General features: G+C 38.6%; 4 protein-coding genes across 4 annotated transcripts in view; 1 reads left to right on the top strand and 3 right to left on the bottom strand.

Moving 5' to 3' along the window:
• Positions 1 to 21,053: 21,053 nt before the first annotated feature.
• On the bottom strand, positions 21,054 to 27,593 carry LOC127653022 (protein SCO1 homolog, mitochondrial-like). Its single transcript, XM_052139505.1, has 7 exons — positions 27,366 to 27,593; positions 26,984 to 27,097; positions 25,210 to 25,300; positions 24,894 to 25,091; positions 23,772 to 23,864; positions 23,558 to 23,673; positions 21,054 to 23,213 (listed from the first exon to the last, which is right to left on the bottom strand). The coding sequence occupies exons 1-7, from the start codon at positions 27,543 to 27,545 to the stop codon at positions 23,079 to 23,081; spliced, it is 927 nt and encodes a 308-aa protein (XP_051995465.1). The 5' UTR covers positions 27,546 to 27,593; the 3' UTR covers positions 21,054 to 23,078.
• A 2,655-nt stretch (positions 27,594 to 30,248) lies between these two features.
• Positions 30,249 to 50,271, top strand: tbl3 (transducin beta like 3). Its single transcript, XM_052139460.1, has 23 exons — positions 30,249 to 30,409; positions 30,548 to 30,599; positions 30,702 to 30,797; positions 32,874 to 32,921; positions 33,015 to 33,156; positions 33,475 to 33,559; positions 33,769 to 33,939; positions 34,030 to 34,105; positions 34,253 to 34,349; positions 38,330 to 38,541; positions 38,798 to 38,939; positions 39,777 to 39,835; positions 40,312 to 40,418; positions 41,377 to 41,512; positions 42,068 to 42,298; positions 42,472 to 42,542; positions 43,189 to 43,345; positions 44,404 to 44,462; positions 45,620 to 45,723; positions 46,221 to 46,292; positions 46,390 to 46,548; positions 47,101 to 47,194; positions 49,698 to 50,271. The coding sequence occupies exons 1-23, from the start codon at positions 30,378 to 30,380 to the stop codon at positions 50,029 to 50,031; spliced, it is 2,736 nt and encodes a 911-aa protein (XP_051995420.1). The 5' UTR covers positions 30,249 to 30,377; the 3' UTR covers positions 50,032 to 50,271.
• A 3,591-nt stretch (positions 50,272 to 53,862) lies between these two features.
• On the bottom strand, positions 53,863 to 59,251 carry noxo1a (NADPH oxidase organizer 1a). The gene is made up of 8 exons (XM_052140124.1): positions 59,122 to 59,251; positions 58,519 to 58,599; positions 58,348 to 58,420; positions 58,067 to 58,250; positions 57,279 to 57,469; positions 57,033 to 57,140; positions 55,432 to 55,549; positions 53,863 to 55,175 (listed from the first exon to the last, which is right to left on the bottom strand). Exons 1-8 carry the CDS (start codon positions 59,185 to 59,187, stop codon positions 54,551 to 54,553), a joined length of 1,446 nt encoding a protein of 481 aa, XP_051996084.1. The 5' UTR covers positions 59,188 to 59,251; the 3' UTR covers positions 53,863 to 54,550.
• An 8,902-nt stretch (positions 59,252 to 68,153) lies between these two features.
• The window catches only part of gid4 (GID complex subunit 4 homolog), a 10,303-nt gene continuing 6,660 nt past the window's right edge, over positions 68,154 to 71,796 (bottom strand). The window contains exon 6 of the mRNA XM_052140125.1: positions 68,154 to 70,313. Within this exon, the coding sequence (XP_051996085.1) occupies positions 70,250 to 70,313 (64 nt within the window). The 3' untranslated portion in view covers positions 68,154 to 70,249. The remainder of the gene's footprint in view (positions 70,314 to 71,796) is intronic.

Below are 71,796 nucleotides of genomic sequence, written 5' to 3'. Positions count from 1 at the left end.
AGGAAAAGAGCCTTGCTGCTTCATTGCTTAGGAACCGAAGGACAAAGGATTTTTTATACTTTACCAGAGACTGGAGATAGCCTACACTGGAGTCTGCTATCACTGCGTTGAGTACACATTTCACCCCTGCTATAAATGTTGTGGTAGAACGTCATAATTTCCGGAAACGAGTGCAAGGTGCTCACGAGTCTATAGTGAATTATATTGCTGCACTGAGACAGTTAGCTGCAACTTGTGATTTTCCTAATACAAATGACATGATTCGAGATCAGCTCATTGAGCATGTGTCGGATCCTCAAATTCGCGAGAGACTGCTCTTAAGACCTGACCTTACATTGGCAGAAGCTATTACAACTGCGACCCAAGTCGAGTCTGCATCGGAACAAGCAAAGGTCATCGGGTAACGGAGTTTTCCTGTGCAAGCTGTCCAAGTTCAACAAAATGCCGTTCAGCGCAAACAACAAAGAACCACGGTCACCGCAAATACCTTTTCAAAATCTTCTGCACCTGCTGCGCATACACGCGCATGTTTTCGTTGTGGTTCTAGTGGACACTTGGCTAATGCAAGAGAGTGCCTGGCTACAAGAGCAATATGCAAAAACTGTAAAAAAGAGGGACACTTTGCACGCGTGTGTCGTTCGGCTCCTACGCACACAGTTGGAGAAGTTGTGTTACCCGAATACACGTTACTGTTAATTCAAGGATCCAGCATGCAGAATAAAATCCAGTGTGCCGTGGGCATCCAGACGCCTAAGTCCTTTGCAAACATGGAAATGATCGTGGATACTGGCGCTTCAGTATCAGTTCTGCCTCGATCTGTGTATGAAAAAAACTTCAAAGGTACACATTTGCAGCCATCGACAGCGCAACTAGTTACATACTCGCGCTCGCCTATTAATGTGCTCGGCTGTATGCCAGCTACTGTTATTAAAGACAATGTAGAATGCTCTGCTACTTTCTTTATTGTGGAATCAGGAACTGCTCTAATGGGGATGGATTTGATATCTGCTCTACACCTTTGCATAGAAGGGAATACAATCACTTCTGCACGGGCCGCCGACTTACCTGCTTCTCTTCCTCTGACACCAGTGATGCAGCTTTCCTCTTCTGCACCTGCGACAGGTTGTGTGAAAGGGTTCATGCATAAAGTGAAAGTCTTACACTCCGCTGTACCTGTGCGACAAAAACTGCGACGTCTTCCTTTATCAGTACGTGCTGCTGTGTCTGATGAACTGAACCGCCTTCTCAGCGCAGGTGTAACAGAGAAAATTGATGCTTCATCGTGGATCTCACCGATTGTTGTAGTACAAAAAAAGACAGGAGGAATTAGAATGTGTGTTGATTTGCGGGAGCCTAATAAGGCTATTATAGTGGATGCTTACCCTCTGCCACACATGGATGAGACTTTAGCTGCCTTGTCAGGTGCAACTGTTTTTTCTACCATTGATCTGGAAAACGCTTACCACCAGGTTCCGCTCCATCCAGATAGCCGTGACCTCACAGCATTTATAACGCACGACGGGCTGTTTCGTTTTTGCCGTGTTCCATATGGTCTCGCATCGGCTCCGGCCGCATTCCAGAAAATGATGTCAATAATACTCAAAGATGTTCCCAATGTACAGAATTACTTGGATGACATCATCTGTTTCGGACGTACACAGCAAGATCATGATGTTGCTTTGGATGCTGTCCTCAAACGTCTAAGTGAGGCCGGTCTATGAATGAATGAGAAAAAGTGTAATTTCCGTCAGTAATGCTTGCGCTTTCTTGGACACATGGTGAATGGAAATGGTATCCAACCTGATGAAGATCATCTGCAAGCAATAATGCAGGCCCCAGCTCCAACTGATGTCACCAGCTTGCGCTCCTTTCTGGGTATGTTGTCCTGGTATAATAAGTTTATACCTAATTATGCCACTCTCGTTGAGCCGTTGCGTGCATGCCTGCACCAGGATTCTGAATTTGAATGGACTGATGATGCCCAACAGAGCTTTATGGATGTTAAGAAATGCTTAGTGGACAGTCCAGCACTTGCCCTATTTAACCCAGAAATGCTAATCATTGTGTCCACTGATGCATCAGATTATGGTCTGGGAGCGATATTATCGCAGGTGTACCCAGATCACAGTGAACGCACAGTGGCATTTGCGTCACGAACCTTAACCTCAGCCGAACGGCGTTATTCAACTGTGGAGAAAGAGGCTTTAGCGTGTGTTTGGGCGTCGAGAAGTGGCACACATACCTCTGGGGCAGACGTTTTACGCTACGCACTGATCACCAGGCGCTGACAACACTGCTGTCTACGCGGGGAGCTGGACGTGCCAGGATGCGCATTGCTCGGTGGTCAGCTCGCCTTCTGTGTTTCACTTATGACGTTGTGTATCGGGCTGGCTCATCAAATCATGTTGCTGACTGTCTGTCGCGGTTACCTCTTCCTCTCGCTTCTGCTTCTACCTCTGATGATGAGCCAGAGCTGGTCACTTTACTGTCTACTGCCCTGACTGCGATTTCACCATCCGAGTTCAAAACTGCTGCAGCCTTGTGTCCTGAACTGACCGCTTTATGCACCCAAATCGAAAAACGATGGCCTGTTTCTGTAAAAGCTGTGCATACCGACCTTCAACCCTACTACAATGTGAGGAATGAACTTAGTGTCAAGGACAATGTGGTGTTCAGGGACACCCGTCTAGTAGTTCCAGTGACATTGAGACATACATTAATAGCTCTCGCGCACGAAAGTCACCAGGGAATCGTGAGGACAAAGCAGCGCTTACGCGAACTATACTGGTTCCCTGGAATGGATCAGATGATCCAGACTCAGGTCTCCTCGTGCGAGTTGTGTCAAAGGCTGGATAAATCTGCTCGCACTGTTACCGCGCCCCTCCAACCGGTACATTTTCCAGATGCACCATGGAGTAAACTGGGAATGGACATTGTTGGCCCATTTGACACTGCTGGTTGGGACTGTAAGTACGCTATTACTTTAACTGATTACTATTCCAAATGGCCAGAAGTTGCCTTTACATCGTCTGTGACGACAGGGGTTGTTATTGACTTTCTCAATGGCATTTTCAGTCGCCATGGTTACCCGGTAGAGTTGGTTACGGACAATGGGCCACAATTCACGTCGGATGCGTTCACCACCTTTCTGCGAGAAAGAGGCATTGCGGCAGTTCGCACGGCTGTCTATAATCCAGCCGCGAACGGGGCTATAGAACATTTTAACAGAGTTCTTAAGGACGGTGTACAGTCGGCTATAGTACAATCTAAGCCATGGAAACGTACTGTTACAGACTTTCTTCAAGTTTATCGCTCTACTCCACATGCCACCACAGGAGTTTCACCCTTCGAATTACTCCATGGGCGGAAGATGAGAACAAAACTGAACATTGCCCTTCATTCCCCTGCAAGCACTCTCCAGCCAACGGATGTTCGCAAGCGAGTTGTTCTTAAGCAATCTCAAATGAAGCGTTATACTGATGCAAAACGTTGAGCACGACGGCTTATCCTCAAAGAGGGGGACAGGGTGCGAGTGCGCAAGCCCTTTCATGTGCCGAAGGGACACTGCAAATTTTCTGATCCTGTTGAAATTGAGAAACAAGTGGGTCCGAATACCTACTTGCTAGAGGATGGAAGGAAATGGCATTCCTCACGATTGGCACGAGTTGTTCAGATGCCTGATCCTGCAGCTGAGCTTGCGGAGCAAAGTTCTTTCTGTAATGAAGCTGATAACTTTCCGCGGGCTGAGGAACGTCCGTCAAGAATGCACAAACCTCCCTCATGGCTAAAAGATTTCGAGACGTAAATGTATAGTTATACATTGCATAGCCTATAGCTTATACGTTCTGTTCCTGTTATAATTAAGATAAGCTTGTTTTTTGTGCTCAAGCAATATATTCTAAAAAAAAAAATTTAAAAAATACTGTTCAAACAATTTTACTTCCTTGGGTTATTGCTTAATGTTGGAATGAAACATCTTTTTGTTTTATGGTAATTACTGATAGATTAAGTGGGAAGGAAAATATCTTATGTATTGGGGGATGTTGTGCCTACATAAACTGTTATTACAAGAACTGAACACTAGAGGGCGATTAATCAGTGTAGATACAAGCGAGACTGTGAGATATACAGGTGAAACTCGAAAAATTAGAATATTGTGCAAAAGTTCATTAATTTCCGTAATTCAACTTAAAAGGTGAAACTAATATATTATATAGACTCATTACAAGCAAAGTAAGATATTTCAAGCCTTTATTTGATATAATTTTGATGATTATGGCTTACAGCTTATGAAAACCCCAAATTCAGAATCTCAGAAAATTAGAATATTGTGAAAAGGTTCAGTATTGTAGCTCAAAGTGTCACACTCTAATCAGCTAAACACCTGCAAAGGGTTCCTGAGCCTTTAAATGGTCTCTCAGTCTGGTTCAGTTGAATTCACAATCATGGGGAAGACTGCTGACCTGACAGTTGTGCCGAAAACCATCATTGACACCCTCCACAAGGAGGGAAAGCCTCAAAAGGTAATTGCAAAAGAAGTTGGATGTTCTAAAAGTGCTGTATCAAAGCACATTAATAGAAAGTTAAGTGGAAGGGAAAAGTGTGGAAGAAAAAGGTGCACAAGCAGCAGGGATGACCGTAACCTGGAGAGGATTGTCAGGAAAAGGCCATTCAAATGTGTGGGGAGCTTCACAAGGAGTGGACTGAGGCTGGAGTTACTGCATCAAGAGCCACCACACACAGGCGGGTCCTGGACATGGGCTTCAAATGTCAAGCGTCTTACCTGGGCTAAAGAAAAAAGAACTGGTCTGTTGCTCAGTGGTCCAAAGTCCTCTTTTCTGATGAGAGCAAATTTTGCATCTCATTTGGAAACCAAGGTCCCAGAGTCTGGAGGAAGAATGGAGAGGCACACAATCCAAGATGCTTGAAGTCCAGTGTGAAGTTTCCACAGTCTGTGTTGGTTTGGGGAGCCATGTCATCGGCTGGTGTTGGTCCACTGTGCTTTATTAAGTCCAGAGTCAACGCAGCCGTCTACCGGGACATTTTAGAGCACTTCATGCTTCCTTCAGCAGACAAGCTTTATGGAGATGCTGACTTCATTTTCCAGCAGGACTTGGCACCTGCCCACACTGCCAAAAGTACCAAAACCTGGTTCAATGACCATGGTATTACTGTGCTTGATTGGCCAGCAAACTCGCCTGACCTGAACCCCATAGAGAATCTATGGGGCATTATAAGAGAAAGATGAGAGACATGAGACCAAACAATGCAGAAGAGCTGAAGGCCGCTATTGAAGCATCTTGGTCTTCCATAACACCTCAGCAGTGCCACAGGCTGATAGCATCCATGCCACGCCGCATTGAGGCAGTAATTAATGCAAAAGGGGCCCAAACCAAGTACTGAGTACATATGCATGATTATACTTTTCAGAGGGCCGACATTTCTGTATTTAAAATCCTTTTTTTTATTGATTTCATGTAATATTCTAATTTTCTGAGATTCTGAATTTGGGGTTTTCATAAGCTGTAAGCCATAATCATCAAAATTATATCAAATAAAGGCTTGAAATATCTTACTTTGCTTGTAATGAGTCTATATAATATATTAGTTTCACCTTTTAGGTTGAATTACTGAAATTAATGAACTTTTGCACAATATTCTAATTTTTCGAGTTTCACCTGTACATGTGAGTTCGATCTGGATTAAAAGGAGTGAGCATCTAAGAATTCTTGTGCCATCGCATCTTTTATTGTTTTGTAAAATTAAGTAACAATACAACACTCTCCTTTCAGGTTTTTCATTTACATCAAGGTTAAGTACATTTCGCCATGGTGTATCACACTTGTTATTCAAAGACCCACAATTATTAATTCTTTGTCACCTAACAACATGCTATTGCACTCACCTAAACTGGAAAAAAGACTCAAATTCGGAAAGGAGTCTTTACAGTCGGTATAAATATACCCCTTTGAATATTGATCCAACAGTTCTTTTTCTTCTCCAGTGAGGGCTGATCTCCATTTTTCTGTTGCTTTAGTCACTATTTGGAAAGATTTTATAATGAGATGCTCAGCAATGGCATTCACATCTTTATAAGCAAAACCCGCTATTTGATGTAAGTGTCCGATTGTTGTTACCTTGGCATCACACAAAGTCCTTTCCGGTATAGCAAACGACATCTCACGTGATAAGTCCAATCGTGAGCCAATGACCAATGGTTCTTGTAGTAACCAAAACAGGGAAGATACATTGCTTTCCCTGCTTGTTTTAAATAAAACCCAGACTTTGAACAAGTTGGGATAAAAGACTGGAGAATCGTGTCTGCAGATCCAACCAGAATAAAGCTTTGTTCAGTCCTAATTCTTCAATACTTTGTCTTCTTCAAAGAATTGAAGTATTCTTCAATACTTTGAAGAATTGCACAGGCAGCACCCATCCAACTTGACTCTTCAGAGCACCTTAAGAGTCTTTGTATATATTGCAGACGAAATGCAGCCGTTCTGCTCTGCAAGTGTATCAAACCAAGTGCCCCTTCATGTTTAGACAGGTACAAAACACTTTTTGGTACCCAATGCAGTCTGTCTCAGAAAAAGTCAATTAAAATGGACTGGATTTTCATTAAAACTTCAGCTGGGGGGTTTATGCAGGCTAAACGGTGCCAAAGTGCAGAGGCCACCAGATTATTTATAATCAAGATACGTCCTTTATAAGACATTTTAGGGAGTAAGAACCCTTTTACTTTTTCAATAGTACCTTCAAAATTATTTTCACAACATTTTCATCACCACAAAAAAACTCAAAACTTTTTTTCCCAGTTCACCTTTGCAGAAGTTTTAAAATCATCTAAAATCTTCAACATAACACTGACATCATTAGATTCACTGATTAAAACAATAACATCATCAGCATAAGTTGATATTTTAAAAGTATTATTACAGTTTGGCATACACAGTCCACGCACATTAGCTCTTAGTTTGTTTAACAAGGGTTCTATGGCTAAGGTATACAACATGCCTGACAGTGCACAGCCTTGTCTTACACCCCTATACACCCTAAACGGAGAGCATAAATCACAATTAATCTTTAATATGCTCAACGCCACAATACATAACTTTAACCATAGAAATACAATCTGAATTAAAACCAAAAGCTTCTAAGACACTCCATAAATAAATTTGTCAATGCTCTGTCAAAAGCCTTGATCAATTGATATCAATCCAAAATCTAAATCGAAAAGTTTCCCACAGTCTAAAATGTCTCTAATAAAAGAGACATTTTCAAAAATTCTTCTTCCTGGCACACAATATGACTGATCAGGATGAACTATAGATACAAGAACTTCACCTAATCTAATTGCTAAGGCTTTAGAGAGTATCTTATAGTCATTGCATAACAAACTAACTGGCCTCCAATTTTTTATATAATTTAAATCTCCTTTTTTAGGTAATAGCAGCTTTGTGGCAGTTGTCTATTTACCAAGCTCTCATTAAAAACTGCTTCCAATTCTGGACCCACCTCTAACCAAAAAGATTTATAAATTAATTCCATCAATGCCCGGTGCTTTTCCACTCTCCATTCTTTTAAGAGCATCCTCTAGTTCTCCTAAACTCAGGGCTTTACTGATTTCTTCGTTAGCATCTTTGGTTACTTGTGGTACATTTTCAAAAAAACAAAACTTTCATCTTTTGCCTCTAAAATTTCATTTTTATACAGGTCTTTGTAAAATTGTACAGCTCTTTTCCTGATGTCTAAAGAATTTGTCAATAAGACTCCAGTTTCTGACTTCAAACCATGAATAAACTTTTTCTGTCCATTCTTCTTTTCCAGTTTAAAAAATAATTTTGAAGGAGCATCCATTAAATCAAACTAACTATTGCACCTTGTGTTGTCAAACCTAATATATCGGCTAATAGATTATTTTTCTTTTTAATGCTTTCAAAAAAAAAAAAAAGGGTCTGCAAGCCCTTGTAACCTCATTAAATCTTCTTCCAACACACTCATTGACTTATTTATGTCTCTTGTAGCATTGCGAGTATATTGCTGACACAACTGTTTGATTTGAGCTTTCATAAAATCCCACCACTGCTGCAATGTCAAGAAAGATGATTTCATAGCTTTGGCATTTTTCCAGAATTAAGGGAGTTTATTTATAATGACGTGTTTGTGATTTATGGAAATATAACAGCCTGAATACTTAAAAAGGGGCATAAGTATATATATATATATATATATATATATATATATATATATATATATATATATATATATATATATATATATATATATATATATATATATATAATATATACAGTATATATATATATATATATATATATATATATATCCATCCATCCATCCATCGTCAACCGCTTATCCTGTGTACAGGGTCGCGGGGGCTGGAGCCTATCCCAGCTAACATTGGGCTAAAGGCGGGGGACACCCTGGACAGGTCGCCAGTCCATCGCGAGATATATATATATATATATATATATATATATATATATATGGCCAATGAATAGCAAGTGCTCTAAACAGAGAGGACTTGTGAAGACTACTTCTTCACAACTGGCAAGTATGCTCAACCATATGTCTTGTAAGGACACACCATTCATCCATGCCCATGAGGAGGCCATGCCTCTAGTTGAGTGTGCTTTAACACCAACTGGACAAGTCTGACCCTGCGATTCATAAGCCAGTGTAATTGCATCAGCAATCCAGTGAGAAAATCTTTGCTTGGAGACGGACATCCCTTTTGCACATCCTCCATAGCATATAAAGATCTGATCGGACAGTCTGAACTGTCTCAACGTATGTATTTAGCGCCTGCACAGGGCATAACAAATGCAATGATTTATCCTCATCTGAATTAAATGGAGGAGGGAAGAAGGCCTGAAGATGAACCACCTGCGCTTTGAAGGGTGTGGTCAGGACCTTGGGTAATTAGCCTTTCCTGGGTTTGACAGTGGCTCTTGAAAGACTTGCCAAAATCCAGACATGAATTGTCGACTAATAATGCATGTAGGTCAACAACCCGTTATTCTGAGGCCAGAGCCAGCAATAGTGTGGTCTTAATAGAGAGCATACGCAAATCAACATAGTCCAAAGGCTCGAAGGGGGGCCCTGCGAGAGCTTTTAGGACTAAAGTTAAGTCTCAAGTCGGGACTGTAGCCTGCCGAGATGGGTTTAATCGTCTTGCTCCTTTAAGGAACTTCATGATTAAATCATGCTTGCCTATAGAGGTGCCGGTTTCATGTGCGTGATATGCAGATCTAGTTGCCACATACACTTTGAGCTTTGACGGGGTGAGTCCTGCATCTAATCGCTCTTGAACAAATATTACAATTTCATGTATGGGCAGTTTACCGGGTCCTTGCTCTGTGAGAAACACCAATCAGCGAACACCTTCCATTTTAGTGCATAGAGGTGTCTAGTGGACGTGCACTGGCTTGTAAAATGGTGTTTATGACTGAACACGTCAGTTCTGGTTCATTTAGTGCGCTCCATTCTGGGGCCACGCATGCAGGTTCCACAGCTGGGGCTGGGGATGCCAAATTGTAGCTTGCGCCTGAGAGAGGAGATCCCTCCTCAGTTGGTGCAACTAATAGAACATTTCCTTGACCTCTCAGACTTTGAGTGGATCAGGCATACTGGAGGAAATGCATATTTGTTTTTCACCGGCCATTTGTGTGCCATTGCATCCCTTCCCAGCGGGGCTTGGGATTTCGAATAACAGAGTGGATATTGGGCATTCCCCACTGAGGCAAATAGATTGATTTATGCTTTAATTAATATTTCCCAAATCCTCAACATAGTTTGAGGATGAAGTCTCCATTTGCCCAGTGTCACCCCTTAGTGTAACAGTATACGTGCACCGTAATTCAGGCAGCCTGGGACATATGTCACTCTGAGGGAGAGATGATGCTCGCTCCATAGGAGGGGGTGACGTGTCATTCTCGACAGTGGCGGTGAATGAATTCCGCCTTGGCTGTTTATATATACCACAACTGTCATGTTGACTGAGCAAACCAGGACATGACAGCTCACTATTTCTGACTGAAAGCCTTTAAGGCTAGAATCAGTCAATAGCTCTAAGCGGTTGATGTGCCACGCCCTCCTCACACCTGTCCAGGTGCCAAAAGTTGGGTATCCATTGCACACCGCCCCCCAACCTGTGTTGGAAGCATCCGTAGTCACCACTTTCTGCCTGACAACTTGGGACTTCGAGTACCAGAGGGGACAGTGGGTATTCTCCACTGAGGCAAATAGATTGATTTCTGCTTTGCCAGATATTTCCCAAATCCTCAATACAGTTTGAGGGTGAAGTCTCCTGAATTCTGCCTTGGCGGTTTATATATGCCACAACTGTCATGTTGTCTGAGCTAACCAGGACAAGTTTTATATTTATGACTGAAAAGCCTTTAAGGCTAGAAATACAGCCGATGGCTTTAGGCACTGCATGACACTTGCCCCAGCGCGACACCTTGCTTTTAAAATGCACGAGGAGCTGTCCGTGGTGCTGAACAGAGGCTGGATATTGGCTGGATGCGCATGCGTCATTGGCGCCAAGCACGTCACTGGCGCTTCAGCCAGCACTGAAGGGGTCTCATGTGTAAGAGACCTAATGGAATGCTGCCGCCACAAATCCCAGTGCTTTCTGAAAGAAGTTTCAGTGGAAATGTTCTCCGATGGACACCGTAAAATGGCTGAAGCAGTAAAAATGTGCTGGCATAAAAAAGCCTCTGATTGAGGCAGTAACAGATAATTGTCGAGGTAGTTTAGGATGCGCATGCCGCTCAGTCTCAGAGGGGCGAGAACCGCATCAATGCAATTTGTGAATGTACAAGGAGCCAAAGACTGTCCAGACTGTGTATCAGCTTCTTCCCCCAAGCAATCAGACTCCTCAATACTCAGAGACTGGACTAACACACACACACACACACACACACACACACACACTTGTACACCATCCAACTTTTGCACATGTCCTGAGTTGCACTTTAATTATTGTCACTTTATACCTGGCTGCTACCTCAATAACTGCTATGCCCATAGAACACTATTTTATAGTATGTTATGTTTACATTTGGCATTTTTAGAAAGTGTCATCTTTTTGCACTACTCAGATTACAAATCTGTCTCTCACTGTGCTCATTGTCCTGTTAATTTTTTGTAATTTATTGTACTGTCCCGTACTTTTTGCACACATTTGCACGTGCAATTTATATAGGTATGTGTGGCAGCGGGGGCATGGTCGAGCGTCTGTCTAGAGGGAGAAAGAGCGGTAAGGGCGCTTACACCTGAGCTAAATTATGCCTAACACCGGTTTCTGATTACAGTGAACAAGGGGAGAGCAGCATAAGAGAGTGAGAGCAAGCCAGAATGGAGCAGACTGTTGTACCGACTCCCTAAAAGCTTATTCACTGTCTGGCCCTGAAGCCTTAGTGTTGTGAAGCTGAATTTTGAAAAGATTCATTGTGATATTGTGTGGCCATGGAGCCCGTGTTTGTGAGAAATTAAAAGATGAACCTGCTCCAATTGTCTCCTGACCCTTCCTTAGCTGGAAAGGAGAGTATTACACTGGTGCCGAAACCTGGGAAAACAATCGAAAGTGATGGAAGGAAGTCGCCCAGTAGAGTCCTCCCAGTTGACGGAGCTCCTCCAGTCCCTCGCCACACTGCATCAGAACCATCAACAGACCCTGATTGAGCTCCGGCAGGACCAAGATCATCAAGCAGAGGACCGGCATGCAATACGGAGTCTCCTCAGCCAGTAGGCCACTCCAGCCACAGCCACAGCCACGACCCCGGACCCCCGCTCCTCTTTGCCCCCGCCCGCGTTACAGAAGATGGAGACCAATTGGCCGGATTTTAGAAATGTATTAAAGGGGATTTGCGTGGATGGGTCCTGCACCAAAATAGGGAGATGTGCGATACTTTTACAGGGGAGGCGGAGCCTGGGCCGTCCTCGACCGCTCCAAGTCAGAATGACGAGGGAAGGGAATTCCCTGAGAGGAATGACGAGGAAAGGGAATTCCCTGAGAGGGACTTCCCTTTGGAGCAGTCACAGGACGAAACCCTCAAGCACGCCTTCAACCAAGTGAGAGTAATCGATGGTCAACAACTCCGGCCGGACATCGCTCTTTCATATCCTTATTTTGCTATTATAAATGACCGGTTATATAGAGTGATGCAGGACACTCAAACAAAGGAAAATGTAACACAGCTTTTGATTCCACGGAGCCGCCGGGAAATGGTATTCCAGACGGCTCATTACAATCCCATGGCGGGTCACTTAGGGGAAAGGAAGACACTACTCCGTCTAAATAGCCTGTTCTTATTGGCCGGGCATTGTCGGCGACGTCCGCAGGTGGTGTGCGGCGTGCCGTGAATGTCAGCTGGTAAACCCACCGGCCACCCCAAAAGCGCCATTGCGCCACCTTCCACTGATCGAGGTCCACTTCGAGAGAATTGGGATGGACCTCGTCGGGCCATTAGAATGGACAGCACGCGGACATCGTTTTGTATTAGTCCTGGTGGATTATGCAACGAGATATCCAGAAGCAGTGCAACTGAGCAACATCTCAGCACATAGTGTTGCAGGGGCACTCTTCAAAATAATCTCCCGGGTGGGGATTCCGAAAGAAATCCTCACCGATCAGAGCACAACTTTTATGTCACGTACACTTCGCGAGCTTTATGAACTGTTGGGCATTAAGTCGATTCGCACTAGCGTGTACCATCCGCAGACAGATGGCCTAGTGGAACGATTTAATAAAACCCTCAAAAATATGATTTGTTTGTTCGTGCACGAGGATGTTAGAAACTGGGATAAATGGCTTGACCCCCTGTCATTCGCAGTATGAGAGGTCCCGCAAGCCTCCACTGGCTTCTCCCCATTTGAGCTGCTGTTTGGGCAATGGCTTGATTTGTTCTCTTATTAATTACAATAAGAGTCTAAACAATATGACACAAAAAGCAGCATTCTCCCTTGAAATATTCCATAAATTGTATAAAACTTCATCATTGTTGAAGTTTCTCTTCTAGCAGATCCAGTGAGCTGTGGAGATTTTCTGCCCTGACTCACAGGATACACCTGCTGTTACAACACTTGATTATTTTAGCTTTATGTAAATGATGAAGTTTCTCTGTGCTCTCTTTTATATCTTATGCTCATTCAACCAGTGAAGACCGTTACAACAGTTACAGTCATTCTTCACAGTACTTGATAATCTAACTAAGAGTCCATAATAACATACATGATCTAGAGCAACAGTGTTTCTGTTTCTAACTCTGATCCATGATAAGTTATGATCATTTACAACATCAGAAGGACTTTTTCTAATACAGCAAACCTTTGCTTACTCATCTTATTTTAAACAGTAGCATATTATATTCAGTGATGCCGGTATCACGTTACTTAGTAACGCGTTACTCTAATCTGACCACTTTTTCCAGTAACGAGTAATCTAATGCGTTACTATTTCCAAACCAGTAATCAGATTAAAGTTACTTATCCAAGTCACTGTGCGTTACTATTTTTGTCACTTTCCTTAGTAAAAATATATATTTTTGCTTTCTTCTTGCATCTCGGGGAGTGAAGTCACGTATGCAACGAGTCACGTTTTCAGCATGAGGACAGTTCATGTGTACCACGCAGCGACACAAACGTAAACAACAATGGAGGGAGGAGAGAGATGCGTGTTTTGTAGCTGGACATACAGTCACTATTTTGAGTTTCTGTCAGCTAAAGATGGAAATATTAAGGTTCGTTGTACACTGTGCTGGTGGCGACAAAGTGCTATCTAGTTACAAAAATACTACGTCAAATTTGAAGAAACATTTGGAGTCGCAGCACTGCACAGTCAAACTTACAGAGCAAGTCCCACCAGGTGGTGCGAAGCAGAGAGCAGGAGGTCCCCCACCAAAAGCTGGACTTCGGTGCAAAACCAGTAAGTGGGGAGAGTTGAAGAAGTTGGTCGGGCAGTATGTTGTAGAGGAAATGCTGCCTTTATACACGGTTGACTCGCCCTCATATCGTGCCATAATAAACAAGATCCCTACCACTGTCAATGCCTAGCTGACTCACAGAATAGCTTTTTCTTCTTACATGGAGTATGCAGTGATGGAGAGAAATCTGAAGGCCACGCTGAATGAGGTCGACTTTGTGTCAACTACTGCGGATATTTGGACTGCTAACAACAGAAGTTATATGGGAGTAATGCTCCACTGGATCAGTAGATCCACATTAGAGTGCAACAAGGCTGAATTGGCATGTAGGAGAATTCGTGGTAGACACACGTATGATGTTATTGGTGCAGAAATTGAAAACATTCACTCTTCATATGGACTACTCAACAAAGTAGTTGCAACAGTGACTGATAATGGATCCAACTTTGTCAAGGCGTTTCAAGTTTATCAGCCTGTCACAGAGTCCGATGATGGACGGAGGAGGGAGAGTCCACCCCCACATATGATGATGATGATGTAACTTTTTTAGATCTGTCAGAAATCCTCTCAGCTGAGGATGAAACTTTTCGAATCAAGTAATCTGTAAAGTAACTAAGTTACTTTTAGAATCAAGTAATCAGTAAAGTAACTAAGTTACTGTGGCAACACTGATTATATTATCACTAACCATGTTGAGAATGACACACACTGATGAGCCAAAACATTATGGCCATCTGCCTAAAATGCTGATGGTCCTCCGCATGTCAGGGTTCCTGGAGGATCTGTTTATTGAGTCTGTCTTGTCTCTGCATGTTCCCAGCATTTCCCTTTGTTCTTTGTTTTGGTGTGACATGTTCTTGTCATGGTGTGGGGTTTCCCGATAGGGGCTCAGACTCATCAGCACATGGCTTGATTAGCTTCACCTGTTCCTTGTTTGATGTTAATTTCTTCCTCTATTTAACACCCTTGTGTGTGTGTGTGTGTGTGTGTGTGTGTGTGTGTGTGTGTGTGTGTGTGTGTGTGTGTGTGTGTGTGTGTGTGTGTGTGCGTGTGCGTGCGCGTGCGTGCGTGCGTATGCTGTCTTGTGCCTTCAGTGCAGCTGTCTGTCTGTCTGTCTGTCTGTCTGTCTGTCTGTCCTCGTGTTGGTTTTTCTTGTTTTCTGCCATCCCAGGCATTCCTCCTCAGATACAGTCACCTGCTCTGGTCCTTCTCAGCTCTCCCAAATAGTCCTCTGTGTTCTACTTACCCATCTCTCACTGGTCTGTGCACGTCTGACACTGTCCATCACTGTGACTGGCTGTAACAAGTGGCCTGTCTGGCCACCCTCCTAGGATTCCCCAGTCCTTTTTCGTGTGGTTGGAACCAGCAGCTTCCCATCAGCTCTCCATCATTACCCTCCAGTGTTTATTTCCTGTTTCCCTATCCATCACTCACTCGACATTGTGTCGATGTAATGACACTAGGGGTCGCCCTTGGGAGCCCCAAACACCTCTGAGAAAAGGCCAATGGGAATTGCCGGGTGGAATTTTCATGCCACTCCCCAGGACAAACGGGTATAAAAGGACTCATTCATATTTTTTCTTCGGAGCTGACCGGTTATGTTCAGCGAGCTGGATTCCTCCTCCGAACTATTCACCTCTACAAAAAGCAGATGGATTTATGGTGCATTACAGTGACTTCTCCCCCTCATGCACCGGTGGAGTGCAGAGAAAGTCCCTGGGCTCTTTAGCAGTATAAAAGAGTCCTACAGCCCTACACTCGGGAAAGCATGGCGGTCAGCTCCGCGTCGAGTCCTCAGCCTCTGACATCACCAAGCTGCCCTCTGATGCAGCGATCAACATCTCATCCGGCTTGCGAGCGCTGGAAGAGCAAGGCTGGCGGTGAGGCAAGCCTGCGTCATCCCAATGCTGGACAAAAGAATATGAGTGTATCGGGGAGTGGGTGGTCCATGGGGTTTTACCCGGTGGAGCTGGACTCACTGAAGCCCCCAAATCGCCTCCGGTGTCAGCCGAGGCGGACTCGTACCCGTTGGTAGGAGGAGCCGCAAGGGAGACAACCGAAGTGGCTTTCTCTCGGAAGAAGGGAAGCTGCGACTGCAACATTGCCATGGTCATGTTCTCACAGTGAGAACGTGAACCATCCACGAACGCTTCCTCAACGTGCTTATAGCCCAGGCACGTGAGGCAGTTATCGTGACCGTCAGAGGCGGAGAGGTAACGACCGCATCCAGGAACGGCACAGAGACGGAAAGGCATCTTTAAAAAGATGCGTCTTTAAAAAGACGTTCAACATAGCTGTGCCTTGCTCTAATAGAGAAAACGTACTCTTTTAGAGGAAATTGCTCTGTCGAAGCTCCCAGGGGTGTAATCTGCAGCGGAGTGCAGAGTGGAGAGAGAACCGCTGGAATGCACCTTATATCCAACAGCGGAATGGTCTTGAAGACAGGAAAGGGAAACGTCAGTGGTATTCAGCTGGCTGTAATACAACCGCTCAGCTCAGAAGAAAATGTCCTGACTGAATCCGCATCCCGATCTCCCTTTTATACCCGTATGTCTGGGGGAGTGGCATGCAAATTCTACTCGCCAATTCGGCAACTTCTCATTGGTCTTTTTACAAAGATCTGAAGGTGGATCAGGCTCCCAAGAGCGACCCCTAGTGTCACTATTCGACACAACGTCGAAGTATTTTGAATAGTCTCTCCTTTTCATTAAAAAAAGAGCAAAAATCAAAGTACTTACTTCAGCACTTACAATGGAAGTGAACAGGGCCATTTTTTGGAGGGTTTAAAGGCAGAAATATGAAGCTATAGTTTTATAAAAGCACATTCATTGTTCTGTTACAAGCCATGTATTGTTTGAGCTGCAAAGTTTTTAATTAATCATTTTTACAGTCATTTTAGGCTTTTAGAATTTTTGTTGACATTACATCATCATGGCAACGAAGTTATGTAAATGGATATAACTAAACAGGAATAGTAAGTGATTTTATCATGCTAAAATCATATAAACACACATATAGTTTACACTCTGGGAGGGAGGAGCCAAAGCCCCTACACAAAGCAATATACTGCACACATTTCAAACAAAAAGGTTTTGTTATTAGAACAAAATTTATTTATCTTGCATATTAAAAAAGTTTGAAATGTTGTTGATATTAATATTGTTAATGATTATTAACAGCAATAAAAGCATCATTTGAGCAAATAATAATTTCACTATTTCAGCTAAAACGATCATTCAGCATCTTTTTCATATGCAGGTGAGCCAAAAAGTCCTAAACTTTAGACACGCAAGTCTAAAAACTAGATCAATGTCACTGCGATAGATACAAAATGTCAAACCAAGTAAAGAAATGATTTGTTCATTTTCTATGATGCATTAATTTATAATGTCATTTTATATACAAGAATCTGCAGTTCATTCTCATATGTGAAGGTCCAATAAAAAAAGTCCAGAGAAACCTCAACATTTACATAAAGACTTTATATAATGGAACTATATTGGACCAACAGGTGCCTCCTTTGTGTGTGTGTGTGTGTGTGTGTGTGTGTGTGTGTGTGTGTGTGTGTGTCCATTAAAAGAGATTCAGTTCTCTGTGTTTCACTCTAATCATGTCTGTTGTATTCAGATTAATATCAGTTTGTGTTAGTTAAGCTGAAACAAAATCGTATTTCCTGAAGGAACAATATGATTACACTGGAAATTGTGCTGTACTGTAATTATGAATTATGTACATGTACAACTTACTGTCAGTTTTGCAGTAATGGATAAAACATAAAGATCCAGTAAAAATGTTGATAGGTTGATGTCAACATTAGTACAAAATATTGCATGTATTATTTCAAAAAATGCATTTTTAACTGTCCCAGAAATGTTTTGATGGTTTTCTTCTATTTTTGAATAACATGATTTCCTCGATACAAGAGTTCAATTCGAATCCAGTACACTTTGTACAACTTTATATACTCAAGAAGACTATTTGAAAAAGGGATTACCATACACACAGTTTCTTTGGCTGAAGCGTATTTGTACATTAGAGTCTGATTTTGACTATGAGGTAGTAATAATGTACAAGCATTTTGTTTAAAGTGATTTCCAAAGTGGCTTGATGATGCTCTTGTTAGACTGCTTAACGCCTCCACACCTATTAAAAAAGATAAACCTTTTTCTGTTGTATGAACTACTATGTATTTGGCTTACAGTCAGGAAAATTAGAATGTAATAAAAAAGCATTGGCGTTTACTACTGAGTGATCTTCTTCAGGTACCACGTGACTCCTCGTCAAGTTGGGCTATACCAACTCGTACAATGGAGAGGGACTTCCGTTTTTTGTCTCAAAATGTCAGATTCACAGCCACAAAATTACAAGTTATCTCATACGAAATTATTTTCTGCATTGATAAAATATATAAACAAGGACACATGCATTATTGGGGGAGGACAATTCACCCCCTTCAAAGCACTGAGGAGAACATGTCGAACATGCCGCCCATCTTCCCCAGTGATTTCAAATGTATGAATAAACCATAATTTAAAAAGTATAGATTCAAAACTGAGTCAAACGTAGTCTCATAGTCAGACGTTTGACTGAACAGCAGAAGGTCTGGTTCAAGAAACGGAAGCCAATGCGATAGTTCTGGCAGAGCACGCGCAGTAAGCAAAGTCACCCTGTTATTCAATTATTTTTTATTATTATTATTCATGCCAAACGTCTTACATGAAATTGTGTCAAAAATTACAGAACAACAAAAAAAATCAAATACAACAATTATCAAATAAAAAAAAATTAAAAAAAGCCAGAGGTAGAGAAAAAAAATCTATATAATGTTAAACAATGAAAGCATTTCTTGACTTTTCAAAGATTATTAGTTTTTTATGCCCATCAAAGACATAATATATAAGTTATAGTCAACCAGAAAAAGTGACAATAGCGGATTCTTACCCAAAAATTTGCATTTGTGTATAAAAAATTTACCAAGTATAATAAAGAGATTAACAATGTACTGGATATGTGAATTTGCATTGTTATAAAGAAAAATAATATTCTAAGTGTTTAAACATATTGTGACATTTGTTTTTTTTCTGAGAGATAGGTACAAAGCTCATTCCAAAAGGATTTAACACAAAGACATTCACTAAAAAGATGAACAATCGTCTCGTCTATGTCACAGAAAGTGCATTTCTTCTCAATATTTTGAATATACTTATGGAGTCTGCTATTACAAGGGTAGCATCTATGATTTTAAATGTAATGATCGATCAAAATAATGTGATAAAAGGATTTAGAATTCAAGATAAAGAAATTAAAATTTCCCAATTTAGATGACACCACAATTTTCTTAAAAATCAATCAGAAGTTCCTAAAACATTGGAGATTATTAAAGATTTTTCTCCAATTTCTGGCCTTTCTCTTAACATTTCAAAATGTGAAATATTATCTTTAAAAAATATAGATAAAACAACAATTTGTGGAATTCATCTTAAAGATGTAATTAATTATTTGGGTGTTATAGTTTCTTTAAATTCTAATTCGTTCTTACAGAAATGAATTTAATTCACATTAAATATGTGATTAAAAAGAAGTTCGAGTTTTATTATCAAAGGCAGAGGGTCTAGCAAGAGTTTCTTATCTCTTTTCTGTAATGGATTGTCCTAAGTCATCATGTTCCTTATCAGATAAATTATTATATAATTTCATATGGAAAAATAAACCACACAGAATAAAAAAAGAAGTTCTAAAAAATAATATTAATGATGGAGGTCTTGGAGTTGTTGACTTTACCCTATTCAACCATGTTTTAAAAGTAACTTGGATAAAAAGATTTAATCAAATACAGAGGAATTGAATTTTTGTTACAGTGCCCTTCTCAATTAGTAAACTACCCATTAAATTAGCAAGATTTCACCAACAGGCCTTACTGTCATGGTTATTGGTTTACAAACATAATTTTTCACATCACCGTTGATTTATTTGGAATAATCAAATATTACTTTCAGAAATAAATCATTATTTTTTGAGAGATGGTATTTTAATAATATCTATATTGTTAATCAGTTGATAGATGACAATGGTCAGTTTTATTCTTTTTCAGAATTCTCCAGTAAATTAGATTTTGGGGTGTCATTAAAAGAGTATTGTAGTCAATGCTATTCCTAGTGGTATAAAAATTCTTCTGAAAGGAGAGCGAACCAATACCATTTCTCTGAATAACACTTCTATTTCAATAGAAGGAATTCTTATTACTGATGACGAATTCAATAACCACTTTGTTCACAATCATATCAGCAGAAAATCTATTCCAGCATCTTCCTTTCAATGGATGATGCTATACAGTGTTAATTGGAATTTGGTCTCCTCCCCATAAATATCTATTAAGAAATAAGATAAAAGAAGTCACGTTGAAAATAGCAAGAAAAGAAAGGGGGAAATGGGGCAGTCCTGTCTTATACTTGTCTTATTGGTGTTGTTCCAGATACAAGTTTAACACAACTGTTTCCTCTTACATACAAGGTTTTCACTGTATTGATAAAATAATTATTAAAATCAAAGAAGCGTAATACACTAAAGATGAAATTGTGACTAACAGTATCGAAGGCTTTTTGGAAGTCTGAGAACATAATAAGAGCAGGATCCAAAACCAAATCACGATAATCAAATAAATCAAGAACTAATCTTACATTGTTGGATATGTGATGACCCTTCATAAACCCTGATTGGCACTCATCAATCAAATCATCAAGGCCATGATTTTTAAGTCGTTTTGCCAGGACAGATGCCAAAATGTTATAGTCGTTATTTAATAATGTGATTGGGTGCCAGTTGTCAATCAAAAGAATATCTTTTTGAGATGTTTGTTCTAGAGTAATAACACCCTCTCTCATTGATGGTGGAAGGCATCCATTGACAAATTATTCTTCATAGACTGCCAATAAAAATTTTGATAAAGGGTCACAAAAATCTGTTATTCAATTCAGGCATCTCATCCAAACATGATCCAGTCTCTGCCTTACAAGATTTGCACAGCTGTCCTTCTTCGCTTCTTTATTAAAGCATTTATTATTAAAACAAAATGTATTTATCATGCATATTAAAGTTTTAAAGTTTGTTGATATTACTATTGTTAATGAATATTAACAGCAATAAAAGCATCATTTGAGCAAGTAATAATTTCACTATTTCAGCTGAAATGGTCAATAATTCATACTGAGCTCAATTGTGGCTTCTTTTTCCTCTATACATATACAGGTGAGCCAAAAAGTATTTAGACACACTAGTAAGTCACACTTAAAACTTTATCAATGTCACTGCAATAGATACAAAATGTCAAACCAAGTAAAGAAATTATTTGGGACGTTTTCTAGACATTTCAGAACTAACTTAACTTTTCTATGCTATTTATACTATTTCCTATGAGTTTGACTATGCATTATTTTATTTTGTTCTCTCTGTGAAAAGAAATGTTCTCCTCACTCTTATTAATGTCATTTTATATACAAGAATCTGCTATTCATTCTCATATGTGAAAATCTAATTAAAAAATTCAGGATCAAAGAAAACCTCAAAATTTACAAAAAGACTTCGGTCCTAATAAAGTGCCTGACGTGGTCTTCTGTTGTTGTAACGCCCTCAATGTGAGTTGTGCATTCTGAGATGCTATTCTGTCAGTGCTAACCAGTCTGGCAATTCTCTATTGATCTCTCTCATCAACAAGGTGTTTCCGTCCACAGAACTGCTGCTCACTGGATGTTTTTGGCACCATTCTGAGTAAATTCAAGAGGCTGTTGTGCATGAAAATCAGTAGATCAGCAGTTACTGAAATACTCAAACTAGCCCATCTGGTACCAACAATCATGCCATGCTCAATCACTGAGACCACACGATTGGCTGATTAGATAATTGTATGAATAAGTAGGTACACAGGTGTAAAGTGGACAGTAAGTGTATATTGCCAGCCTGCGTTATAAAGCAGCATAATGTAGTATTTTTGTATCGCTAAAATAGCTAGAATTGGCTTATAGCGGAAAAGGTCCACATTCAAGTTGGATACTGGTGGTACTCTAGTTACAATAATAATAATAATAATAATAATTTCTTGCATTTATATAGCACTTTTCTAGGCACTCAAAGCGCTTTACATAGTATAGGGGGAATCTCCTCAACCACCACCAGTGTGCAGCATCCACCTGGATTATGCGACGGCAGCCATAGTGCGCCAGAACGCCCACCACACACCAGCTATTGGTGGAGAGGAGAGAGTAGAGTTATGTAGCCAATTCAGGGATGGAGATTAATACGATGCCATGATAGATAGGGGCCAATGGGGGGAATTTGGCCAGGACACCGGGGTTACACCCCTACTCTTTACGAGAAGTGTCCTGGGATTTTTAATGACCACAGAGAGTCAGGACCTCGGTTTAACATTTCATCCGAAGGATGGTGACTTTTTTACAGTATAGTGTCCCCGTCACTATACTGGGGCATTAGGACCCACACAGACTGTAGGGTGAGCACCCCCTGCTGGCCTCCCTAATACCACTTCCCTAATACCACAATGAAAAATAAGGTTGATACCTTCATAGCTCAGCCAACATAAAGACCTGATTTTATTGGTATATTCTCACTACCATACATCTGTATAGGGCAGTGATAATCCACTAGTGCTTACACTGCCTCTGGTGGTCAGGAGGAATGAAACAGAACACTCCTTATGCAATTGCGTAACATTTCCCTCAGAATAATTTGTGATTTTTACATAAAATAATGCCACACCATGCATCAACACTGTATTAAAAAGATGAAAAACACAACATTGTAATTTATTGAAGCTGGAGCCTTTAAATGTCATTACTGTTGACAGAAATTAAAAAACAAATGATTGTAAAGTACTGAGATTTAAAAGTACTGCCGTGAAATGGAGAATGATGCACAAGTCATGGAAAATGATACACAAATGCTCTGATTTCTTAAGTCATAGTTGCATTTTAAATAAATATAAACTATTTCTCAGTTAAATTAAAGCGTTTCCCTCTGTCTGAGAGATTCTGTAGAGAAATGTCAGAAATAAGGAATAAGTGTGTGCTGTTCCCTTTGACCACTCAACATCTTCAATGAGAGAGTCAGTGCCACAGCAGTTTATTTTCCATGTTTGTACATCCTCATGTGGGATGCAATAGATGCCGAGATCTCAGAAGATTTCTTATTCTGTCCAAAATACTCCAGAAATTGCCCATCAGGCCCCACCAGGTACATTATGATGGTGTGATCAACCTGTATTTACAGGGAAAGAATTCAATGTGACATGCTGATAAACGTAAAAATATAAACGTTAACTCTCAACACCAATAGTTGCTCAGTTCGGCTCCATACACACTACATGGAATTTATGAAAACGCGCTTGTCACTACCTGACTTTTTCAAAAGCTAATTTGGTTGCAGAATGCGGATGTCACTCCGGTGCAGCATTTTACCAAACTGTGTGTGTATAGAACAGGATTAAGCACTAAAAGGTGAACTGACAACCAAATTTAGCTGCAGTGTGTACATGGCCAAAGTGTTTTTTTGTTTTTTTTTTTTCAAACCCAACTGAATGATTTAGTACACTAAAAGCTCACTATGTAGTCGTTGTCTTCATCCTTTGGGCCCTGGCTGTAGTACACTCTGTAAGCTCTGGACACTTGTTCAATTTGGGCAACTGTTCCTGTAAAGCCGATCAGCTTGGGGGAAAACTCTGCATACAAGATATTGAAAACATAAATTATGAAGAAATCATATTATCTCAGTTCAAGAGTAATAAAATGATCAATACTTTCGGTTCTTCCAGCTCACCTTTGACATATGCTGACATGGCCTCTGGTGTGTCTCTATCAGGATCAATTGTGATGAGAATTGGTGTTAAATTTGGGAGTGTTTTAATTCTATCTGTAACAAAAATGTACAAGAGACTCAGAACAATATTTCACAAATAAATAATATCCCGTATATAGACATTTTCTTATGTTTCAAACAACTTATTTTTTGTACAAATTGTTAATTGAATATAAATTATTCTGTAATAGGTTTGGGATCAAGGCCTTTATTAGTAAGGCTGCTCGTTGCACAATAGCGTTTTAATTTTCAAATATATTTCTCAACACAACTTTGGTAAAGTGTGAGCAGCAGGGTAAATTAAAGGGGGTAGTACACCAGGCGCATTCTAAAATTCATAATTATTCATTTCTACGAAGGTTCACACACACATCACCAACTCTCAGCGTCAACATTTTGCACTGCCACGGACAGCAAGTCACATCGTTTTCCATTAAATTGGACCCAAATCATTATCAAAGGACAAATATTATTTACTCTAGATATATTGTATATATGTATCTTTCATACAGCCTACACAATGTATTTTATGTCTTTTTGTGGTTTGATAGCTTGAATGATAAACCTGTTCAAGGCTACATACAGAGAAATTGAATAATAAACGTCACCATTTCTCGTCAAATGTCAATTTGTTCACACTTGAAGTACAAAAACCTTCACAACTTTGGATCTTTGTGGCGCATCAGCTCATCCTCTTTGTGGAGCTCTAAAATATGGTGTGAGATACTGTACCTGTACCTTTCCTACCTGTGACAGTAAATGTTATATCACCCTCTTGTGGTCTCCCAGCACTATTATGCCACACTATTAAACAGATGGCCAACTAAATTCATTGGAAAGCATGCAAATTAGGCTTCTAATTTAAATGACGGCTAATTTGAATATATCAATGCCTCAAAAATATATAGATAAACTAGCATCACTATGTAATATATTAAATTATAATATTTTACATTATATTTGATTAGCATTATTATTAAACGATTATAAAAATTAAAAAAACGTTAAGTGATTATATCATTCTTCTTGAAATCTATACAAATCTAAACTCATTATTGACCCAAAAATGAAATGATACATTACCAATCTCATCTACGACCTCAATCATTTTCTCCAGTTCATCAGGACATATGTCTGGACAGTGTGTGAACCCAAAATAGATCAGCACCCACTGGCCGAGGAAATCTTCACTCTTCGTGGGTTTATTGTTGTGGTCCACAAGTGAGAATGGACCTCCAAGTGCTGGTTTTCCTATCGACTTGGTTCTTTCTCTTTCAATCACTAGAATACCAAAGAAACACAAATGCTCACAGTAGTAATAGCTGCTACTATGATGTAGACCATGTGTGCAAAAAAAAACAATGTTTTTTGTTCAGATGCATAAATAAACTGTCCTTACTTTCCTCTTTTTCTCTCTTGAAGTATTTCATGCCGAGAAGAACACCTCCTCCCAACGCACATGTAATGGCAAGGGATTTCCATGTAACTGGCTGTGGAAAAGAGACATCAATATCATAAGTTCCAAAAATACTAGAGACAAATAAATCTTTAAGGCATCCTATCATTTGAGGTAGCAATATTTTAAGGATTTAGGCTGCTGTCACCAATAAGGCTGATTATTGACCAAAGTTCTTTAAGGGATAGTTCAGCCAAAAATGAAAATTCTGGTATTGTTTACTCACCTTTATGTTGTTCCAAACCTGTATGACTTTCTTCTACTTCTGTGGAACACATTAAGGAGACGTTATGAGTATGTTAAGGTCTGACAGCCTCAGTCACCATTTACTTCCATTGCATCCTCTTTTTCACCATACAAAGACAGTGAATGGTGAATAAGGATGTCATTCTTTCTAACATCTCATTTTGAGTTCCACCTAAGAATGTCATTCTGGTTTGATGAGGGTGTGTAAACAATTACATACTTACATTTTTGGGCAAACTATTACTTTAACCCCAAAGTTCTATCTCTGTACCTGCAACTACTGTCCTGCATGGCTTACTCTAAGTTTACTGTAATATTAGCATTAAAAAATAAATATACCAAAAAATGCAAAAGAATCCACTGTCCTAACATGACATTGTAATTTGACATAATAGAGTTACAATTAAGGTTTAATTATCCTAATTTGCCGCAAACATGTATTTTATCATATGGTTTTAGCAAAAGTGTATTACAAAACACATAATATTATGATTGGCAGGCAAATTATTTTAAGGAGATGGAAGTCGGATGGAGTGCCCTCATTTTCGGAGTGGTGTGCGGAGATGGGGAGGGTGGCTGCTTTCGAGGAGGGGTCAAGCAGAAAGCTGGGAGTTCGGAATTTTTTTGATAGGAAATGAGGTTGTGAAGAGAGTAAATTAGTTTGAAAAAAAAATATATATATATATTTTTTTTTTTTTTTTGGGGGATATTCTTATTTGTGAACACAGGGGTGTTCAGTGGGGGTTAGGGTGGAAGAGGGGCAATAGTGGGGGTTACATTTAAAATGTTGATTCATTGTATAAATGTTCTTTGTTATATATCTATGAATCAATACAAAATGTTAATTGGAACAAAACACATATTAAATCTGAGTGGTAAATTGTGGGACTGTTGTGCAGAACACAAACAAAGATTTGTCACAATGCAAGAGAATGGGTGCAAATAAATTTAAAGCTCTAAAGGGATATAAAGGCAGCATTAAAGCAATCCAAATGACTCCAGTGGTTAAATCTGTCTTCAGAAGTGATATGATAGGTGTGTATGAGAAACAGATCAATTGTTAAGTCCTTTTTTTATTATAAATCTTTCACATTCACATACTTCTCGTTTTGTTGATTTGCAATCTTTGTGCATATCGCCACCTACTGGGCAGGAAGAGAATTTATTGTAAAAAAAGGACTTAAATATTTATCTGTTTCTCACCCACACCTATCATATATCTTCTGAAGATATGGATTAAACCATTGGAGGCGTCTGAATTACTTTTATGCCGTTCTTATGTGATTTTTGGAGCTTCAAAGTTCTGGTCAACATTCACTTCCATTGAGGACCTACAGAGCTGAAATATTCTTCTGAAAGTCTTTGTGTTCTGCAGAAGAAAGAAAGACAGACAAATCTGGGATGGTATGAGTGTGAGTAAATGGTAAGAGAATTTTCTTTTTTGGTGAACTATCCCTACAAGGATGCTTACACCAGTCTTCTTGTTTTTAGATTTGTCCCGGCCAGATGAGGGTGGTGGAGGTAGAGTGGACAGTGTCCGTATGTTCACAGGGGACACACATGGTGCCGTCCTGCACGTCCTAAACTGAAGAAGAGGTTCATAGACATTAAATGAAAATGTCCCATTTGTTATTTTTAAATTCGTGCAGAACAATCAACTTAGCAACATACAGAGCATGTGAAGTGGTAATTAATTAATTAAAATAAACAGATATCTGCTGGAAAAAATAAAGAGGCAACACCTAAATGTCCTCATGTTAAATCATATTAAAATTCTTTACATTTAAAAACAGTAGAGTGTACAATTAATACTATTTGTGTAGACTGACTGCAAGAGTAAGCCAGTGACCTACCAGTGTGTTGGTCCCTCTATGTGACAGCACTGCACATGTGTGCGCTGAACTTGTGAAGCAGGCGAGACTTTGTGCATTATAACATTTACTGACACGCACTGATCTAAACATCTGACATCTCAAATCCTGTACACTTAACGCCGCTGTTAACCCTGTTATAGCCCTCACAGATAACATCATGCTTCTTCAACGCGGAAGTTAATGTCCGTTTACGCAACCAGACTATGCGCAATCGTAGGATACAAATGACTGACCCTGAATCAGCTGTTAAGAATGAAAGAGGCTAGTAAACCTTTACGACCGTTTTCAAACCGATCTGAGGTCTGTTCAGTGTTTTGAAGGTGATAGCGGAAGTGACGTAGACTAGCTTGTGTGTTTCACTTCCTATTTGCTTAAAGAAACAGAAAATATTTGTGACGTCAAGAGGCAATTAAAAAGCTTTGCCATTTATTAAAACAGAGAGAAGGCCATCTGGACTTTACCAAACAAATATTTATTAGTAAATAAAGTTAAGGAAATAACTTTAAAAATCTTACACCGATACTACCCAGTTAATATTTTTCTTGTTAAATTTAAAAAGGATATTGATTTGAACTGTTCTTTTTGCAATACATTGCCTGAGTCCTTGTTTCATTTATTTTGGCATTGTGCTCATGTAAGGAAATTTTGGAAAGATTTGACCAGATTTATAATTGATAACATTGAACACACTTATTCTTTATGTTTAGATAACGTTATATTTGGTTTTACTAATATCCCCTCAAATAAAAGAAAAGAATACTATATTATAAATTAAATTTACATTTTTTGCTAAATTTCATATACATAAATGTAAGTACAGTAAATCCCAACCTTTGTTTTTGGTTCTTGAAAAATAAATTCAAATATATATCAAGACTATTTTTCATTCACATAATAAGAAAGCAATTAAAACTGTTTCTATATGCGAGTCCTTCAATATATTTACATAATGTTTAGCCTTCACCCCCTGGCTGTATTGTTTTTCTCTTTATATGTATTATTGTAGTTTTGACTGTACATTGACTTTGTTTGAAAAAAAAAAAAAACAACTGGAAGTTTTCAGAAAAATAAATAAATAATTAAATAAAAATAAAAATGTCTTAAAACAGCGAAAACTGTACATCTGCTTTTATTCAAACTACTAATGAAAATCATTATATTACAAGCATGATGCAGATTCTATCTGTCATCAAAATTGCTTAACCCTTGTGTACATTATGTAATACAGCAAACAGAAAATAGGGGGAAAGCATGTATTTGCTCTATAGGCTAAACATTTTTAAAAAAATTCGCCATCTGGTTGAAAAGATAAAATATATGTAAATATTCAAGCCAGGGCTCCGGAATGAAAGCATAATGTTATAGAATTCATGATTGAGTGTAACTATTGTGTGTACACATTGTATAATAGATGTATTATGAACTGAGGTTGAAATATAAAATTTCCCCCAAAAATACACACCTTTGGCAACATTTATGCTTGCCGCTGGCATTAACACATTACATTAACAATGATTGAAAAAAAATAAAAAATTAAAAAGACAAAAATGTCCCGAAGGTCGTACAATAGTTACAATTCTACACATTAAATGTTTTCAATATACAATTATTATAATTTTGCTTGCATATATTTTCATTACATAACTGTGTAAATGTGTATATATGTATTTATATGTACAGGGTTGGGAAGTTTACTTTTAAAAAAGGATTCAGCTACAGATTACAGAATACATTATGTAAAATGTAATTTGTAATGTATTCTGTTGGGTTACTCAAGGTCAGTAATGTAATCTAAATACTTTTTATTACTTCTTCAGCTCTGGCAGACCTTTGACTATAAACAAGTAAATAAAGTAAGGAAATACACTTCAATGTAAAAATACATTCTCTGAAAAAATGCCTAAATATCTTATGCAGTTTTTGTACTCAATTAAAATGTATTTTTAGATATTTTTACAGGAAAACAACATTTCAATTCTCATTATGAACACAATGTTTGCTGTATGTCTTGATGTGCATTTTCGGCATAGAATTCATTATAAAGAATAATCGCATCTTATAACAGATGTATGTAAAGGCAAGAATACAATTTTAGCTTAGCATAAAGCTAAATGTTCTCATCACAATTTACACAAGGCTAACTATTTTTGCTTCTCGAAACATCAAAACCCCACAGAGCATACACAACAACATCCTTTTCTGATCGTATGTGGATTATGTTCATAGAATAATATATTTGTATTTTATTTGTAGCTCTCTTTATGATGTTAAAGGCTACATAGGTTTGCATTTATTGTATCATCTATTTATTGGATACATTTTTCATCTGTCAAACTGTATTATGTTTAGCTGTAGATACAAGATGTAGCTACTCTATTAAGCTTGTATGAATGAAACAAATCATATATATATATATATATATATATATATATATATATATATATATATATATATATATATATATATATATATATATATATGTAACACATCATAAGAAAGTGTTTCACCGCTGTTCAAATGCACTTTGGATCGCATCATTTATATGTATAAATGTTTTCCATCTGAAAGGACTAAATATTAAATGAAACAAATGACAATAAAATGCAAAGTAATCTCTTCAGGTTTCAAAATACTTTTTGAATGTAACTGTATTCTAATGACCAATTATTAAATTGTAACTGTAGTGGAATACAGTTACTATATTTTGTATTTTAAATACGTAATCCTGGTACATGTATTCCGTTACTCCCCATATATACTATATATTATGATCTTGAATAAAAAAAAGTGACACATTTTTGTGTGGCATTTGTTGATCTGCCACTAGATGGCACTCAGTGCTTGGATTGTAATTTGACGTCATTTTTGTGCGACGTTTACTTGAACACATGTACCATGCGTGCAAAATGTATGCGTAAATGAAATCTTACACATGCTTTTAATAATAACAACATTTTATCGACAAGAGACGGATACACATTGCGGGTTGTCATGGCTGGAAACACGTTGCTGTTTAAATCAAAGTAAGTGTAATTGTCTTTCATGTTGACTTTTACTTGGGAAATATGAACCTCCAAGTTAACATCACATAAAAGGTTAACAGTTCACCTAAACTATATTATTTGACAGCAAGTTTATGATCTTCTCGCCTGTTTGTTTAGTTATTCGGAAGTCAACAAAATTGAACCGTTTTACAAGGGAGGTAAAGTGCAAGTAAGTTATTCTTGTATCTCGACAACAATATTATCATCTTTTTAGTCAATGTCAGATTTTGATGTTGATCCACTGATATTTTACTTGTGCTTCTCCTTCCAGATAAGTCATGATGAGCAGTACATTTTCTGCACATGTGGACCACGAATCATCATTTTGCAAATCAATACTGGGAAAATTATTCATAGTATCGAGCAGGTCTGTATTTGCATTTGTATTTCTTATACTTCTATATACGTTCAAAATCATTCAAATAAATAAATAAAAGTTTTATATGAATAAATTAATAATTTAACACATAGGTCTAATTTACACTGCTTACACAATTATTAGGCCAATTGTATTCCTCAAGATTCATTTTATTGTTGATTAAGCACTATGCTCTCAGTCAATCCTAAATGTTATTGAACCTCAAACCTGAATTTTTAACAAAGACAGTTTTGTCTTCTGAGAATATATAAGTGTGCACAATTATTAGGCAACTAAATTACAAAAATAATTTCTCCCAGCTCAGTTGTTTATTCTCAATTTTTAGAGTAGGTGGAACAAATGTTGGCCTTTTAAAAATATTCAGTGACCAGTGTAGCCACCCTTCTTTTTGATAACTGCCATGAGCCTTCCATCCATGGAGTCTGTCAGTTTCTTGATCTGTTCACGATTAACTTTCGCCGAAGCAGCAACCACAGCTGATGCTTTTCAAAGAGGTGTATTGTCTCTCCTCACTGTAAATCTCATGTTTGTGAAGGGCCCACAAGTTCTCAGTAGGATTTAAGTCAGGTGAGGAAGGGGGCCAAGTCATTATTTGGGCAACTTTGAGGGCTTTGCTGGCTAGCCAAACAGTGGAGTACTTGGATGAATGTGATGGAGTGTTGTCCTGCATAAAGTTCATGACATTCTTGAATGCTGAGGACATCTTCCTGTACCACTGCTTGAAGAAAGTACTTTCCAGAAACTGGCAGTATGTTTTGGAGTCGAGTTTGTCCATCTTCAATTCAAAAATGTCCTACTACCTCATCCTGAATGATAGCAGCCCATACCAGTACCCCTCCTCCACCTTGCTGGCACCTGACTCGAAGTGGTGCTCTGTGTCCATTAGTGATCCAGCTATGGGCCCATCCATCAAGAATCACTCATTTCATCGGTCCATAAAACCTTCATGTATTTCTTTGCCCAGTCTTGATGCTTGAACTTGTGAATATATTCAGTGGTGGTCGTGTTTCAGCCTTCTTGACCTTGGCCATGTCTCGGAGCACTTGACACCTTGTACTTCTGGACACTGGAGGATAATGGATTGCCGATAGCTTCACGTTTAATTCTTCTCAAGTCTTTTGCAGTTCATTTGCGCCTTCATGCGTTTTTTGCGCTCCAGTTGATTATTTGCAATAAAATGCTTGCCTCAATAATTTAGCTATTTCAAGAGTTTTGCATCCGTTTGAAAGGCATTTTACAATATCTGACTTTTCATTGTCAGTTAAATCTCTTTTTGTCCCATTCTACCTGGGGTAATGAAGCTGCCTAATGATTATGCACACCTTGATATAAGGTGTTAGTCACACCCTCCCCTCATCACACAAATGCATACCACCTGAAAATGATAGAATCCAAAAATCATTCAAGTTTATATGGTTTGGAGCTGGAAAATGTGCATGGAAATAATAAGAGCAGAATACTCACTTACCTAATAATTGTGCGTGCACTGTAAATAATATTTGTGTATAAAAGCAGTTTTGAGCAATAGTAACTCATTCAAAGTTAAGTTTGCAGATCAAAAGGTTTTATAGTTCATACGAATCATAAATTCATGGGGCCTGGGTAGCTCTGCAAGTAAAAACACTGACTACCACACCTGGAGTCGCAAGTCTGAGTACCTCCAGTCAGGCTTCCAAGCAACCAATTGGCCCGGTTGCTACTAGGGAGGGTAGAGTCACATGGGGTAACCTCCTTGAGGTTGCTATAATGTGGTTCTCGCTCTCAGTGGGGCGAGTTGTGCGTGGATGACACAGAGAATAGTGTGAGCCTACACACGCTAGATCTCCGCGGTAACGCACTCAACAAGCCACGTGATAAGATGCACGGATTGAGGCAACTGACATTCTTCCTCCGCCACCCGGATTGAGGCGAGTCACTATGCCACTATGAGGACCTAGAGCGCATTGGGAATTCCAAATTGTGGAGAAAAGTGGGGAAAAAATCATAAATTCAGTCACATGCATCCAAACTTTTGGCTAGTAGTGTATAAAATTCTCATGCTTTGTTTTTTTGTTTTTTGAGCAGGATGATCAGGAGGACATCACATCATTCTCCCTCAGTCCTGATGATGAGGTAAGATCATCTATTGATCCACTGAAATCAAAGCCCCATTTTACTGCCCTGCTGTTTCAGTCTAGATCGAGATGGTTGCTTCTCTCTCTCTAGATGCTGGTGACCGCCAGCAGGTCTTTGCTGTTGAAGCAGTGGGATTGGAAGCAGGAGAACTGCACTCGATCATGGAGGGCCATCCACAATGTGCCTGTGGCCAGCATGACTTTTGACTGCACCTCCACTCTACTAGCAACAGGTGGGAATAAATCGTCTCTTTCATGCACAAACCAGCAATAATCAACAGTTTTAATCGAGGACAAGTTCTAAAAAAATATATAGCATTACTCATAACATTCCTCCCCCAGATTTTAGGCAGAATGTTAGGGACTGACCGTCACTATTCACTTTGCATCTTTTTTCTGGAGGTTGTGATTCTGCCTATTAGAAAGAAAGGCATACATTTTTTGAACATCTTGAGGGTGTGTAAATGATGACAGCATTTTAATTTTTTAGTGAACTGTCCCTTTAATTAGCAGTAATGTTGCTCTTTGTTGTTGTCCTTTTTATTTCGTAGGGGGTTGTGATGGCACCATCAAGCTCTGGGATGTTGTGAAGCAGTACTGCACCCACAATCTGAAAGGATCATCAGGTGTTGTACAGTAAGTACTGAAGTAGTCTTGCGGTCAATTTTTCAGCTTATTCTGGCCAAGAGCTGCCCACTTACACAGGAAGAGTCTGTCTGATCGACATGAAATGGACCAACTACTGGTCTTTTTATTTGTACGTACTCTCAAGGGGAAGGTTTATCTGTAATATTTGATACCGCCATAATAAAGAAAAACATTAAAAAAAAATGTGTTCTTTAAAGTTTGGTTGAGTTCCATCCAGACATCAGCAAGCTGCAGCTCTTCTCTTCCTCTGCGGATTGTGCCATCCGTATTTGGGACCTACGGACCAGCAAGTGTATCTGTGTGCTAGAGAGTCACTACAGTGCCGTCACATCTCTGGCTTTTGCTCCTGATGGCCAGACGCTGGTCAGGTAAAGAAGAACACTACACTTCATTTTGTATCCTCACAAAAAAAATGTAAATAGTCAAATATTAATAGAGACATTCTGTGTCCAATTCAGTTCTGGACGAGACAAAATCTGTACAGTGTGGGACTTGAAGGAGAAGACGGTAAAGAGGACTGTACCTGTCTATGAGGTAAGACTATATGACTGTGTCCCATAAGCTGTACATTTGTCAATAGAGCTTAAAAGATGGAAATTGCAGATTTAATTCTAGAAGTAAATTAAAGTGATTTTTGTTGTTGTTTAGTTTATTTATCTGTATGTGTGTGTGCATGCTTAGGCTGTGGAAGGCGTTGTTGTTCTCCCTGAGAATAGCGATTACTCTAAGATGGGAGCGAAGAGTGATGACTTGCACTTTATCACAGCTGGCAATAAAGGTAAACTGGAGGTCAAATCAAAACGCTATTTAACAAGAAATATCAACGTCACATACTAAAGGGGTTATGGGAGGAATCAAGAATACAGGGAGGGAAAAAAGTATTTGATCCCCTGCTGATATTGTATGTTTGCCTACTGACAAACAAATGATCAGTCTATAATTTTAATGGTGGGTTAAATTGAACTGTGAGAGACAGAATAACAACAGAAAAACACATGTCAAAAATTTTATAAATTGAATTGCATTTTAATGAGGGAAATAATTATTCGACACCTCTGCAAAACATGACTTAGTACTTGGTGGCAAAACCCTTGTAGGCAATCACAGAGGTCAGACGTTTCTTGTAGTTGGCCACCAGGTTTGCACACTTCTCAGGAGGGATTTTGTCCCACTCCTCTTTGCAGATCTTCTGCAAGTCATTAAGGTTTCGAGGCTGACGTTTGGCAACTCGAACCTTCAGCTTCCTCCACAGATTTTCTATGGGATTAAGGTCTGGAGACTGGCTAGGCCACTCCAGGACCTTATCGTGCTGCTTCTTGAGCCACTCCTTTGTTGCCTTGTCCGTGTGTTTTGGGTCATTGTCATGCTGGAATACCCATGGCCCCGTCCATCTTCCCTTTGATGCAGTGAAGTTGTCCTGTCCCCTCAGCAGAAAAACCCCCAAAGTGTAATGTTTGCACCTCCATGTTTGACGGTGGGGATGGTGTTCTTGAGGTCATAGGCAGCATTCCTCCTCCTCTAAACATGGCGAGTTGAGTTGATGCCAAAGAGCTCGATTTTGGTCTCATCTTACCACAATATTTCACCCAGTTCTCCTCCGAATCATTCAGATGTTCATTGGCAAACTTCTGACGGGCCTGTATGTGCTTTCTTGAGCAGGGGGACCTTGCGGGCGCTGCAGTTTTTCAGTCCTTCACGGCGTAGTTTTACCAATTGTTTTCTTGGTGACTAGGGTCGCAGCTGCCATGAGATCATTGACAAGATCCTCTCGTGTAGTTCAGGGCTGATTCCTCACCGTTCTCATGATCATTGCAACTCCACATGGTGAGATCCTTCATGGAGCCCCAGACTGAGGGAGATTGACAGTATTTTGTGTTTCTTCCATTTGTGAATAATCACACCAACTGTTGTCACCTTCTCACCAAGCTGCTTGGCGATGGTCTTGTAGCCCATTCCAGCCTTGTGTAGATCTACAATCTTGTCCCTGACATCCTTGGACCGCTCTTTGGTCTTGGCCACAGTGGAGAGTTTGGAATCTGATTGATTGATTGGTTCTGTTAACAGGTGTCTTTTATAGCTGAGATTAGGAGCACTTCTTTTAAAGAGTGTGCTCCTAATCTCAGCTCGTTACCTGTATAAAACACCTGGGAGACAGAAATCTCTGCTTGAGAGGGGGTCGAATACTTATTTCCCTCATTATAATGCAATTCAATTTATAACATTTTTGACATGCATTTTTTGTTGTTATTCTGTCTCTCACTGATCAAATTAACCTACCATTCAAATTATGAACTATCATTTGTTTGTCAGTGGGCAAATGTACAAAATCAGCAGGGGATCAAATACTTTTTTCCCCTCACTGTCAATGTTATAGCTAAAAATAAAAAAAAGAAATTTCTTTTGCATGATGAAAATGAAGCTATTTTAGGACCAAAATCATCCTGACTGGATTTATAGATTATTTTTTTATTAAAGTCAGCTGAAGTTAAATTCAGTACAAGAAATACTGTCATTTATGATGTGTAACATCTGTACTTTATTTTACTTTACAATTTAAATGAATATTTCACCCAAAAATGAAAATGGTCACATTTATTCACCATCATGCCATCCCAAATGACTTTCTTCTACTGAATACAACAAATTAAGATTTTTAGATTTTTTTCTTTAGCTTTGTAGTTCCATACAATGCAAATATATGGTAACCAGAACTTTGAAGCTCCAAAAAGCACATAAATGCAGCATAAAAGTAATCCACAAGTCTCCAGTGGTTAAATCCATGTCTTCTGAAGTGATCTCCTCTGTTTTGGGTGAGAACAGACCTAAAATGTAACACTTTTGCACTATACTTGCTATTGCAGTCTCTAGGCACGATCATGATTTCAAGCTCAAGTATACTTTGCACCATCTAGCACTCTGCGAATGTGTGATGCACTAGTTAGTGTAATCGAACTTAAAATCATGATTGTGCCTTGATACCACAATGACAAGATGTATAGTGATAAAGAAGTTACATTTTGGTTTTCTCACCCAAAACAGATGAGATCACTTCAGAAGACATGGATTTAACCACTAGAGACTTGTGGATTACTTTTATGCTGCCTTTATGTGCTTTTTGGAGCTTCAAAGATCTGGTTACCATACATTTGCATTGTATGAACCTACAAAGCTGAAATATTCTTCTAAAAATTTTAATTTGTGTTCAGCAGAAGAAAGAAAGTCATACACATCTGGGATGTCATGTGGGTGAGTAAATGGTGGTGACATAATTTTCATTTTTCGGTGAACTATACCTATATAGATGAATTAGAATGAGATATTTTGCATTACATTAGGCTACTAAAAATGTTCCTAAAAGTAGGCTTTCATTTCTTTATGCTAAACATTTTTCGTTTTTTATATTTTTTTTAATTTTTGGGGTAAATGACAAACATGCTCTTTAACATTTCTTGAAATTCTTGGCTTTCAAATCTTTGCGCTGCTTTAAAACATTAGGCTATTAATGAATTGTTTGTTTAGTGAACATATATTCTGCAACAGTGATAATGTAGTAAGGATTGAATCATAGTTAATCCCTTTGTCATTACATATTAATCACTTTTCATTAGGGTTGCTCCGATCGATTGGCCACCGATCGGTATCGGCCATTATTCACATCCTATGACTCGATTGGTGATCGATAATTTGGCCGATCACATAAACCGATCGCTCATGGCTCCTTACTTCAGCAGCACTTTCATGACATCACAGAGTGTGGGGAATACCGGCAAAGTGTTATAAGACGACAAGGTGATTCAGCAGTTAAGAACTATACACAGAGAAGGAATGTGAATATGAAAAGTCTGCCTCTAGCCTAGGCCAATCAGGTGTAAAATATGTGCAATTTTACATGCGACATGGCAAAGGGAAAACGGCGCAAGCTGTGAAATTCTATTTTTTTTTTATCATTCATGGCGGCAGCTTCTCAGTCTCCACCTGGTATAGACATCTCGGTAATAATTCGAGTGACAATACGTGGTGTAATTCAAATTCTTTAATTAAAAATCTCCCCATTAAACGACAGAAACATAGTCCAGAAACATACGCTCTATTTCTTTTCTATTGCTTTTCTTTCATCTCTCTCCCTCATGAGAGAGAACGTGTTCCCCTCATTAAAGTTCAAGCAGCAAGGAAGGAATTTATTAATATAATTATTTATAAAATATTAAAATACCATAATTTAATATATTAAATATAATGTTAAAATAAAAATATAAATAACATTAATAATAAGAAGAAATGGCAATGTATCAACAATCAAAAATGTTCCATTAGGTTTTATTGCAACTATGGGTTATCAGTTTGTCTTCAGTTTGACATTATAGCTTCATTTTTATATAGGGCTAGCTATTGTAATATAGAGAATATTTTATTAGCCTATACTTATTTTAAAGATTTTTTTTTTTTTTTGTCAGCAAAACTTGGCAAAGTGGATATTCAATTAATAGTGACAGTGTGCAGAAAGCTTACATATGGCCAGTTATGATCGAGATCTTGATAAAAGGTGAAATGATCGGAATTGGTATTGGCCGATCAGGTGACAAAAAGATCGGTATCAGCTGTAAAATTCCTGATCGGAGCATCCCTAGTTTTCATATTAATTCTCTTATTTAGTGTAAAATAAAGGCAGTCCTAGAACTGAACCCTGCGGAACACCAGTGGCCAGTTAGTGTGGTAGTTTATGTTCAGGTGTGTGAATATTCTGATGGTCCTTCACAGGTGTCCTGAGAGTGTGGGAGTCCAGCTCAGCACGCTGTGTGTTTACACAGACACTACCTGATGCTCCTGCTCTCATCACGGAGGAGGGTGATCTGGACCCACGCAGTCTGTTGCACTGCCTGTCCATGCCTCAATCCAACAGACTGGCCACAGTCACCGCAGAGCATAACATCCTCATCTATAAGCTGCCCGATTTCGCTGTAGAGCAGCAGGTTAGTCAGGCTAGAGTTCTCTTTTCATCTGTCTGCCTCTAGCCTAGATATATCCTGAACTTAAAAAAATGGTTCCCCCCCAAAAGGCGAACATTCAAATGAACATGTCTTTTTTTGTGCCACTGAAGAAAGTCATACTGTTTTAGGACACCATGAGGATGTGTAAATGATGACAGGATTTTTTTTTAGAACTTTTAAATCCTATTACATTGCAGAAAAGTTGACTCTTTGTCTTGTTTTTCCTCTTCTTTTAAAGTTTGTTGGCTACAATGATGATATCTTGGATGTGAAGTTTTTGGGGAAGGATGACACACACATCGTTGTGGCTACTAACAGCTCTCAGTTGAAGGTCTTTGAGCTGGCCACCAATAGCTGCCAGATTTTGTATGGACACACAGGTCAGTGACAGCCACCAGAGGGCATCAGCACTGTGTGTATGCCTGCTGCATGCTACAGAGTATATGCTGTATACTGCATGCTATTTTGTAATGAATAGAATCATGATACATTATAGAACTCGTAACGTTGGTTCATGAATTTGGTACGAGACATTAATTTAGTTGCCATTGCTAATCTCTAAAAAGTTAGGTAAGTGTGAACTATCCAAAGTAGGAATGCCTCTTGTGGGTTTCAGTCCACTGCTGAAACAGCTGGCTTATAGAGGCATCCTCACAATGGTATCCACTTATCTCAGAAACAAACACTAATTTTGCAATTTAAAAGTCCAAAAAAAGTTATTACATTGAATATTGAGCACTTCGAATTGTGGGACACAGTAGTCCGTACAGAATTCCCTGGTTATATACAGCATTTGTATAATACATAGGTCATCTGTGTATTCAATGCACTAAGAAAATTCACATACTCTTTACAGTGAACATGCTGCATATGTTTCTAAAATAGTAGTAGTATGCTATTCTGAACATTCCCTTTTTCCATGATGACCGCAACCCAGGTTTCCACACAACAAAATGTCATGCACATAAGAAATAATTGGTTTTCTCCATTTACTTGACCTTTAATGCTAATAAACAATGGGTTTACACAGGTTTGCACTGTGCATTAATTGTCACTCAAGTTATTTAGTTGTTCTTGTGTAAACACTAGAATGGAAAAAGGAATTGTTACACTGAATGGATTCTCAAGTGGCACTTGTCATCAGTCTACATTTTTGACATTCTCGTCAACAAAACTGTCTTGGCATCTCCTGAACAACTATGATAATCTGTCTGCAGATACCATCTTGTCTATAGATGTGTTGCGAAAGGGCTACATGTTCGCAAGCTGTGCAAAGGTGAGTCTGCTTCTTTTTGCTAGAAAGCTGGACTGGTAGGGCCTGGGTAGCTCAGCGAGTATTGATGCTAGGTCTCCTATGCAACCATATTGGCCTGGTTGCTAAGGAGGGTAGAGTCACATGGGGTAACCTCCTCGTGGTCGCGATTAGTGATTCTCGCTCTCAGTGGGGCACGTGGTAAGTTGTGCGTGGATCGTGGAGAGCAGCATGAACCTCCACATGCTGGGAGTCTCTGTGGTGTCGTGCACAACGAGCCACGTGATATGATGCGTCCTCCACCACCCAGATTGAGGCGAGTAACCGTTCCACCACGAGGACCTACTAAGTTGTGGGAATTGGGCATTCCAAAATTGGGGAAAAAAGGGGATAAAAAAAGAATGAAAGCTGGACTGGTGACTTATCAGTTAAACGTTTAAAGTATTTCATTCTGAAAGCACAGTTTCGTCCACAGAGTGTTTATTTAATGTTTTGCACAGGACAAGTCCCTGCGGCTGTGGAGGATGAACCCGGAGAGTGGCCACGTGCAGTGTGTGGCTCAGGGCAGCGGACACTCGAATGCAGTGGGCTCCATCGCCTGCTCTAGGTCAGATATCTGTAGCCATGCCGTCAGCACTGAAAAGAATATTAGTTTTATTTGATAAGATGTATAAGATGAGGCACGTTGTAATTGCACAGATATCCCAAAGCATCTCTGTTAGTACAGATGGGAATCTGGTTCCGTCTTAAAGGGTTATTTCACCCAAAAATGAAAATGCTCTCATGATGTACTTACCTATTAATCCATCCCAGATGTGTATGACTTTCTTTCTTTAGCAGAACTGAAATGAAGATTTTTATAAGCACATTTCAGCTCTGTTTGTCCATAAAATGAAAGTGAATGGGTGCCATGAGCCTGCTGGCTATTTGATGTCCAAAAGGCATATTTAGGCAGCATAAAATGTATCCAATGTATTTATAAATGTGCTTATAAAAATCTTCACTTCGGTTCTGCTGAAGAAGGAAAGACATACACATCTGGGATGGCTTAAAGGTGAGTAAATAATGAGAGAATGATCATTTTTGGGTGAACTAACCCTTTAAGTACACAGCTCCAGTAACAGTTCTCAAATGAGTTGTGTGTAATCCCGGACCTCGATTCACAACCCTATACGTTATACCTCTTTTACCCATTTAAAAAGTATTTGATTGAAGCCCTTCTGCCTGCAAGCTGTTCCTTGTAACAGAAAATGTTGAATTGCCATTAACATGTAGTGAAAATTGGCTATTTATAATATGGCTAATCTTTTTGCTGTTTCCCCAGAACATATTTCCATTGTTAATCATTTGTAGAAAAACAAGTGTCTGTTTCCTGGGCTACTTTTGAAATGTTGACACATTTCATCATACCATTAATAGACTTGGCACCGTTTATTTCTCCCCTCTAATGACTTGATAGTAGGCGCACGCCTGTAAGCTGCCGCAGAAATGCAAACAGACATGCATAAATGTAAAAAGGTACATACTAACTCTTCTAAAAGCTGTTTCCCTCTTCCTGTACACAGGTTAAAGAAAGTCTTCCTGGTATCAGGGAGTCAGGACTGCACTGTTAAAGTGTGGGACCTGCCTGACCCTCTTCCTGCTGCAGGGTTTGAACCGGCCTTGATGACTTCACGACTCACAGAGAAAGCTCACGATAAGGTGGGTCATTGGCATGGTCACTGTTATACTCACACAGGAAATGCTTTCAATTAAACTACTGTCAGGTAAAACCTGGGCTGTCCAGAATGAAACCTTATATGTCTTGTTACACAATGGGTTTTGACTGCAGAAAGCAAGACCTCAAGCACGTTCCAGTTCTTCAGATTTCTATTGTTTTGATGTCTTTGACAAAAGGAGCTAGCATGTAAAATGTATTCTACACATTGACTATGAGCCGGTGAATTTAAATGAACCACCTAAATATACTTGTTCACTGAAATGAATCAGAGTTCCCAACGCTTTATATGAGAGCACACATTTTAGACGAATGCGTTTATTACCTCCTTTTGCTTCAATTTAAATCTGTGCCTGCAATAAAATATGACAAAAATGGAAAAGCTTAAAACAGCTGAACTACTGTCACAATATTGCAAAAGTAGTTACGTTAATAATGTTGCTACTTGGTTACTTCCCAACTCTGCTTCACCCCTGGTTTTTATTTTGCTTCTAATTATCCTTGTCTTCTGTTGATCTGTCTCTCAAATGTTCCTAAAGGATGTGAACAGTGTGGCCATCTCTCCCAATGACAAACTGCTGGCGTCTGGCTCTCAGGATCGCACAGCTAAACTCTGGTCGCTGGCCGATATGAGTCTGTTAGGGGTCTTCAGAGGTCACAGTCGAGGTATCTGGTGTATTCAGTTCTCTCCTGTGGATCAGGTCTTGGCTACGGCATCCGCAGACGGCTCCATCAAACTGTGGGGCATTCACGATTTCAGCTGCCTCAAGGTAAGTTACACTTTAACATTGGCCACATGGTGATTGTGAAATGCATTATACAGTATTTATATTTAATTGATATAAAATATATTTGATTTTGTCTTTGTCTTTGAGAGTCTGTACATGCAGAAGTTTGTTTGGTTGATTCTTGAGATTAATGTGGGTTTTTTTTTTCTCTGCAGACATTTGAGGGACATGATGCCTCTGTACTAAAGATTACATTCGTCAGCCGGGGAACTCAGCTAGTCTCTGGGTAGGTTTACTGCATTTTCTGTCTGCAGTCCAAACACACACACGCGGTCTACCACTAATAGTCTGAACCTTTTGAAAATGATTCTGTGCATGGGGGCCTGGGTAGCTCAGTGAGTGTTGACGCTTACTACCACACCTGGAGTCACAAGTTCGAATTCAGGGTGTGCTGACTGACTCCAGACATGCTTCCTAAGCAACCAAATTGGCCTGGTTGCTAGGGAGGGTAGAGTCACATTGGGTAACCTCCTCGTGGTCTCTATAATGTGGTTCTCGCTCTTGGTTGGGCACGGAAAATGGATGCCGCGGAGAATAGCGTGAAGCCTCTACACGCGCTAGGTCTCCGTGGTAATTCACTCAGCAAGCCACGTGATAAGAGGCACAGATTAAATGTCTCAGATACAGAGGCAAATGAGATTCGTCCTCCGCCACCCGGATTGAGGCGAGGCACTACGCCACCACGAGGACTTGGAACGCATTGGGAATTGGACGTTACAAATTGGGGAGAACATTTTTTTTATTATGTGCTTGTGGTCCATGCAGGTTACTGTACTCAAACCAACTATTGCAGCTTTTGGACAGTTTTTGCATTTTAGTTTTTCATAAAGGTGTAACCAATTACCCGGCCTTTTTTCTATGTAATTTTGCAGTGGTTCGGATGGACTCATGAAGTTGTGGACTATAAAAACGAATGAGTGTGTGAAAACCTTTGACGCTCACCAGGACAAAGTGTGGGCTCTTCATGCTAGCAGCAAAGATGACCTGATAGTGACTGGATCTGCTGATTCCACCATTATACTCTGGAAGGTCAGTCCATACAGACGTCAACTGAAGGAGGAAATGTGCCAATGCAACGCTTGACAGCATAGCTACTTAAAATGGTGCATGTATTAAGAAGAAAGGGACAATGTTTTACATAATAGCAGGGGAAATTATCCATTCCAGTTCCTTATTTCTTGACATTCACTATCATTTAAAGTCTAACATGAAGCAGCATTTACAACACTTTTAACTTCAACAATGTGAGATTTTTCTGCTTGAAACAGTATTCGATGGAAAATAATAAAAGGTGGGGCTTGTTTTTATCTATTGGGATTTGGTTGGACTGTGAGGATGTAATATTTTAGACTGATTATTATTAGCTAATAATAGCCAATTAGCTAATGACCACATACCCTTGATTTTCAGCAGAAAAGTCAGCACAGAGGCAAAACTTTTATTAAACCAAAATAATTTTAAAAGATTATTTCATTAAATTATGAAAGATTAAAAAACATGTTTTCTCTTTAGAGTAACGCGCACTGACAAATCGTGCATAGTAAAAAGCAAATGGGAAATTAAAAAAGTAAATAGGGTTTATTTTTTTCCATTGTGTTTTGAGGTGTTTATTATGAAGTTATTTAGAGCACATTAGTATGCTGTCTGAGAGAAACTCAAGCACTTATTTTCATGGCCATATATGTCAGAAGGGTAATTGCAGTGTAAAAAGCACACAGCTCACTGGGCCTAGCAAGTTACATTTGCGTAAAAATATTAATGAACAATTATGAGTGCCACTGCTGAGATTTCACATAGTGCATATAGGGGAAACACTTTAGCCCTAGCATGATGCAGGTCAGACTCGAATATGCATCTACCACATGAGCAGCACTGCTGCACCATTGCTCCAACAAATAACATTTTGCCTTTATTTCTTCGAAATACCTTGCAGGTTTTTGTTAGGTAACCAACCCTTCAATTGTTTTTATTGTCCAAATTGCTTGTTGACATTGTTTCGAATTAGTAACGGTGGCATCGTTGGTACTTGTTTCAATAGATTTGCCCGTTTTAATTGTCATTTGTTTCTCTTTCTCTCTCCACTTTAGGACGTGACTGAAGAGGAGCTTGCAGAGGAGCAGGCCAAACAAGAAGAACAAGTTCTTAAGTAAGACTTCTCTGCCCATATTTCAAATATGTAACATTTGTCATCACGTATTTAGAAATCTGATGAAAGATTGAAAAGGTCAGAGATGTCAAAACATTTCAGCACAGCACATAGAGTCCTACACGCTTATTTGATTTGACTGTGCCTTAAACGTAAAACCACAACATGTGACAACATTCATCTCTAAAATCATTCCTACATAAACCCTAACAGCTAGTTCACACCTTTACCAAGGTCATTTATAATACTTTATATGTTTATACATAAGCTTTATCACTGTTTTGGTATGATTTCTGTGCTTGGTGTGGTTGCTAAAGCAAAAGCCACTATAACTGTTCATACAGAGTATGTAGGGTTAGAGATTTTTTTTAATTACGTTCGAAGCAACTTATCATTTTAACCTGGTGGGCTCGACTATTATGAGTTGCAGCAAGCAACACTTGGTGACACTCTAGCAACCAACAAGAACACTGTAGCAATGCCCAAGGAACCACCCTGATTTCCATAGCGACCGCCTAGTACTCACCAAGAAGACCCTAGCAACCTTGTAATCCCCTAGAACACCCTAACCTCCTTGTAATCACACAGAACAACACCCTAACTACCTCGTAAACAACCTGAACACCCTAACCACCTTGTGAACACCCTAAAAACCTTGTAGTCACCCAGAACACCTTAACCGCCTCGTAATTGCCCAGAACACCCTAACTGCCTTGTAATCGCCCAGAACACCCTAACTTCTTCGTAATCACACAGAACAACACCCTAACTACCTCGTAAACAACCTGAACACCCTAACCACCTTGTGAACACCCTAACTGCCTCGTAATCGCCCAGAACACCCTAACTGTTGCCTAGAAACCACCCTGAACACCCTGCTAACAACTGCTCAGAACATCTGATACTCTAAAGTTTGTGTAGGCAAGCGCCACTCAGTTTTTCTTTTAGAAAATGTAAAAAGCTTTCTATTTTTGTATATAAAATAATCACTATGGTGTAGCCTAAAAAATTCTTGACATGATGTGATCATATTAATTGTATTTATTAATGCAACCTCTAAAGTGTGCCATCTTTCTGTTTTTTGCAATTTCAAAAGCATGTTGTAAATACCATTTTTAATAAAGAGTGTTTATAGTATTTATGGTGTCTCTTAACAGGCAGCAGTTGTTGTCAAATTTACTCCATGAGAAGAAATATCTAAAGGCTCTGGCTATCGCTATCTCTCTGGATCAGCCACACACCGTGTTACGTGTTATTAAAGGTACTTTTTCTTTATATGTGTTAATGAGTCAGCCTGTGTTGTTTACTTTCAAAATGTATTTCTCCTAAACAGGCACTCTGGTCGTTAAATATAAAAACATGTCGAGCAGCATTCATATTTAATTTATTTAAGACACAGCTGATTTTAATGACAAGATTCTTTAGAAAAGTCATGATAATATGATGCAACCATGATGAATAAACTTGTTGAAATGGAAAGTTAGGATTGGTGCCATTTTATAACTTTTTTATGATTGGGCTTTGATTTTATGATTGGAAACACAAGTCGTAGTTATTCAATGAAAATCTTGTCCTCCACTCAAATTTCAGTCCGTTCCTCACATAAAGCTATCGCATGGCTTCGGAATATTTGGAATATACCGCATTAGCCCCAATCCTCATTCACTTGAAATAAATGACAGATTTTTATTTTTTTATTGAACTACTCATTTAATGCTTAATACTTTAATACTCTATTAAATACTTGTCTTTTTACAGAAATTCGTCAGCAAGATGATGCCTCACAGCAGCTAGAAATGACCCTCCTGAAACTCCGTCGGGATCAGAAAGGTTTATTTACTTCATATGCTGTTATAGGACACTAGGTCATCAGGTTCATTCTGATTGTCTTGCCTTGTTGTGTTACTATAATCTCTTGTGTATTCAGAGTCAGTCTTGCGGTATTGTGTGGTGTGGAACACTAATTCACGGAGCTGTCTAGACGCTCAGGCCGTTCTGCAGGTGCTGCTCACACACCTGAGCCCAGAGGAACTGCTGCAGTATCAAGGGGCCCGCACACATCTCGAGGGTCTCATCCCATATACAGGTGCCCTAAACACACAAGTGGTTTTCCCATATCAACACACACATGGTAAACAGGGTACTGCTAAGAGATTGTAGTCGTTAGATGTAGAATTCCGATCCTTTCAGTACTTTTGAAAATAATTATTTGGAAATAAGAAATGCAATTCTTATTGTATTTACTGCACTTAGCAGCCTGTTGCCAAATGATTAGATCATTTACAGATTTTTTTTAAATGGCATGTTTGCATACATTTTAGAGGCATAAATGCAATCCAATAATTGATCCTAACCAGATATTTATAAAAAGTCTAAACAAACAAGAAATTTTATAACATTTTATTATTTCATTGATTACAACAAATCTCATATGTATCTTTAACTGCACATTGTAATATGAACAAGCAGTCAGTCAAATTAAAGTAACAGCTTCAGAGACAGTTTAGACCGTAATATAGCTAAATTTTACTTCATGCTTGTGAGACTTCAACAGTTTTGATTTAATTTACAGTTGGGCCTTCATAGCTTGCGCATCAGTATATAATAGTACAGTGATGGTTTTTGTTTTTTCTTACAGAGAGACACATGCAGCGGATTGGGCGTCTCCTGCAGTCCTCCATGTTTCTGGATTACATGTGGCAGAAAATGCGTATCACGGGGGGTAAAGACAGGTAAAAGTCTGAGAAAAGTCCTGGTTGTGTATTCATTGATTTTAAGTAGTTCTTGCTAATTGTTATTGCTAATTATTAGCTATTATTGCTCGTACTTTTTATAAAAAATATGGATTGTGATTGGCAGATCGTTTGTTTAAACGCAGGACATAAGAAATCACACTTATGGTGCATTCACCTACAACGCGAAGTGAGCGTTTCACGCTGCGCGATTACATACAAAGTCAATGCAAAGACTCGAATAGACGTGAATTCATACCAGGCAGCGCGAATGGCGCAACTCAAGCATGCAAAATTTCAACTCAAGCAAAAAATCTGCATGACGTGTTGTCGCGAAAGCCTATCAGCATTAAGATTGTCCGGATATCACTGACATAGTAGCAGAAGAAATCTGGAAAAATTATTGTAGCGGTGTGTGGGCATCTGGAATTGTATGACACAATACATATACCAGACGAAAAAAGACATCTCTTGGAGGAAAGTCAGCGAGGAAGTTGGACTACCTGGTAAGTTCTGGAAATATACGTAGAATATTTCAAGACGTAGAAGCCCCTCCTCTTGTCCTTTTCCGGAAAATAAGGGGGAATAACGGGTTTGCGTTACTCGCGAGTTTAAACACACATTTATAATCCAGCAGTCAAATTTGCGAGGCAAAAATTGTGTGTGAAAGTGAAAGCACCATTACACTAATTTAGATGAATATCCTGGTTAAAAATGTGTATGAATAATAAGGTGCCCATTTTCAAGAATCATTACATTAGTAGTAATTCTGACTCACTGTTCTGTAAGGAAAAAGATACTGCAAAGTGCAAACTGATGTTGTAATGAATTAAACGACAATTAAAGATGTGTATACAAATCTGATGTAACGTGAGTTGTGACAGACGGTGTGTGGAACAATAGAGACTTAGTGATTATGCATGCTTGCAGTGTCATTAAACATGCACAGTCTCCAGGTGAATGGATATCCCCACAGTCGCATACTTCACGTACACTATGATACCCTTTTTATTGTAAAAATTGATTTCCTTGTTGGTGATGAAGTGGCAGTTCTTCAGAATTCATTTGTTTAAAGTGAGTCACTCTTCTTAACTTTCAGGAAGTGTGGCTTGAAATCAATACTTCTCTCCACGTTTCATACTACCTTTTTTTAGATCTTCAAACGAGATCTAACATAAAACAAAGACGACCTGAATAAACACAAAATCCAAAACTTTAATTTATTTTGAGCCATTCAGAGGTGGACCTACTCCTATGCTTTGGATCATTGTCGTGCTGCATAATCCAGTTGTTCTTGAGTTTTAACTCAGACTGATGACAGGACATTCTCCTTTAGGATTATCTGGTAAAGAGAAAAGTCACTCTGTTTCTGAAGTAGCATAGCATCCCCACACCACCACCACAATGCTTGACCATAGGCATCTTTTAGTGGAATTCTGTGTTTGATTTATGCCAGATATAACGGGACCCCTGTCTTCCAAACAGTTCCATTTTCAACTCATCAGTCCACAAAACATTCCCCCAAAAGCCTTGAGGATCATCAAGGTGTGTTTATGCAAAATTCAGATGAGCCTTAATGTTCTGGGTTAGCAGTGGTTTTCGCCTCTCCACTCTTCCATGGATGGCATTTTTACCCAGTGTCTTTCTGATAATGTAGTCATGAACCGTGACCTTTATTGATGCGAGTGATGCCTGTTGTTCCTTGGATGGTGTCCTTGCCTTTTGTGTGACTTCCTGGATGAGTCGTCGCTGTGCTCTTGGAGGAATTTTGGAAGGTCTGACACCTCTGAAAAGGTTCACTATTGTGCCAAGTGTTCTCCATTTGGAGATAATGACTCTCACTCTTGTTCTTTGGAGTCCCAGAGCCTTTGAAGTAACTTTGTAACCCTTCCCAGACTGATGTACTTCAATCACCTTTTTCCTCATCATTTCTGGAATTTCTTTCGACCTTGGCATAGTGTGCTACTGGCTGAGACCTTTTAGCCAACTTCATACTGCTGCAAAAGTTCTATTTAGGTGTTGATTTGATTGAACAGGGCTGGCAGTAATCAGGCCTGGGTTTGTCTAGTCCAGCTGAATCACATTATGAATGCAGCTTTACAGATTTTGGGATTTAGTAACTAAGGGGGAAAATAGTTTTTCCACACAGGTTCAGTTGGTATTGGCTAACATTTTTGCCTCAATAAATAATATTATAATTTCTGCATTAAATGTTATTTTATTGTAGTTTACTAGTTTTTTTGTTGTTGTTGTTTTTTCTTGCATAATATATAGAAGGGTCCATAAAACCACTAGATCACCATGTCACAAATGCACTTATTTAAATATTGTCCTAGAAGTAGTGCAAAATTTTAAATGTTTGTTTAATTTATTTGTTGTACTATTTACAGAATTCTAGTATTTAGTTTATTTTTATTTTTAAAACTTTTTTGAATCCCAGTTTTTTTAACGTGTACCCCATCGTTTGACATTAATCAAAGTTTGTCTTTTTTTTTCTCTCTAGCGTGAACTTGGACGATGAGGAGATGGACACCACTCCTCAGGCCACCTTCTACATAGACAAGCAACCAGTGGAGATAACTGACATTCAAGCTCCTCCGCAAAAACAAGAAGATGATGATGATGATGAAGATTTGGAGGGTTCAGAAAATAGTGTGGAGGTTCTTGATGAAGATGAAAGTGTCAGTGCATCTAAAAGTGCCAATGTAAGTGGCAAGAAACCGAATGGGGTGAATGGAGGTCATGTGTCCAGTGAGGATAGTGAAGATGATGATTTAATTGAAATTCCCACCAAATCTGCAGGTCCCGCCCCCTGTATAACAGTGGCTATAAGGTGATTGGCCGATATAGCTGTCAATCAAGAGTCTCTTTAATCAGTACTGTATTTTGAATTGATGGACCACCTTTGCTCTGAAGAGAGTCAGTGAATCCTTTTTGCAGATGATTCAACACGTTTTGTTGTCTCTAGATATGTCTAGACAATGTCTAGATACTGTTTGTATCACCACATGAAATTAAATACTCTTATATGCTTTTATGTAGTTGTTCATTCATTATTCTATTAAATAATGTTCATATCTCTTGGGAAAGAATACATTGTATTATTTTCAATTTGGGTTGTTAATGAATTTAAAATAATCAGCCTCAGTTTATAAAAACTAAAAACGTGTTATTAGTAATACACATACAATGGAAGTAAATACGCAACAATTGAGCACTAAATGATCAAATGTGTGGTCAACCATATGGGATTTTAAATGTGTGATCGCAATATCTAGCAAGCAGGGCCGTTATAATTCGTATTAAATGGGTTGGCCGATATATTGGTTTATCACTTATTAAAATTCACAGTTCTCAATTTTTTTCTTAAGTGTAACCACAAGACTTAATCTTTCAATGTGTTCACATGAAACTAGTGTGATAGAATCACTTACCAAGTCTGTGCAAAATATGTATGTAATATTTCAATTCATGCTAAGCCCATGTTAATCCATTACCATTGAAGGACATGATGTAATATTTGCGAAGCACTGTTTACATATAGTAAACTCCACTCTCAGGAATTACATCAGTAACGCATAGCCAGAAGTTCCTCCACCTAGAAAAATTGTCCCACCACTTGGATGATTTTTGCAGCTTTATGTATCAAATAAGAAACTTTTTTTTTTACTGAATAATTGTTTTAACTAAAAATACAAGCTTTCTGCTTTCAAATCCTCTGGTGTTGCAGTCAGATTTCCATTGTAAGTGAATTACTGACTGATAGGACTAGTAGAAATTGTTTTCTGTTGCAATCAATAGCATGTCACAGACACATTAGATAAAGTTTAACTTTGGTACTAAAGCTGAACATTCCTTAAACACCTCACTAGTAGAGTATCATGGAACATCCAGTAGACCTGCAGTACAAACAACCATTTCCAAAAACTTTCCACTTTGTCCACATTCACACTTATTTGTTTTCATTTGAAAACTCAGTTTCAGTTTCCTAATGTAATCTCTTGGGCAAAGTATGTGGTTCTGTAGAGCATTTCCTTGGAGAAAAATGTCCAATGCTGCATCTGAATATCTATACTTCTCTACTATATACTGTATGTAGCGGAGTGACGAGACACAGACAGTGGATCTGCATAATTTGTCCCGGGAGTGTGTGTTTATTTAAGGAGTTAAGAAGGGAAGATGAGTAGGGAGAGTCTGTGAGAGGAGCTCTGTTGAAGAGTAGGGAATTCATGAAGGAAGTGAAGAGGCAAATCCTGGAAACAGGGTGAGTCGATCTTGAATGAAGTTAGCAACAACGGCTGTTGTAACGGACAGCTTAGTCTGATCCTAGGAAAAGACAGAAGCCACTGATGTACCTCATCTGTGGGTAATTATGCAATCTCCACCGGTGTATTGTTTATGTTTACTGTTGCCCAGGGCGACGTTATTGCCAGTGATAGAGGCTCACCCAGCAGTGTTATACAATGTTGTCTTCTTTCTGTTCTTCCCGAAAGATCCACCTGTGGATACAGACTGAAGCAACTGTGAAAATCATTTAGGATGTCACGATTTGACTTGCCCTCTCTCTGTCTTTGTGGCTAGGAGGACTGGACTCTTCTTCCTAGTGGGTCGTACCATATATGGTTTGTTACTTTGCCTTCTGTTAAACAGTTGTTTGAACCCTCGTCAGTCCCGGCCCAGCAGGAGAGGTACTGGAAGACCTTCCATGAACCCTGTTTGTCAGATATCAATACTGACATGGCTGGCACCAATCTGTTATCTCCGTGGACACAAGTAATTGGTAGCTTTACTTTCACAGGTGTTGACAGAGGAAGGACCTCAGTCTGTGCAAGGCTAAATGTGCTTCCCGAATCCAGCATGGCCAATGTTTTCCGACCGTTTAAATAATTGTGTTCTGTAACCGCTTTTGTTGGTCTATCGGTATGGACCACACAGCTGACCAGCCATGCAGGTGCTTCCAGGACTCTCGAATCAGCGGGCATTGATTCATCTGATCTGTTCACCAAAGCCTGTCCTTCTTGCTTCGGAGGACCCTCCGGCACCTGTCACCCTGAAAAACCCCTATGAGGTGAAGTATCTTTCTCTGGAGTCTCTCATATGTGCTGACTCCACGAGCTCAGCTGCTGCCACTACTTCCGCAATGGTTTTTTGCTCATTCAAGCTCCGTTTCTGATGGCTATTGCATGGCTCGTCAAATTGCCTGCATTCTCCAGCAGTGTAGTGAAGTGATGAGGCACAGACAGTGGATCTGGACAATTTTCCCCGGGAGGGCATGTATATTTAAGGAGTTGTGAAGGGAAGGTGAGTAGGGAGTCTGTGAGAGGAGCTCTGTTGAAGAGTAGGGAATTCATGAAGGAAGTGAAGAGGCAAAGCCTGGAGACAGGGGGCGAGTCGGTCTTTAATGAAGTTAGCAACTACGGCTGTTGTAATGGGCAGCTTAGTCTGATCCTAGGAAAAGACAGCAGTCAGGTTAGTGACTTGTCAGTGCTCAGTCTTTTGTGGTTTTCACTCCGTTTATATGGTCCTCCTGATTAGCTGTGGGTAGTTATGCCATCTCCACCAGTGTATTGTGTGTATTTACTGTTGCCCAGGGCGCAATTGGGCTATTGCCAGTTGCAGAGGATCACCACATGTAGTATGCCGATGGAGTAGTATGTCCTAATCCTCCGTATCCATAATACCATGAGCAAGAAATATCAGGATGACCTACTATTTCCAGCGAGATTCTGAATTGCGGATCGACTGGACACTTTACGATCCCAAAATCACATTACGTCACATTTAAAAGAACGATGGTAAACCGCAAGTTGGACACTTCTTTTTAAACTGTTAGTAATACTGTATATATACACAAAGTTGTTCCTTGAGCTTATGGTGATTTATTTATTTATTTATTTATTTTTTTATTTTAATTTTCTTTTAACAACCAAAGTAGATCAATTATTTTGCAGTTGTTATTACATCATGTCTTCGGGTCACGGGTCAATACCCAAAACATATTAGACATAAACATATTATTGTGGACGTGGCCTACACAATCTCTTTTCTTCTGAAAACTTTTCTAACTTCATCATATTCCAAAGTGTGCAGTAATTGATAGTTTTGGTAGTGGTAGGTGAGAGTATTTCCGAAATGCTCCTTTTTGGTATAGGACAACCTCGGTCTAGTGTGGAAGAGAGTCATCAACGTAGCAAAAATGTATGGGCTTTCAAGGGACATCGGATTAGTTGGGTTAGTGGCCCTAGTATAATAGTGTGCATTGACTCCATTTAATGTTATGCTGAGGCATTTTTTTTTTCTCATTTGAGTGTTTCCAAAACATTAGGATAAATACATTTGATTCCAGAGTTGAGCAGTTACAAAGGCTAGTCCTGATTCTTTTGCATGATAGCAACATTTTTTAAATAATGATTGTGTGAGGTGATAGTTTCATATTCCTGTTTGGAGGCTGCACCTCTTTATATTTTATCTCGAGTTTATCTATCTAGGTGTTTGCAAGGGCTGTGTGACAAGTGTTATACATTCTTTGTAAAACTGCTGAATGGCACCTTTGTTTCTGAGTATGCAGTGTTTTGGTGATGTTTGAGCTTTACAGTTTGAATTGTGATACCATGTAACATTTTAGCTATAGACATGTTGAGTCGTTCATGGCCCGAAAGTTTTAGACAAATTTAGGTATACATTTCATAGACCATTACAAATCAGAACAAGTTTGCAGTCCGTTCATAAAAAAATAAGATGTACATGGAGTATGCCACAATATTTTGGAAAACCATTTTATTTAAATATATATTTTACACACATATTACAGACCGTGAGACCATTGTTGCTGTACAACAATGTAGACTCTGAGGAGTGCACAATATTCAAGTATGTTCAAAAGTATACAAGGAATGCACATAAGTCACAGTAGATATTTTCCAGTGTGGAAAGAGCTATTGTTCAAAGAAAAAAATTAGAAAATTGAATCCATGTCTATGCATTGTCTATCATTAACTTTCCTTCATCCGATCCAAACAGTAATACCTCTAGAAGTTAATTTACTAAAAATGCATTAAACTATATAAATTGGAACAGAGCAGCTTTACAAAATGTAATATAATAAGCTTTAAGTGGGGGAGTGCATTTTGTGTTGCAGCCCTCTATTTTTCAAATGATCACTTTAACATCACCCAAGTGTTTATGCAATGCATCACAATTAATAAAAATAAGTAACACTATTTATGTTGTACTGAAGGCTGGAACATTCTCCTGTAATATATAACCTGGAATGCTTCACATTAGCAAATAAATATGATTTCTTGCCAAGGAGATAAAAATCAGAACAGTCTAGCTATTTTCTGATACTGAGGTGACCTAACTGGTTCTTTGTAAGTTTTTGCGAGTGACAGTGCTGCAGCGTTTGATTATCTCCTGAGCTTGGGGTCTGGGTGGGACTTTGGGGGTTCTGGGCATCTTGTTGAGGTTTGGCTCTGATCTACTTTCTGTCATCTTGCCTTTGGTGGCACTATCAGGGCCCAGGCCTCCAGAAGAGATGGGCGTAGGGGTACGACTTCGGCGAAAATGCTCTTCTGCGTCTGAACGATTTAGTGAATCACTTTCAGAGGAGCTGTTGTCATCATTGAAGCTGAAATCTTCGCCATCATCACTCAAACTGCTTTGCTGACCATTTTTGGCAAACTCCACACGGATGGATGGTGGGGCCTGATGTGTTGGATGAGTATCCATGAGTATTCCCATTGAACGTGACATCTGCTTATCTCTAGGGCACAGGCCTCTTCCTGTGGGCACCATTAAGTTGCCCTGGGATCTGTTGAGGTCACGACTGGAGAGCTGCAAGGAGTTGTTTCCAGGAAGCTGATGCTGCGCCAGGTCAAGAGTGGAGCTAAAGATCCCCCTCTGATTGGCCATTATGCAAACCCGTGGGTTATTGTATGGTTGCAGGAACATAGATGGCACATAGCCAGATTTAAGATTGTATCTGAGGGATGGACAAAAGGCAGTGAAATGTCAGTCCTTGATTAAAATGGAACATTGTGCTTATGTAAAATTACTGTTTGTGTCTGTCACTGGAAGTAAACAAGGCAATACTGTGTATGCACAAACTGCCAAAACTGGTCCACAGATACGAGGATGTTATACGGTTCTTGCAGCCTCTTGAATTACTAATGAAATACTGAAATATTTCAGCTGTCTGAGTTTTTAACCTGTTGCAGTAGTACATGATGGCAGTTTACCTGATTATCCACCAGCCATTGTCAGATTTCTGTACCACCTCCACCACAGACCCAATCTCAACAGAAATCTCATCACTATTTGTGGCTTTGTAACTTTTGGCAGCAATGTAGAGGATACCTGAAGAATTGAAAATGAACAAGGGTCAGCTTCTGAACAATATGCTTCTAACGGTGAATCCCTTCTCAGTAAGTTTTGAATTGAAAGGGTGTTCACATTGTGCATGTTTAGATGCACACCAGTACACACAAAAATATCTTAGAACGCAAGAAAACCGTGTTTACGTGAGATTTGAAATCATCAGTTTATGCTGCGTTCCAATTAACTTGGAAAGTTAGAATTTTTATCATCCTTCTATTAGGGTAAATGATACCCTCTTTTGATAATCATATACCTGTAGAGCAAATGTTAGAAATGAAGCTTTGTTTGTCGACTTGGTTGCTAGGAGACATCTTTGCTGGCAATAGAACACTTGCTAACTAACGGGAGCATTGCCGCTTTGTTTTTTGTTTATTCATAATCTTCCCAGTATTGGGCCATGAATACCTTTTGTAGTCAGAGTTCGGAGATATCAAGTTAGAAAATCCCACATCCAACTTTGAATGGAATTCGACATTAATTATCTGCTTTTGATGGCAAAATATAAACAGACATGCACACACTGGATTAGCCAATAAGAATGTCGGTAAAGGTGTTTACATGGAAAGCCTAATCTGGCAAATGGGAACAAATTGATGTGTGCTGATCATTTTATGCTTAAATTGTTTATGACATTCCTTTACAATAATTCAGAGTTATGGCAAACTAGCTGCAAACTTGCCACAAATTTGTCTCTCATTATTTTTACATTTAAATGAGCTGTAAAACTTCACTGGTAGTGATGAGCCTGCATCAAACCTTTGGCAACAGTAGACAATATACCGCAAGATTGCGCAAAGCTCTTTTGCATGTGAAAATAATGTGTCAAATTTGCCATAAACTCTCAATTTTTGTAAAGGACACCCAGACAAAGGAAAGTCTTATAAACTAAACTGGCTCCCCTGCTGCAACAACCAAATTCTCTTGGAAACACTGGTCTAGGGTTTGCCAACTAGGGTTGCCAAATGTCCCTTATTAGATGTGATGTCTCATGAAGACGTGCCGAACAGGACATGTATTTTAGCAGATGGTGAAATATAGATTATTGAAGGCCTTGTATCCCACATTGAAGCAGAAAAATACTTCAAAGGGGGACCCCTGTCCTGTATCGAAGAGCTCAAAATGCTCAAATGTCCCATATTCACGTAACGAAAAGCTGGGAACCATACACTGGTGTGAAGGTCCATTAAGAGTGTTTTGCTACTCTTTATTGGGGGCTCAAAATCAAGATTCATTTTTGGGAGTTGAACTTCTGTAATATACCAAAAAGGAATAAAGGGTCAAAGCTACTACAATGAATATGTTAATAAGAACAATTAAACAAAGTTAAACTAAAGTTATCAAGTGAGAGCACAGACATACAGTAAAAACTGGAGGTTTCCAAAAGGAGGTTTCAAACAAGAATGTTACACATTCACAGTGCAGCCAAACTTGCCTTATTTCCAGGAAAAAAACAACAACTTACTTTCACCCTCCATCACATCACCGCCATCATCATCCAGCTCCACTCTCTTTAAATATGGAGCAGGAAACCAGGCAAGACTTCTGGCTTCATTCTCCACCAGCCACCACCCTGACGAGACAAAGTCACGAATTACGACTTCAACAAACAATGAAGAGGATCTGCGGAGACTCCATATTTCTTAGAAGTCCAATAAATATTGATGTTCAACAAGCAATTCGAAGAAGACCAAATTTCATTCTCTCTTACCTCTTTTGTCCTTAATGAGCACATCCACAATCTCATCCACTTCAACCTTGAAGGGGCGATTCTTGGTGTCTTTGGTCTCATAAGTAGCAACACAGCGGTATGTTTCAGTAACAAAGGGTTGAGTAACACTGTTGTCAGACGTTCCAGCTCCACTGCTGCCCAGAGAAGTCTCCGAAGGCATGATCATGATACTGGCACACAAAACAGGATACATTTCTTCAATTTCTTTCTTTTAACAAACAGCCAAACATTTTGCATGATTTAAATCAGTGATTCTGCATAAGGTTTAATAATATTTATATGGTTAATTGCAATTTATTATTTGCATCAAGCACTGTTTTCCCTTGTTATTTGCCACATCGATTTTGGGTCGCAACGCAACAGTTGAGTACTACTGATTTAAATCAACTCTGCACTGTGAGGGTTCTGGGAAGATCAGCGAGTAAAGACGCTGACTACCACTCCTGAAGTCACGAGTTTTAATCCAGGGCATGGTGGTGAGTTGTGCGTGGATGCCACAGAGAATAGCGTAAAGCCTCCACACGTGCTATGTCTCTGTGGTAACACGCTCAACAAGCCACATGATAAGATGCGTTGATTGACAGTTTCAGACATGGAGGCAACTGAGATTCGTCCTCCACCACCCGGATTGAGGTGAGTCAATACGCCACCAAGAGGACTTAGAGCGCATTGGGAATTGGGCATTCCAAATTGGGGAGAAAACTCCACCGTGAAATTGAACGACAGTTGATAATGATAGATTCATTACTTTTTGTTTTGGGGTGTACCTGTTTTTTGCAAAGTCAGAATTGAGCTCCTGGGGTTTGGGAAGCAGGAACTGGATGAGTTCTGAGCTCTGTGAGATGCGAGGATCACTCTGCAGCAGCTCAGTGCAGTATTCCTCCAAAGCCTTCAGTCTGAGCACTGACTTACTGGGGCTCCACTTCTGCATGTTTCTTCTCACTCTTGTAGCTTTAAATAAATGTTTTATATTACTTATAATCAAAATCTTAATGTATGGGCTTTACTTATTCAAAATGTTCTTAGGAGAAACAGGCAGACTATTTACCTTTAAACTTGGGAATGATCCTTCCTGACCTTCTAATGGGGTTTGAAGGAGGGAATTTCTTCTTGAGTGTTCTCTGAAGTGAAAAATACGGTATGTACATTTAATTGTATTCAACTAAAGTGAACAATGCTTATATCAAATTGTATTCCGATGAAATGGAAATAGACTTACATGCAGGACTTTGAAGTCTTCGAGGGACCTGTACACAGTGATCTCATTTTGATCTGACCAGAGAACAGCGGTCATGTACAACTGTGGGTAAAATATGATGCATTAGATGACATTAGATATGTTGAAATACATTAAAGGTCTAACTTCACGGTGTTTGTTATTGTGTATTTATACAAGTGTACCGAGTGATATTCGTTAACTACATACACTGTAAAAAGTGTAAATAAGAAGCTAGTAATTCTGCCTGGTCTAACCATTAATATTGTGTCAGGTTTAGAAAATCATATTTTTGATTATAATAAAACCAGTTAATTTAGATGTTACCACATGAAGCACATTTTAGTTAACCTGACACAACAATTTTACAGTTGAGCTGTTTGTCATAAACACACTCGTTTTCATTTCTATCGAGATTCATTATTAATCCGTTAATTATACTAATAATCATTAATTTTTGTGAATCGTACAGTAACATGTCATATGTGAAAGATTTTAGTACATTGTTACACAATCAAATTCTTAAACATGATCAAGCACCCCATTCAGAACAACAGTAAATTAGTCTAATGCAATGCAAAAGATAAAAAACAAGTCGTGTCTTACTTTGGCTGCCTCTTTGTGCATCACTCCAACGAGCTGAATATTGACGGGAAATCTTTTTTCGACCATAGTGAGCAGGTTTTATTCCAATAGATGTATTAAGATGACTGCAGCTCTCCCGCAGATGACTGACTGGCTGCTCTAAAATCCTTTTATATACATGCAGTAAGTGGCGGGAACTGAACCCGCGCTTCCGCTGACTGGAATTTCAGATGCAGGAGAGTCCGTTATTGTGTCACCAATATTTATACAATACAATAATTACAAGAACTAAAACACTTGATTTTGATATTAAAAGACATACATTATTTATATAGTTAATTATTTTACCAACAAAATTACATGAATATCACGTTATGCTTTCATTAATAACATTATATAGCATTTTTTAAATAAAGCTAATTTATCAGTTAACAGTTAACACTTACAAAAAAAAAGTACCAAAACGTGCCATGGTTTTGCCATGTTTGTTTGTTTGTTTTTACTTGTATTTGTCTATGTATAATGGTGATTGTATTTTTTTTTTTTATTTTATACGTGGTAGTACCATGTTTTCCTTTGAAAGTACCCTGTAATACAGGATAGTTAATTATGCAAATTATTACCATCTGATACCATGACATTTCAAACCCGTTTGACTTTCTTTTCCTATGCAAAATGACAGCCTCATTCACCATAACTCCATGTGACGTCACCATGTATGAATGCAATGACAGGGAATGGTGACTGGTGCTGTCATTCTGCCTAAAATCTCATATACATTTAAACATATATACATAGAGTGACATAAAAAAATAAGATATAACAGAGAAATATATAAAAGAGAAATATATAATAGAGCAATAATGTTGTTAGCATATTTTATATACAGTTATGTGCAGGTGATGTAATGTATTGAAGAAGAGGTAGGATACGTTAAAGAATATAAATGAAAAATGGACATAAGTAGGAATGAATGAATTGTATATTGCACATGCTTGTATTTACCAAAGGAAGTATTTGATAGCAGTTTTAACTGTTCATGTGGTGGATGGCCTGAGCGGAAAAAACTGTTCCTGTGCCTGTTCTGTTCCTAAGAGCTCTGTAGCGGCCAGAGGGCAACAGTTCAAAAAGGAAGTGTGCTGGGTGAATGGGGTCAAGAGTAATTTTAACAGCTCTTTTCGTCACTCTGGATGTGTGCAGTTCTAGCTGGGGAGGTAGGGGAGTGCCAATAATCCGCTCCGCAGTCCGAACTATCATTTGAAGACTTCTGACATCTGACTTGGTAGCTGAAAAAAGCCAGACAGTTATTTAAGTACAGAGGACAGACTCAATGACTGCTGAGTAGAACTGCATCAACAGCGCCTGAGGCAGGTTGAACTTCCTCAACTGGTGAAGGAAGTGCAACCTCTGCTGCGCTTTTTTCACAATTGAGTGTATGTGGGTCTCCCACTTCAGGTCCTGTGAGATGGTAGTTCCCAGGAACCTGAATGACTCCACTGCTGCCACAGTGCTGTTCAGAATGGTGAGCAGGGTTAATGTTGGGGTGTTCCTCTTAAAGTCCATTATCATCTCCACTGTTTTAAGAGTGTTCAGCTCCAGGTTGTTTTAATTGCACCAGATGGCCAGCTGTTTAACCTCCCTTCTGTTTACAGACTCATCGTCATCTTAGATGAGGCAGATGACTGTAGTGTCATCTGCAAACTTCAGGAGCTTGACAGAGGGGTCCTTGGCTGTGCAGTAATTTGTATAGAGGATGAAGAGTAGTGGGGAGAGCACACATCCCTGGGGGCACCAGTGCTGATTGTACATGTGCTGGAAGTGAATTTCTGTATTCTCACTAGCTGCTGCCTGTCTGTCAGAAAGCTGGTGATCCACTGACAGACAGCGGCGGGAACAGAGATCTGGGTTAATTTAGTCCATAGGAGAGTGGGTTTGATGGTGTTAAAAGCTGAATTGACGTCAATAAATAGTATCCTTGCATAAGTCCCTGGTCTGTCTAGATGTTGAAATATGTAATGCAGTCCCATATTGACAGCATCATCCACAGACCTGTTTGTGGATGATGAGCAAATTGCTCTATAAGCAAATTGAAGGGGATCCAGAAAGGGTTCAGTGATGTCCTTCAGGTGGGCCAAGACCAGTCTCTCAAATGACTTCATGACCACAGATGTCAGAGCGATGGGTCTATAGTCATTAAGTCCTTTGATCTTGGGTTTCTTTGGGACGGGGATGATTGTGGAGCATTTGAAACAGCAGGGAACTTCACATCAGTTGAAGATATGTGTGAAAATGGGGACCAGCTGGTAAGCACAGAATTTTAGACAAGTGGGTGAGCCACCATCTAGGCCCTGTGCTTTTCTTGACTTTTGTTTCTGGAAGACCTGGCACATATCATCTTCACAGATCTTAAGTGCATGTTGAGTAGCAGGAGAGGGGAGGAGGGTGGTGGCAGGAGGTGTAAATGTTTGTGTGCTGGGAATTTCAGAGCGGGTGTGGGTTGTGTGACGGGCATTTTCAAATCTAAAGTAAAACACATTCACGTCATTAGCCAGTTGTTGATTCCCTACAGTGTTGGGGGGTGGTGTCTTGCAGTTGGTAAAGTCTTTTAGGCCTCTCAACACTGATGCAGGGTCGTTAGGTAAGTAAATGATGACAGAATTTCATTTTGAGCAAACCCTAATTGTTACGTGCTTTTCTCAATAACTTGTTTACATTTTCAAAACTCTTCATGCCATCAACACAACATCAGTGTCTGTGGACTGAACTATGCATCATTCAGTCAATGACCACATGAAAAATTCATGAAATCTATTCTCACTCAAACTCAAAACGATTGAAAATAATTGTATCTACAGTCAATTTTGCAATTTTTTGGTAAAACAAACTATTACAATTATGTTCAAAACAGTCAAATAAACTGAATTAGACAGCAGTGACCTATACTTTTGTTTCCCATAATTTCATATTGAAAAATGCTCAAGAAAAAATTAAATAAAATGCAATACAGTTAGCAAAAATCTGATAAAACAAGATTTCTCTTTTAGCTCATGAGCTGTTTTGCTTCATCAATGTTGATCATCTATATTATGTAAAAGGGGCCAACTTTGTAATGATTGTGTTATGCAAACTTGGCTGAAAGAGCTGGTAGACTTGTAGGATAAAGTAGAAACATCTTCTACTTGTGTTTATGTGATGTGTATTGTGAAAGGCGCTATATAAATACAATTTAATTTAATTGATGTGCAAACAATTGAGAGGAAGACCAAAGATTAATGGTCTTTCCAGTGTGTATCAACAGAAAACACATTTGATGTGATGTAGGTTAGAACTTGTGGCCAAATGCAGAGGACCACATAGACTAGCACCACTAGTAATTTTGCTTGAATTGAGTATTTAGATTTTTGTGTGTGTTTACATTACAGTATTGGCATGATCTATTCAGAATAGACCAAATAAAGCCATATTGAAGCTTCACATTTGTTGTTTGTTAATAGAACTTGCATAGATCTTGCACTGCATCCTGTGCATGTTTGTAAATGTTTGCAAAAAAATCCAAGATGCTTGGCAAAAAAAAAAAAAAAAAAATGTTTTCCAATATTACAGTGTTAAAAACTATTATATTGCTTTGTAATAATCATTTACCAAAGTTTTTTGTTTTACTATTACATTTTTTTTTTTTTTTTTTTTACTTTAAACCATCATGGTGTGATAACAAAATACGGGCATAATTACAAGATACTGCATGTCAGGCTAATCAAACGGTCTAGATATTCAAGGAAGTTGAAGCTTAAAAAAATGAGAAAAAGTTTCCTGTCAAGATATTAAAAGGATTCAGGAACTAGATGGGTGTGCCCAACCCACGTCTAAAACACAGACCTTTGTTTATCTTTGCTTTCATGCGAAACAGCTGAATATCTTGAATGACAATGACTGACTCACTGAAAACTCATTGAAAATGTAGATATTACACCTGTTTCAGGAAACAGGGAGATCTTCATTCGTAATCATAGTGGTGCTTGCTTACCTGTTACTATTGCTGGGTTATTACAGTTTTTCTCAATCGCTTTGACTCAATTCTTGAATTTAAGTTCAAATCTCTGAACATTTAGATTCTTGTTCACACCAGATTTGAATTTCTTATACATTTAAGCAAACTGCACATGTTTTGGCACATGTGTGTAAAAGTGTAAGAAAACTAGTCTACAATTTGCACAATAACTAAATGCACATGGCTTGCTGATCAAAACTGATGAGTTGATTCTCAGTGAAATTGTCACTCTTCACAACTTCTAAACATTCTTTCATCGTGTGAGCCATCACATACAAAATGATCCATTCAATTATCAAATTGTATATTCAAATTGTATATTCAATAAATATCAATGACATGGAATGTTTGTGATGTCTGCTAAATCTCTGGCCAGTCCAACAAGAGCAACAGGATGTCCACCAAGAAGATGAGAACTCGTAGTGTTACATACTGTGAGGAGGAACAATTTATTGTTGTTGTTTTTTGTTTTTTTCATGGATGTCATTTTGTGGCAATATTCTGTTCACTATATATGACTTTATAATGGACATGCAAATGTGAATGTTTACATTCAGATGTGCATATCCTTTTTCTATGTACTACAGTATTGTACAGGATTGAGTACAATAAACTTTTACCTTACTGACATTCTTGTAAATACAGTAAGCAGTCAGTCAACGAAAAAGTTGCACAAAAATGAAATTTGTATACAACAAACATTTCCAGGGTTGACTACCATGGCGAAAAAACTCACACGATGACAAAAAAAACGTTTCACTTGGGTGGCATTGGCCAATTTACTGACACAATAAGGTTGTGAAGCATAAATTAAGTTTTACTACATTTTGCAGTCATTTGTGATGTCACATAAAACAGTTGTGACAACTGCACTTACAGTTTAGAGAATGTTAAGACTGTTTCAAAAAAACTAGCCAAAGCGAATGAGTAAAACTGTAATGTCAAATACCTAGCGCTAACCCAAAGTAGCAAAATTAAACTTCTGCGCATAACATCCTGCACAATTTGTTCTAAGCAATCAGATCAATGTCTATTTCAGTAACATTATAATATGACTAATAATTACATAAGCTTGTCAAGACAAACTTTGATGCTGGCTTGATAAAGCATTGTCTGAATGTAATTAAAAGAAATAATTACATTTGAAGATTAATAGACAAACAGATAGATAGATAGATAGATAAATTTAATTAATTTAGTTTAATTTTAACTAAATTAATTTATTTCCCCAGACTTGTAACCCATAAGTCAAATGATTGTCGCTGTTTACTAAAAATAAAAATCTTCTTAACAGTTAAATAACCAAATAGATGTAACGGTCGCATCTTGTGTGCTATACACAACTGCATAGAAAGCACATGAGGTGAATTAAGTTTAGCTAAATCCAGGGTCTCTTATTTTAGACACTATGTCAGTACTATGATGGTTTGCATTAACTGGTTTGTAATATTCTGTCTTCACTTCCTGTGAAGTGATTTATCAATGTACACTTATTCCATATACCATTTGGAGCTGGTTTGTAGTGCCCTTCCTACTGTACGCTCCCTTCAGATTCAAATTTCACATAAGATGAGTGTATACCATGCCCATTCAGACTGTGGGGGCATGTGTTTTATTTTGAGACCTAACGCACGTGGAGGCTTCACGCTATTCTCTTCTGCATCCACACACAACTCACCACACGCCCCACCGAGAGCAAACCACATTATAGCGACCACGAGGAGGTTACCCCAACGTGAATCAACCCTCCCTCACTCAACACGTTTTTTTAGTAGTTTTAAGATGAATGCAGCAGGTGCAACCACAGGCAGTGACAACAGAGATATCGACATAACACAGAGCTGTCATTTGAATTGTGATTTTACAATCTAAGCTTTATCTTCTCCCCTGCTACCCAACTTTCGAATCTGAGACCTGTGTGGAATGTTGCATGAATGTTGCACAAGTCTTGACCAATCAAACGGAATTTAAGGATGTTATCTAGGGCTGTCAACATCTGAAATCAGATTATTGGTTGAGAAATCTTAACAGCATCCAACAGCAGTCACCGTAATGGCTGTTGGTAAAACAAAATCTGTTTTCATGGCATCAACACTGAATATTGCATTACTCATAATGTACAAATGTGTGTTTATACTGTACGTAAAGAGGGGTTTAAAAGTCGTGCAATTTTAAAGATTTTGAATCCCAGATTTTCAAATGTGGTCTCAGGCTATTGGAGTTTCATTGTTGTGAACTTATGTCATTTTGGAATTTATTCACGTCTGTGAGTTCTGTGATTTTTTGCGTTCCTCTAACTTGAAAGGAATGTAAACGCTAACTGGCCTCTTGCTGAATATCCATGGATTCTGGTGATGTTTATCATTTTCTACTCTGAATCATATTGTGCTTACTTTCTTATGGTAATAAATTGACTAATGGGAATAACCAGTGTTATCTGTTTTTTTTACGTTAAGTACATTATGAAATATACTGTGTATCAGGAAACTTTGTGTTCCTGATATTTCTGCATGAACTGCAGGTTTACTGGTACTCGCATGACATAACATAAAATAATAAAAGTTCATTGTTTATAGGGTTGCTTAGCAGGTCAATGCACCAATAGCAAACGGCACTCGTGCAATTTACCTTCACTCCTATGGAGTTCAACAAAAGGCCATTCTCTGGATATTGCTCTGGCAAACTTCTGAAATACCAAATACATTTTACACTTATTTTTCTGCAGGTGGTAAAAGGGATTGAAGAACCTTCGGATAAGGTTTAGTAACTTGGAGCTTAATCTTATAAAAGTAATTGCATATACAGTAGATCATGAATATTACTGCTTCTGTTTAATTATGTTGCTCTGTTCAATCTCAGACTTTGTATTTGATCCTTCATGCATTCCCGTCAATGGCTATGTTTGGAATGGCATACTTCTATCATACATGCTTTTGCTATTTTTACAGTATACAGTATGTATGAAGTGCACAGTATGCACATTTTCTGTATGCATGTAATACAAGACATACTTTGCAAAATGTCCTATACAACAGAACGCATTGCAGAGAATAAAATATCAATAAAGGCAATGTAATAAACTTCACCTGCCATTTCCAATGTGATGAATCAATCAGAAGTAAGGACTGAGGAGGACTTCCTAGTTAATACATTTACACACAACATTTATTTTGTTGATATGATGCAATACCCGCACAGCATTCGCTGAAATAAACATGCAGCATTTGCAAAGTTTATGTGATAACAATGTTGCATACTACTTTTTGAAACCTTTATAGGTGCATAATACCATCTTTTATATACAATGTTTTTAGATAGATGGTAGTATATTCTATATATACTGCACTGTATGCAGCTGTACAGCAGGTGATGCATTATGCTTCAACTACTTAAAAAAAAAGGTAGGTAGTAGTGATGCACCAATGTTTTAGCCAAATATCGGCATGGCTTTTAAAAGCAGTTATCTGCAATATCGGACATCGGCTGATTGTTTAACACAGCTTATAATTAGGGCTGATTATATTTCAGTGTTTTCCTACTGAGACGGTTACTCTGAATCATGGTAGACATGAAATTAATATCCAGTGATTTGAAACCACAGCATAAAAAAAGCTGAATCACCAAACTATTGGTATAGGTTGATGTTATTAAATAATCGGATATCAGCACACACATTTTGTATTCAGACTAAACTGCACAGTATGCACAGCCATAGTACACAGTGGAAAAACATTCGGAGTGGGGTTTACTTAGGAAACCTAAGAAATACTTCCATGCAGAAATTGTCAGTACATTTAAGAGACCATATTTTCAAGTAAAGGCTACATACAATTCTTGTTAGCTTTAATTCGAAATTCTCAAGTAAAGTTTACTCTGTTTAAATGACATTTTACTCTTTGTTTGAACATTTTACTTAACCAAATTAGCACTGAATTAAGCCATGCTTTTGAAAGTGTACAATTATTTAAATACTTTTTAAGGTATTTAATAATTTACCACATGACACAGGGAAACCTTACACAGGGAAGCTATTAGACAACATCACTTTGCTTTAAAATTCGTTTAAAGATCAAGATCTGTGCACGCAACACGCAAAACACGATGACGGTAACAAACAGATAATTTTTTGGATCAAGAATAGGTAATTTTGAGTTCAAAATGAACATAAGAATTTACAAAATGTCCTTAAAGTAACAACAAAATGAACAATACAAATGGTATAAATAAACTTGCACCCAAATCTTTCTCGCAAGTCGTTCAACTGTCGGTCATCTTTGGAACGCTCTCGGGAGTTTTTTTCCAGTCATGATAGTGCAGCTCTTATCTACTTGAATGGAGAAAGGCCGAAATCTAAAAAATGGTTGGTCAAGATTACGATCAAAGAACATATTTCAAATCAGCAGTAAAATCTGACAACACTGGTATCATAAATGGTGCTTCTTTACCTCAGATAACTCTTTTATAAAAAATAAATTAAAAAAAAGCAATTTTCCTAGCTTTTATAGTTAAAGCGCATGCGTGTTCTCAAGTTGATTGACAGGCGATGTCTGTATCCAAAAGATGATTGGCTCTTTAACATGTAAGGCGGGACTTCCTTTCTTCATCCGTTGACCGTTCAAATTTCTCCCATTCATTTTAATAGAAGTGGCCCATCTCTGTAAAATACTGTCTGGTAAAATTGACATTTTACCAGAAATAAATATGACGAGATTTTCTATTTTTGGATTGAAACATGATTACGTATTGTAAAGATAACAAACAATCAAATAAGCTAGAGCGTTAATTTTTACATGGAAATTGTACTTAACATTTTCCAAATTCTCGATTAAACGAACTTATGTAGAAAGTACAAAATCAGTTTTTCTCCAAGTGGGATTCTGAAGATAACCCATGCAAAGAGACACTGCCATCTTGTGCTTGTAAACATGCAGTAATTTCTTCTAGTTCACTTCAAACTTGCACACAGAACAGCAGAAACTCCACTCAGATCATTCAGAATGCTTCCATAGTCTTTATTTATTAATCCTTTTGTGCCAATAAAAACACCACTCATAATTTTAGAGAATTAAATCATTCATGTACACCACAAGCATAGCTTTATTATGTACACCCCTCACTTATTGTATTGTAACAGAGTTTGTGCAGTGAGAATGCATTGTCTTTTAAAATCAGCATTGATTTTGACCTTCAGGGAAGCAGATAATTAGACGCAATCCAGCACAAACATCTGGCATTTAAGACAACAAGAAATCAAACAGGAAAAACAAAGTACAATTAACAAAACATGGCAATTATTTGGCTGTGTTTTATGCATTTTGCATGGACATTATGTCTCTTAAGCATCCCATCTAATGCGTCTTGTGGCTCACTCTGCATTAAGAGCCAGATTTGGGCCTGGGATGACCCAAAATAGAAAGGAATCCTTTTTCCACTCTTACCTTGTATGTACAAAATGTCATTATGACATCTTCAACATGATTACGCCAAAAAACAATAATGCCAAGATGTTGCCGAATTATCCTGTTGTTAAATATTCACTAGTCTACTTTTAAAAAGGAGGTTTTGGAGGATGAGGTACAGCATTTTTTCATTGTCAAACGCTGTAAAACACTTTCATAACCTGAACACATACACATTCGTTTCCTCTTCAAGGAAGTCTTCCGGTCTGTACACAGCTTAAACAACTTGAATGCTTATACAAGTGGTATAATACACAAATCTCTGACTTTTAAGGCAAAGGGTTTGACTAAAGCTTAAATGGACTTATCTGGGTTTTTTGTATCATGTAGCTTACACTCATCTTTCAACACCTCACGAGAGGTTCCTTAAAGCCTCAGATGTTTTATGTTGTGCGTTGCTAAGTCTCCAAGTGGTGAGGATTGCAGCTCTCACAGGCAGTCCGTGCTATAGCAACAGAACTGGATCAGCTGCCATCTTGACATGAATCACTCGAGACAAAAATGACTTTTCAAGATGGATGATCAAGATGGGCCATAACATGACAGCGTCGTCCACATCTGGATTATTTGCTTTTAAAAATGTTACATATTCCAGAGCCCTCATATAAAAACACTTGCCTATCCTCCATGACATCATGGCCAAAACTGAAAGCAATGCCACACTTCTGCCACCTTGAGTGACAATCAATACTCTCTGAGCTGTATTAAAGTGAGCGAGTGAGAGGTGTGAATATTCTCAAACCGAAGATACTTGAGATTCTTACAAGCTGAGATTTTTCATGTTGCATAGCAAAACGAGGAGCGTAAAACTACTGACAGATAACTTCTTTCAAAATCAGAAACAAAAGTTTCATCCGAAGCAGCTTTAAAACCATGGGATAATATAGATATTTATATATATATACCTCTTTCCAAAACACCCGACTCCATTTCATTTCATAATAAAAATATAGCACACATAGAAGCAAAGGACCCTGCTGCCATCTATGTGACTTTTGATGATACACCTTACGTTATGCAAAACAACAGCTGAGGGCCAAACTAGCAACAGAAAATAGCAACTCGCCATATCCATCACCTGTAGGATATCGTCCTCAAATGTGCGCATAATCATGGACACATGGACACAGTGTCTGTATACACCGTCCTGTTCAGTCCTTGAATTTCCACTTCATCATAGTCTTTTCATACAGAATGATTAATAAATTAAAGCAAATTTCTAAATCAGCTTTCCAGATTGGCCATGCTGTTTTAGCAAATTAAAATCATATAGAATTGTCTCTTCCATCCAGGGCAAAGAACAAAAGTGACTTTAATCCCAAAAGGTTAAGCACAAAAATGGTTTTCTAAGATTATCATTGGACAGAAGCTTTAAAAACTCAAAATGTCAAAGGAAAATCAAACGCTAACACTGATGCAAATCCCAGAATTGCACTCGCTGCTCCGCCTGTGTAGACAGTCTCCCGAAAGAGTTCTCCATCTATAATTCTTGCAATTGTCCATTTATCTACACGTCCGTTTTATTCTTTCATTGAGGGTAGAGGACAGCCGAGTCTTTGGCATTATAATCACAGTTCCTCTTTTTCTCTCATGTCTGTCTGCTGTAGTTTCGCCCTCTTACCGAGACGTCAAGACTTAACTGTCACCGGAACTCATAGATGGGCGCGCTGTGTTCAGGGACATGGGTGAGGTTCAGAGATTGGTACCTGTGTACAGAATGTGAAAAAAAAGAGGAAGGGTTATATATCACCAAAAATAAAGAAATAGAACAAAAAAATGATAATATATTTGATGGCGATATAAAAGCAATACCGCAAAGATTTTATAGCACTTTTTATTCGGCATACAGACTGTGCTAGAAGACAAGTTTTGTACCCACTCCTTGTAACACGAATCAAGATCGTTTAGATGTTTTAATAGCATCTTTGATTCACCAAGAATCAGTGCTTTTGAGATCTCCATTTCAGTGATTTACTGAATCAGCTATTTTTTCACGTCATTACTGAACAGTTCACTTGAGTGTTGGGGAGTAGTTTGTTGAAAGTAGTGACTCTTTGACACTGACTAACACCCCTGGAGTCGCAAGTTCAAACCCAGGCTGTGCTGAGTGACTCCAGCCAGGTCTCCGAAGCAACCAAATTGGCCCAGTTGCTAAGGAGGGTAGAGTCACATGGTCACATCATTAGTGGTTCTCGCTCTCAATGGGGCAAGTTGTGCGTGGATCATAAGAGAGTAGCATGAGCCTCCACATGCTGTGAGTCTCCACGGTGTCATGCACAGTGAGCCACGTGATAAGATGCGCGGATTGCAACCACAAGACCTACTAAGTAGTGGGAGTTGGGCATTCCAAATTGGGAGAAAAGGGGATAAAAAAAGAAATCAAATAAAACTAAAAGTAGCGACTCTACTATCTAAATTTTTCAGACAGTAGCTCAGTTATGTTCAAAATAGTGCAGCTTTCCAGTAAAAGCTAGATTTTCCAATAATTAGCACTGTAGCATCACAAGACGCTACATTTGTCACACTGTACTGTGAACGCAGCAACGGAGTCGAGTGAGTCATCAAACACGCTCCCCTAATTCGTCCTCTCTCTCTTGTAGTGCTCTGAAAATATTAATCATTTAAGTGAATCGGTTCTTCTTTATTAAACAAAATATTTAGTTAATTGCTGTTATCACTACAGTTTGATTATATTACTAATAAAATAGGCCATTTTCTAGTTTAATTACTGCATATCAAGTTGTCACCCTATTTGTTTGAACCCTTACCAATATTAAACATTTGGTTTTACTATAGTAATGTTACAGTAACTATGTAGTAACCATGGTTAAATTTGTGGTTACTATGGTTTTACTACAAATACCATTGTTAAACTATGGTTATCATAGTAAAAACCATGATAAATGGGAAACGGGAAAGTCACCCTAATTAAATATACTATTATCAGGTGATATTACAGAGTTCTGCAATTAAAACTTCAAACATCCAGTTGTTATACATCTAAAAATATTTTCTTCTATAAATAGCTTCAATGTAGTAAGCTACTTTTTGTTAGCAGTTTGTAATGTAGCTAACTACTATTTTAGTTTTTTTTTTTATTGCTTGCCTGTAGTTTAACTACTTTAAAGTTATGAATAGCTTGTAGCTTCTGAAGCTACAGTTTCAAAGTAGCGTCTCAAGCACTGATTA

Source organism: Xyrauchen texanus, chromosome 12 (genome assembly GCF_025860055.1).
Source record: "Xyrauchen texanus isolate HMW12.3.18 chromosome 12, RBS_HiC_50CHRs, whole genome shotgun sequence".
In the NCBI taxonomy this organism is placed as follows: domain Eukaryota; kingdom Metazoa; phylum Chordata; class Actinopteri; order Cypriniformes; family Catostomidae; genus Xyrauchen; species Xyrauchen texanus.
This window is presented reverse-complemented; position numbering and strand designations above follow the sequence as displayed.

Coding starts and splice junctions, on each gene's coding strand:
- LOC127653022 (XM_052139505.1), bottom strand. CDS start 27,545: ATGATGTTATCTGTGAGGGCTATAACAGGGTTAACAGCGGCGTTAAGT. Junction 25,301..26,983: donor CTAAAAACAAGAAGACTGGT/GTAAGCATCCTT, acceptor TCTTTTCCACAG/CCAGTTACATGGAAATCCCT. Junction 23,865..24,893: donor TGAGGTCGTAGATGAGATTG/GTAATGTATCAT, acceptor TTTTTGTTACAG/ATAGAATTAAAACACTCCCA.
- tbl3 (XM_052139460.1), top strand. CDS start 30,378: ATGGCTGGAAACACGTTGCTGTTTAAATCAAA. Junction 33,157..33,474: donor CTCCACTCTACTAGCAACAG/GTGGGAATAAAT, acceptor TTTATTTCGTAG/GGGGTTGTGATGGCACCATC. Junction 34,106..34,252: donor GGACTGTACCTGTCTATGAG/GTAAGACTATAT, acceptor GTGCATGCTTAG/GCTGTGGAAGGCGTTGTTGT.
- noxo1a (XM_052140124.1), bottom strand. CDS start 59,187: ATGGTCGAAAAAAGATTTCCCGTCAATATTCAGCTCGTTGGAGTGATG. Junction 58,421..58,518: donor AAGACTTCAAAGTCCTGCAT/GTAAGTCTATTT, acceptor TTTTCACTTCAG/AGAACACTCAAGAAGAAATT. Junction 55,176..55,431: donor AATGGCTGGTGGATAATCAG/GTAAACTGCCAT, acceptor TCCATCCCTCAG/ATACAATCTTAAATCTGGCT.